This window comes from Tenrec ecaudatus, chromosome 1 (assembly GCF_050624435.1).
Source record: "Tenrec ecaudatus isolate mTenEca1 chromosome 1, mTenEca1.hap1, whole genome shotgun sequence".
Classification (NCBI taxonomy): Eukaryota; Metazoa; Chordata; class Mammalia; order Afrosoricida; family Tenrecidae; genus Tenrec; species Tenrec ecaudatus.
The window spans coordinates 10468445-10539756 of NC_134530.1; the positions used below are offsets into that span (position 1 = coordinate 10468445).

At 53.2% G+C, this 71312-nt stretch overlaps 1 protein-coding gene across 1 annotated transcript; it reads right to left on the minus strand.

The window, feature by feature from the left end:
- Positions 1-360: 360 nt before the first annotated feature.
- On the minus strand, positions 361-26592 carry FBN3 (fibrillin 3). The gene is given in 22 exon segments (XM_075542191.1): positions 361-494; positions 2466-2551; positions 3141-3364; positions 4484-4559; positions 5203-5371; positions 7003-7125; positions 8951-9070; positions 9507-9553; positions 9555-9615; positions 9618-9632; positions 11804-11920; positions 12152-12190; positions 12193-12269; positions 12780-12906; positions 13118-13243; positions 19624-19677; positions 20815-20964; positions 22113-22241; positions 24912-25037; positions 25213-25332; positions 25737-25880; positions 26559-26592. Coding segments are annotated over 22 exon segments (2298 nt in total).
- Between the last annotated feature and the right edge of the window lie 44720 nt (positions 26593-71312).

Genomic DNA, 71312 nt, shown 5'->3' on the forward strand with positions numbered 1-71312 from the left:
CGGCCAGCCATCAGCTTCTTCTACCTCTGGAGGGGGACCACAGCCTGCAGGCCATTGAGGCCAGGCTCAGAGCCAGGGTCTATGACAACCCCTGTGGGGACAGGCAGGCTGGGCCGAGCCTTGCAGTGGCTGGGAAGGCTTGGGCCCAGGTGGGAGGTGCGGCCTCCTGCCTAAAGAACCTGCAGCTGTACTTTCAGTCGCAAGGGTTGGCCCCCTGGCCCTGACTGTCCCTCAGACCTGGTGGGCTGGGGCCCTCCCACGCTTACTACCTCCAGGTGGTAAGTTCCAGGCTCCAGCCTCCCTAGGCCCAGCCGCAGGGCGCTGAGGCCTCTTGGGAGGTGGTGCATGTGGAACAAGCCCTTACTCATTGCCACAGGCTATGCCCCTGGGCTGAGCCAGTGAAGAGCACAGTTCCAGGATGTGCTGGGTCCCACCCAGGCTCCAGAGGTTCAGGTTCAAGGTCAGTGGGGAGTCCATGTCTAGGCTGGCTAGACCTGGGGGGAGACAGATCAAGAGGCTGGGGAAGCAGGAGCACAGAGAGAATGTGATTGGCTGTTCTCCAAAGGGTAAGAGGTTTGAGTCCACAGAGAAGTACTTTGGAAGAACAGCCTGGAGGCCTTTGTACGTCCGAAAGGTCACTGCCATGGTGCAAATGGTGGGAGGTTCGAGTCTCCCCAGAGGCACTTCAGTAGAAAGGCCTGGCTGTCTGCTTTGGGAAAATCAGCCATTGAAAACCTCACGGAGTACAGTTCTGCTCCGACACCCATGGTGGCCCCTGTGAGTCGGGGTCAACTTCATCAGCAACTGTGTATCCTTTTAGTTTTTGAAGTGGAGAAAAATGCTGGGCTCAGCTCTGCCCTTGGCTCCCTTTAGGCCTCTACCTGCAAGGCTTATGGTCCATCTGGCCAGAGGCATGAGGGCCCAGGCAGGAAAGGTGAAACCCTGATTCCAGACCCCTTGTCTTGGCTGATTGGCCCCCAGGGCTACCCCTGCCAGCTTGGACCGAGGGAAGCAAGGCTTTGGCCTCAGAGGCCCAGGCAGGAGGTGGTCAGTCAGATAATGCTTGGTTCTGGAGCCTTGGTCCCTTAGCGGCACCTGAGGTAGCTCTCGGAGGTGGGAGCCAGGCCCAGAGAAAACTCTGGAGCCCTCCTGGGAGGAGCGAGCTCACCCTAGACAGAAGCGCTGCCTGCAGTTTTCCGGTTCCCGGGAGGCCACTCAACTTCCTGATCTGGGCTCCCTGAGAAGCCCCTGTGTGCAGATGACAAACCTCTCTTTATCTAAGCGCCTTCCTGATCCTGGCAGCTGGACAGGGCTCTGAATAGGCCTGTGAGCCCCAGTGGCAGGCTCCCAGGGCCGGGTGACGTAGGCGATCACACAGGAGGTTATTTATGTATTTTTCTTTGCTCTGGGCAGGTCTGTGTCTTATTGAGGCTAATTTACACGCCAATGGAGTGTTTTAATGTTGTATTAAAGTGAAAGCTATCCCTGTTCTCAGTTCCAGAGATTGGAGTGTTTCCCAGGAGTGGTGCTCAGACACATGCTCTTTCTGACACCTGCTGGCTGTAAGCTGTTATTGCAGGCAAAGGCAGAGCCAGTCTGGCCAGGTGGCCTTTTGCCAGTCCCAGGAGCTGTCTCCCCTGACAACCATATCCCTTGACTCTGATTGAGTTCCAAGGGTTGGTGATATAGCAGTCGACTGGATGGCACACAATGCCAACAACATGGAATCACATATACAGCCACAGTTTTTTCCCCAGCAAGCTAAAGAGCCCCCTGGAGGGTCGAAGAGGGAAGCGTGACCTGCTCATATGTAAATAGTTGAACATAGAACGCCTCTTAGACCCAATTCTTCCAGCCTACTTCTGGCTTTATTTCCCCCACAGTGTTTATCAGGAGCCCTGGCGGTGCAGTGGTTACTTGTTGGGCTGGTAACCACAAGGTAAGCAGTTTGAAACCACCAGCTGCTCTGAGACTGGAAAATGAGGCTTTAAACTCCCGTAAAGAGTTAGTCTCAGAAACCCACAGGTCAGTTCTGCCCCACAGGGTTGCTGAGTTGGCACCAATTTGATGGTGGTGAGATAGTGCTTATGGGGTGAGAGTAGGCAGTGGTGAGGGAGGCGGAGTGGGCAGAGTGGCATGGAGGGGCAGACAGGGTCTAGGGAGTGGGGGCTGCTTCACTGGTGGTGGTAAACCCAGCTCAGATCAGGCTGGAGAACCGGGCATTGCTCTTGCACAGACGAATAGGGAAGGATTCTGCTGGGGCCTCAGTGGGCTGCCCTGCTTCCCCATCTTCCAAGTCTGGAGGGAGGTGCATGAAGTTTTAGGAGCAGAGGACATGGGGAGGTCTGAGCAGAAACCAGGAAATGGCGAGGGGAGGATTCTGTTCAGCCACCTCCCCACCTCCTTTGCCCCCCCCCCGTGGGCCACGCCGCTTGGGGGTGGGGTAGAGGTTCTTGACCTTGCACTCATAGCAGGGTTGGGGTGAAGGCGGCACTTCTTGGTTGGGGCGTCCTGGGGTCCAGAGCAAAAGCCCAGGCCGGTGACACAGTGCCTGGGGCAGAAGGGAGGGTCGGAGCTCAGGGGGCACTTCTCCAGCCAGTGGCCACCCCCCCCCCCCACACAACACACTGAGGGCGGCTGCAGGGGGAGTGCTGGTGGGTGGCTGTACACAAGTGCCTGTGCTGTGGGGTATACCTGGGAGAAGGTGTGAGCCGGCCTGAACACAGGGAGGATGGCGCGGGCATGCATGTTTGCATAAGTGACAGTGTGCTCAGGAATGTGTGTGAGGTGTCATGCGCCACACGAGGGGCCCTGGACACACACATGCTTGAACTAGCATGCAAGGATGAAGCTGCGTTCAGGATTGCATGTACACTGGGGGTACAGGAATGCACGCATGTGCCCAGGGGGTGCACGCCCACTAGCCTGTGTATACATGCACAGGTACTACAGGGAGGTGTACACCCCCATGTGGGCGCGTGAGACTGTGGGGCCCCAGGGGGGTACAGCTCCAGGCATGCGGGGGGAAGGGGTGAGCCTCAAGCACACAGACAGCTCTCTGCACACGTGTGTCCAGACCTGGGTACACGGGGTCTGGAGGGGGTCTGCCCTCGCCGCCCTGCTCCGCCTGCTCACCTCACCCTTGCCCAGCGCAGAAGTAGCCACCGGGGCAGCTGCAGAGGAAGCCGCCAGGCATGTTGGCACAGCCGAAGCTGCAGGGGCCACCCCGTGCCGCTGCCACCCCGGACTCATCTACGTCCTGGCAGCTGCCCAGGGCCTGGTCGAAGTTGAAGCCCAAGGGGCAGACGTAGCGAAAGCCACCCAGCGTGTTGTGGCATGTGGCACTCCCGCAGGCCGTTCGGATCTGCGGGAGGGGGGAGGAGGGCGGGGACAAGGGGCGGCCTTCCCACATCTGGGCCCCCTCTCCTCCAATGCCTGAACAGACCACTAATCCTCCTTTAAAGCCAGGCTTAATTCCCCTTTTGGACAACTTTATGCCCGTCACCCTCCACCCCGCGGCTCCCTGTTGTAGCACTTGCAGACTTCATGTGAATCCTGAATTAGAAACTGACCCAGGTACATGCACTCCGGCTGGCGGGGAGTTCCTGAGTGTGTGTGGGGGTGGGGGTGGGGAGGACATCCTGTGCTGCCCAAAGTTCAGCAGTCTAGCCTCTCCCCACCTGATGCCAGCAGCACCCCATCTAATGTGACAACCCCAAATCTCCCCAGGTGTTCTAAATACCTGCTGCGGGAGCTGAAGCACCCCCAGATGGGAAGCACTGCCGCGAACCCCGCCAGGCGGAACTCAAGGGCAAGGATGATGTCTGCCTCTTTGCTTACTTCTTTCTCCCCAGGGCCTGGTGCAAGGCAGGCTCTTGGGAAACAACAGCTAAAAGATTGAATGAGTCACAGAGACAGGCTGAGAATGGACTGAGGATGGAGACACGTGAGATGCAAGACCTGGAAGCAAATGGCATGTGGAAAACGGGAGGCAGGAGGAGGGCAGTTGGCTGTGGGAGGAGAGGGTGTCCAGAGGGGCTGGTGGCAGTACCCAGAGTCGGAGGACGGGGTAGGAAGAGTGGAGTAGCAGAGAAAAGCATCAGATTCAGAATCTGAAGGCTAGCCCTGCCCCGCCCCCCCAGGCTTCCCACACCAGCCACAGCAAAGGTACAGCAAACGCACCTATCCATTCCTTTGCTACACCAATGGCAGACATCACTAATCGAGTGAAGCACTCGTTCCCAAAGCTCAGAACCACAGCCTCACGATCTTTCTCAACTGAGCATTCCAGGCCATGATCCTTGAAAAATGGATGTGGCCAACCTTGCTCTGTGGTCCTGACAACCCAGCCTTCCCATCAACCTGCCTGATGTTTAGAGAGCCATGCTTGTAGCAAAGTCCTGGTGGTTCCTAGTTTCTATCTTTGGGCAGCTTCTGGCTGGGGGCCCAGCTTCCACCCAACCACGATTACTCACCTACACACTGGTCCCATTGGGTGAAGCCCAGAGCTGCAGCTGCAGCAGTAGCCACCAAGCTCGTTCTGGCAGCCGTATTGGCATCTGTGGGGCCCATCACACAGGTCAATGTCTAAGAGATGGAGAGAGGGCAAAGGTAGCAAAGATGTAGCAAACATGCCCATCTACTCCACTGCTGCCTCCATGGCAGACATAGCTAATCGAGCGCAGCACACACCTCTCTCAAGCTCAGAGCCCACCTCTCAGGATCTTTCACCCTGGGAAGTGATCCTGACTAGCCTTGCTGTGCAGCCTGGGCCCCTCCCACAGCCCAGCACTATCTTCCCAGCCTCTACCAGAGCAGTCCAAGGTGTAGCTTTGATAGGATTCCCAGCAGAAGCAGCCTGGGATGTCGGGGAAGTGCCCAAGGATGCCGCAGGGGCCAGGTTGGGCCGAGCACTCATCATTGTACGCAGAGGATAAAGAATGGGCAGGGTGGGGCCTCCTGGTGGCTAGGGCAAAATGTTGGATACTTCCATGCTGATCCTACCGACTTTGGGCAAGTCCCTTAACCTCTCTGTGCCCTAGCGTCCTCCTCTGTAAAATGGGATTCGCCAGGGACATTTCACGCCGACGGCAGCATCTACCAAGGTGACACGGAAAGGACTTTGTGGTGCAAATGGTTCGCATCTGCCTGCTACGCGAAAGCCTGCTTGGCTTTAGATGATGCTACAGTGACTTGACTTACTGTCCGCATTTCAGGAGAAAAAAAAAATTGCTCAGCGGCTCCAGGCACTCAGGGAAGCAGGTGTGGTGGCGCTGGGTGAAGCCAGGCAGGCAGCGGCAGGTGAAGGCGCCCACGGTGTTGACACAGAGAAACTGGCGGTTGTGCTGTTTGGAGGAGCACTCGTCCAGGTCTGTGGCAGACACGCATGTGCCGAAGGGAGGGGAAGTGGGGTCAAGGGAGGAGAGCCCCGGTGGAACCAGCGTCAGCCCCACCCCAGGTGGGGCACCCCGCTCACCACTGCCCTCCTGAGGACACAGCTTGCAGGGGTGGCCCCAGCCCTGGCCAGGTCACTGGCTGCAGCAGCACTGGGCTCTGGTAGTGATGGAAGCTTGGGGAGCCCAGCATGTCCTGCCCTGGAAATGGGTGAAGCAGAAACTCCACTGTGTGTCTGTGGGGGAGAATGAATGAGTGAAGACGGGAGGGAATGAATGAGTGCACAAGTAGCTGCATGATCCCATGAAGGCTCCTATGAACAGAGGGACACAAATGCCCTAGTGAATGAATGAACGAGTGAGCCAGAAAACAAGAATAGGTGTATCAAGGCATGCTGGGAGCAATCAATGAGTGAACTGATTAACAGAGAAGGATGAAATGTGTGAGGGAATAAATGAATGAGCTTTGTCTTAGAGCAGTGGTTCCCAATCTTTCTAATGCTGTGTGACCTTTAATACTGTTTCTCATGTGGTGGTGACCCCCAACCATAAAATTATTTTCATTGCTACTTCACAACTGTAATTTTACTACTGTGATGAATCAGGCGACCCCTGTGAAAGGGTCCTTTGAGCCCCCAAAGGGGTCATGACCCACAGGTTGAGAATCACTGCCCTAGAGGAAAGCTGGCCAGCCATCAGCACCCCACCTCCACTGGAGTCCTGAAGAGTGGGCGGGCTGACCCACCCATGGCCAATCAGGACACTCCAGGCCCCCAGCCAGGGGGCTTGGCTGGGGGGAGTGGAAACACTGAGCCAATGAGAGTCAGCCCTGAGACTTTTGCTGGGCTCCTGGGAACCCTCCCAGTCGCCCTCTCCTTGCCTACGTTCATGGGTAAGGAGGTGCCCCTGAGCCAGGGTGATGGGATCAAACCTGGCCACCTTGTTCGCAGAGCAGAGAAATAGATTCCAGGGCATCCGGGAGTTCAGACCCCAAATGCCCCCGGCTGATCCTGCCCCAGACTCCCTTAAGCCTGAGATGCCTGGAGATGGATGGGCTGGGGATTGACTCACCCCGTCCCCGTTAGCTTCCAGGCACCATTAGTACAGATGGAGTTGGCCCATAGGCCCCTGTCCTCTCCTTTGATGCCCCAATAGCTAAGGCTAAACCAATTCAGGACAAGGCTAGCCCAGCTGAGAAGCAGCCAGCCCCGTGTGGCCCAAGCTTGCTCAGACTGGATCAGACCAGCTGGATAGGGAAGCAAGGGTCCCCATGGACTAGCATTCAGAATCAGCCACTGTGGAGTGAGCCCCAGATCTGGGTCCCCCAAGTGTGTCCAATGGGGAGTGTGTCCCACAGGGCTTTCACGAGCAGAGTTCTTAGACCCAGGTAGCTAAGCCTTTTCTCAGGTCTCAATGTTTGGTTAGCAGGTGAGCTCATTTAACCATGTGGTCTGAGCACCGTCCCTACCAGCGCTAAGAAGCCTCGCTTCCTGGCTAGCCTCCTGGAGCTTTGGGCAAGAAACCTCAGCCCCTTTGGAATGGGGTGATTCCAACTCTGATTTCCTGCCCACCTCCTACCCTCTTCCCTGTGCCTGGACCCCAGACTCACCAAAGCAGGGGCGCTGCTGGTCAGAGAGGATGAAGCCAACCGGTCAGAAGCACTGGAAGCTTTCGGGGTTAGTGCAGGAGCCAAGGAGGCAGAGGCTGGGCAATTCTGAGCACTCGTCAATGTCTGTGGGGGAGGCATGGGAGCTGGGGGGTACTGGGGGCCACCTCAGCAGGTACAGCATAGCCTCTGCAGTGGTACTGGGGACAGGCTAGTCCTCCCGAGGGCCTGCGGCTGAAGCTAGGCAGGGGTCCCGAAAGCTAGAGCACTAGGTGGGCAGGGCTTTTTCTAGAAGGTGCCTCTAGGGTCTGGGTCCACAGTCAGGAGAAATGTATCTTTAGAGACTAAAATGTACCAAGCAGACCGAGACTGGATAAATGGCACGCACACCAGACAAGATTAATCCAGATTGTTCTAGGCTTGACCAGATGGATTAAGGGGCTCTGGTGATGTAGTGGGTTACGTACCAGTTGGGCTGCAAACCACAAGGTCAGCAGTTCAAAACCACCTGCCTCTCCACGGAGACAGATGAGACTTTCTACGTCCCTTAAGAATTATAGCCTCGGGGAGGGAGGGGAAAAAAAAAGAGGACCTGATGCAGAGGGCTTAAGTGGAAAGCAAATGCTTTGAGAGTGATTAGGGCAAAGAATGTATGGATGTGCTTTATGCAATTGATGTATGTATATGTGTGGATTGTGATAAGAGTTGTATGAACCCCTAAGAAAATGTAAAAAAAAAAAAAAAAGAATTATAGCCTCAGAAACCCAAAGGGCAGTTCTGCTCTGCCTTGTAGGGTCTCTGAGTCAGAATCAACTTTCTAGCTGTGAGTCTGAGATTTGGAGCCCAAATGAATCAGAGGAGGGGAGGCCAGGCTGTGCAGGTTCAGGTAGACCAGCCTGGACAAGGCTAGCCCAGATGGTAGAGCTTCGATCTATGGAACCAGAGGAGGTCAGACCAGACAACTCCAGTCCAGGGTCCACTGGGCTAGCCCAGGTGAAGGACTTGACCAGAGGCAGTCTAGCCAGACCATGTAGGTTAGCCCAAGCTATCGAGGCTAACCCACGTGGATTAGACAGAGGAGGGCAGGCCCAGATTCACCCAGACTGCACAAGGTCAGCCTAAATCAAAGGACAAAACAGATGAGGTCAGGCCCAACAACTGGCTGAGCTCGTAGCAGGCTAACTCAGGTGCAGAATGGATCAGAGGAGGGCGGGCCAGATGGTCTGGGTTAGCCCAGGCTGCTAGCCCAGGCAATGGTGGTTAGCTTACGCTGAGAGCAGCCCGGTGTGTGTGAAAGGCCGGCTGGGAGAAGGGCTGGGTGGGACTGTCAAGTCCTTGTGACCCCTCTCTGGTTGGTGCGCTCGGCCCCACAAAGTTGGCAGGCCAGCCTCCAGTCAGGCCCCAACAGGCATCCTCGAGACATTTGTGTCCCTCCATGGCTGTCTCCCCTCAAACTGCCCCTAGCGAGAGGGAGAACTCAGAGAATGTGAAGCGAAGGGGTGATCTGTCCTTCAGACACTTCCTAGGGTTTCCATTTCCCCAGCTGGCTGGCTCCGCTGACCTACAGGGCAGTGACAAGTGACCACAGAGTGATGGTGTTTGAGAAGGTGCCACCTCCTGCTGATTCCTGTCATCTGCAGCCCCATTCCACAGGGGAGCAAAGATGCTTCTGAAAACCTAGGGCGCCCTGCCACTCCCCCTCATCCCCCAAGCTGGCCTAATGAGGATTTCTACGCCTGAAGGGGAATGAGACCCAGCACATCCATACCCATTGCCCAGGGTTCATCTCTGAGCTGGGGTCCCAGAGGTATCATAGTAGCAACAATAGCACACAGAACTGTGTCTGGTGCTGAGTGCATCTTCACCCTCACGGTGGCCTGGCTGGCATTCCCATGTTCCAGCGGGGGACACGGAGGCCCAAAGACACTGTGCTGGCCCCTGAGACACTTACCGACGCAGGGGTCACTTTGCACCTGGAAGCCGGGTGGGCAGATGCAGCGGAAAGAACCCTCAAGGTTCTGGCATGTTTCTGGCAGGCAGCTTCCTGCCAGACTGCAACACTCACTGATGTCTGTGGAGGAGAGGGAGGGGGCCCCAGCACCAGCCAGAGGGGCAGGGAGTTCTTACACTGGGACCAGCACCTGTGGGTACTATGTAATGACTGAGGCCCCAGGATAAGGCCTGGCTGTGGCAGCTCTGGCTCCAGGGAAAGGGTTGAGACCAGGAAAGCCTGGGCAGCTGTGGAAGAATTATCCAAACTTTGGTGGGAATTCTAGGTGGAGCTAGGTGGGGCCTCGGGGGAAGAATGAATAAAGCTTTTAACCTCAGGTCCCTTATAGATCCTCCCCCAGTGTCTCTGATTTCTAATTAGCATTCGGACTATTCCTTAGTGCAGAAAAGTTAAGACTTTCAAGACAGCCTTAACCTAAATCACAGAACCTGTGAAACAACGGCTGTGAAGTGCTGACTTTCAGGTGGGATGGCCCCAGCATCCTGCAGAGACTCACCCCTGCAGTTCTTCCCATCAGTTATAAGCTCAAAACCCTCCTGACAGGCAATAGAAGGAGCCAGCTGTGTTGAGGCACTGGACAAATTGGCATACCGGCCCCCCCAGGATGTACACTCATCCACATCTGTAAAAGGGATAGGGCCAGCCCAAAGCCACCTTCAGAGTCTGGAAGGATGGAGCACTCCTGTACCAGGCTCTGTATGCTACTTCATTAGCTTTCCAATGATCTTAGTATTGATATTTTCAATATAAGCATTTGATGCTATGAATTTGCCTCTCAGGAATCTCTTTGGCTGCATCCTACAACTTTTCATAGGTAGCGCTTTCATTAAAAAATATTTTTCTAATTTCACGATTTTCTCTTTGCTTTGTGGGATATTTAACAAGCATGATGTTTAATTTCAGGGTCCCTGTGTGATGCAATCCGTTAATACACTTGACTGCTAATTGAAAGGTTAGACATTCCAGTTCACCTAGAGGTACCTCAGAAGAAAGGTCTGGCCATCTATTTCCCAAAGACCAGCCATCGAAAGCTTTGTGAAGCATAGTTTTTTGTGCTCTTATACACATGGGTCACTATGAGTTGGGATTGACATGAGAGGAACTGGTTTCTCTAATTCCCAAACATTTGAGGACATTTCTAGATAATGTCCTGCGAATGACTTCGGTTTTTAAAAATGTGTTAAGGTCTGGTTTCTGACTGTGTTTTAGGGAATATGCTCTTTAGTGGGTAATGTCCAATGCCACACCAGGACTATACATCTCACTGTTGATGAGTGGAATGTTCTACAAATAGCAATGGTGTCTAGGTGATTACGGGCTGTTCAGGTTGTCCATATCCTCACTGATGTATGCTTCACTTGTTCTATCATTAAGGTAGAGTTTTGAAGGTTCCAACTAATGTAGACCCACTTCCCTTACCAGTCTGTCTGTTTTTACTTCAGCTACGTTGAAGCTCTGTTTTTAGGTGCATTTACTTCGAAGATTGTTACATCTTCTTGAAGGATTGACCCCTAACTTATGATCTAATGCTTCTCTTAATCATTGGTAATATTTCCTATTCAGAAGTCTACTTGGTCTGCTATTGATAGAGCATTGTTTTCTAGCCAGCCCTCAACTCAGGAGGACCCGGTGCACAATGGAACAAAGTGCTGCTCCATCCTGGGCCATCCCCATGATCAGTTGCAAGCAGGTTGGACTGCTGTCATCCGTAGGGTTTTTTTTGGGGGGAGGGTTGATTGTCAGAAGTTGACCCCCAGGCCTTCCTCCTTCGTCTGTCTTAGTTTAGAAGCCCCACTAAAACCTGTCCAGTGTTACAGGAACGTGCGGGCCTCTGCTGATAGAGGAGGGGAGGCTGAGTCAAACCTGGGTGTCGTGCATGAAAGGTGAGCACTCCCACGTTGAGCCAATATTGCCTTATGACAAACACACCCAAACCAAACGCACTGACATCCAGTGGATGCCAACTCACAGCAACCCCAGAGGACAGGGTGGAACTGGCCCTGTGGGGGGTTTCTGAGACCATCACTCTTTACGGGAGTAGGAAGCCTCGCCTCTCTCCTGCAGAACGGCTGGTGGTTTTGAACGGCCGACCCTGCAGTTAGCAGCGCAATGGGTCACCGGTACTGCCTTTTAGTACAGGATGCGCAAAGCCTATGCCATGCAGCTGACTCCACGTGGTAGTGACCCTACAGGGCAGGGCAGATCTGCTCCCTAGGGCTCCCGAAGCTGCAAGTCTACAGCGTCTCACTTCATCCCTCTCCTACAAAGCGGCTGGTGGGTTCAAACTGCCAACCTTCCAGTGAGCAACTGGGTGCTGGAACCCCTCCACCACCTGGACCACTTCTTACAGGCCAGGTGGGGCTATTAACACTGTAGTACAGATAAGGTCACCAAGGCACAGAGAGGCTAAGTGATTTGTCTGGGGCTGCCCAGCTGGTAGGAGGTGGAGCTGGGATTTGAGCACCAGCTGTCTGACTTGGAGCCCCTGCAAGCAGCAACACCCCTGTCCCCCCACACATACACCAGGGGCTCTTGCTCCTGCCTCCCAGCCCCCATGGTCCTCACCTCTCACCAACCTCTATGTAACCCCTGTGATGACCCATACACATCTCCGGGGTGGGTGCTCCCTGGCAACTGAGAGCGGGTATAGAGGGCTCTGTGGCTGACCGGGTTTTCAGGGAGAGCCCCAGCCCCTGAGGTCATTTGCCTCAGTGGCCTGGACCTCTCCCTCGGGCTATGGACGCACTGACCAATGGGGCCCACTGAGGCCAGCCCATCAGCCTGCAGGCTCACCCAGGCAGTCCCTGTGGGGCGTCGCAGCGAAGCCAGGGAAACTGAGGCAGTTGTAGGAGCCAGTGCTGTTCTTGTGGGCCCCTTTCCCACACGGCTGCTGGCCACACTCATCAATGTCTAGCCAAGCAAAGGGCCCGAGGCCTGCTCAGACCACCATGGTGGACTAGCCCCTCCATGTGGATGGGTGAAGGTGAGGTGGTACCTCTCACTGTTCACCTCCCCATTTTGCAGACAGGGGCACTGGCCTCAGTGCCAGGGTTCTCACCCGCTGGGAGGGTGGAGAGGCAGATTCCCCCCCCCCCACTTGCCCAGGGCATCCAGGTAGGGAGGCACTAGAGGGCAACTCACCCATGCAGGCAGTCTGGTCCACTGAGGCCTGGAAGCTGCACACAGACACAGACACACGCCCTCCGTGTCCACACAGTTGCCGTGGCTGTGGACATTTCAGGGTCTCCTGAAACTCGTTGCATCCTGGGGCAGTAATGGCCTGTCACTCTGTGACCCCTCCCCCAGGGCCCTCCACTAAGTTGTTTCCAGGGCCCAGGCCTCATTGTGCCAGCTGTGTGTGTGTGTGTGTGGGGGGGGTGTCCCTGCAGTGAACAGTGAGGGCTTTATTCCTCCAACCTGGCTCCGAGTGAGTGGGAATGGGGGCTGGTGTCTGCTAACCTGGCCTGGAGAGGGGTGGGAAGGGGGACTGAGCTGGCAGCTGGGCTCTGGCCTGATCGGAAGCTGAGGTTCCACAGGGCCAGGTGACATGTGTCGGGGACTTGTCACCCACCACACAATGGCAGCATAGGCGGGCAGCTCAGCTTCCCTAGACTTGGACCCACGTGGACACAGGTCCCTTGTCAGGCCACCCTCCTGGCTGCCCCGGGAGCTGGGACCCCTGGCAGTACCCCACAGTGCAGACAGGGGCGGAGGAGAGAGCAGAACAGAATGGGGGCCCTGTCCAAGTTCCTGTCCTTAGTCCCCTCCCCTCCCCAGGGCCCCACCTGGAGACAGCCTGTACCCGCGGGCACACACGCAGCGGTAGCTGCCTGGGATGTTGATGCAGTGGGCATGCAGCTGGCAAAGCCCCTGCCTGCCAGCACACTCATCCACGTCTTGAGGACATAACCAATGGGGGGTGGGTGGAGGAGGAGAGGCCCTGCTGCACCCCCAACCAGCACCTCTGCAGTCCCCGATGCCAGAGGGGCTGGCTCTCCGGAAACATTGAGAGCCCAGAGGGAGTGTAACATCATGCCCAGAACCCAGAGGAGGGTGGGAAGGGTCCCTGGGCTGGGTCGGGCCCTCGGGAGACGGGGTGGGCAGCACCTTCGCAGACCAGCAGGAGGCTGTTGTCTTCAAAGCCCTCGGGGCACTGGCAGCGGAAACTCCCCATCTGGTTGATGCAGGCGCCATGCGCACAGAGTGCGGGGATCTCCCCACACTCATCCATATCTGCGGGGAGTGGGGCGGCGCATCAGCAGTCAGGTGGGCCGGCCCCAGGACATTCTGGGGTCTCCCAGCAGCACAGGCACGATGGGGGATGGAGGAGGCGGGGCTGTGCAGCAGGAAGGAGGGTGTGTCTCTGTGGTCACGGAACGCTGCTGGGTCCCACGCCACCCTGACACTGACCGCTGTTGTGTAGGAGCCCCACTGTGGTGGCTGCTGTGTTGAGCTGTCCAGTTCAAGGCCTTCCTCTTTCCCACAGACCCTTCACTTAACGGAGCATGATGTCCTTCTCCAGGAGCCGGTCCCAAGTGTGTGAGATGAAGTCTGGCCGTGCTCAAGTGTGAGAAGCGTCCTGGTTGTCCTTCCCAGACAGACGTGGCGGTCATTCTTCTGGTGGCCCACGGCATGGTCAGTGCGCTTCGTCAACACCACCCTACAAAGGCGCTGATTCTTCCTCCATCTTCCTCATCCATTACCCAGCTCTGGCATGTGTAGGAGCTGATGGAAAAGACCATCGCTTGGGTCAGGCCCAGCCCGGGCTCAGCGACACCATTCCCTTGATGTTCTTTAAAGAAGTCTTCTTACAGCAGGTTTATCCCCGGGGCAGCGCGTCCTGTGGTTTCTTGGCTGGCTGGTTTCCCAGGCCCTGACGGTGGATCCGAGTCAAACGGAATCCTCGACAACTTCACTCATTTCTCTGTGTATCATGATGTTGTCTATCGATCCGGCTGTGAGGGTTTGCGTTTTGTGTTGCCGTGGATCCCGTCTCGAAGGCTATATTCTGATCTTCATCGATGTTTCAACTCCTCACTTTCAGCAAGCCAGGTTGCTCCTAGGGAAGGCTGTTAAAGAGCCTTCTTCCAGTCCCGAAGCTGTGTCCTTCCTATTGTTCGGCTTTTCGAGTTATGTGCTCGGCATACAGACTGAACAGGTATGGTGAGAGGACGCAGCCCTGACACACACCATTCCTGATTGCTATGTTCGAATGACTGTCTGGTGGTCTATATACAGGCTCTCCAGGAACACAGCTTAGTGTTCTGGAATTGCCCCCTCCTGTTTCCCCCCAATACTATGCACAATTTGTTATCATCCCTGGTCAAATGCCCTTGCGTGGTCAATGAAACAACCGGCTCTGGGATATCATCCGTGATGTCCCTCATGCCTCACCCTGTTCTAAAATCTGGCTCGGCTTCCTGGCGGCTCTCTGTGGATGTACTGCTGCGACTGCTTTTTGAACCATCTTCCGCAAAATTTTACTCGCACACGATTACTAAGGATGCCGTCTGATCATTTCTGCATCCCGTGGGACCAACTTCCTGTGGGAGGGACACAGATACGGATTTCTCCCAGTCCGATGGCCAGGCATGGAAATGATCAGACGATATCCTTCCTGATCGTGTACGGGCAGGCCATCTCTGGGAATGGATGAACGTTGACCAATTCTTCTCGGTACAGTGACTGTGCATCTTGCTTCCAGTGTCGTTGGAAGCCTCCTGCACCGTCCAATAGTTTGCCCACAGGATTCTCCAACCAGATTTATTTCCTTCAGTTCCTTCAGCCTGAGAAATGCCAACCATGTTCCCCCTCGGGGGGGCGGGGGCGTCTCTGGCTCGAGATCTTTGCACTCTTCATTACAATACTTTACTCTCTCTTCTCCGTCCTTTGAAATCTTCCGATCAGTCCCTTCACCCCGTCACTTCTTCCGTTGTGTGCTAGCCACTTGTGTCAGTCTGGGTACTTTAGAGAAACAAATCCACAGAAACTCATGCAAAGGAGAGAGTTTTATATAAAGGTTAAGTGCACATCAAGAAAACATCCCAACCCAGTGCTGCCCAAGCCCACAAGTCCAACATTAACCCATATGTCCAACACCAATCCACAAAGTCCTCCTCCATCTCACAAAACACACACTATGACACCGACTGCAGGAGGACAGCCGAGTCAGTGAGCGTGTAAGCATCTCAGCACTGGCAGGGGTCTCCACACGGCTGCTCCAGCACCCAGGGCTGCATCGGGGTAGGTCCATGTGGCTTCTCGGGGATGTCTTGCAGGAAGTGAGCCTTGCCAGCTGAAGCAGGGAACTGGCTAAGGCAGTTGCACCCTGGTCCGGCCATCAGAAAGCAAGAGACCTGAGAACTAGAAAGGCGAGGTTCACCGAGTCATTTATCCCTCCGCCCTAAGTACCTCAGCACTCTACAACTCAAGAGCAAGTTTCAGTCTCTCCTGACATCCACTTCGGTCTTCTCTTTCTTGCCTGTCTTGTAAATGGCCTTGTACTTGCTTCTCGGATGATGGTCCTGGGGTCCTCTCAGGATGCATCTCATGCATCGAATCTCAGTTCCAGCGAGACACACTCGGAGTTGTGCTTTGCTTCTCCCAGAGTGGTTTTCACTTTCTTCAGTCCCACCTTCAACTTGTATCTGGGCAGCACATGATCTGTTCCACGGCTTCCCCTGCCCCTGTTCCGGCGGTGGCGTTGAGCTCCCCATCGTCCCTTTCCGCAGATGTCGTCTACTCGATTCCTGTTGTTGAAAGGCGGTATTGCCAACAAACAGGTCGTTGGCTGTTGGGTCCTGCAACATTCTATCGTGTGACCTCCTGTCACCAAGGCCTATCTTCCAGCCGAGGATCCTTCTTTGCCTTCCACTTTCACTGTCCAGTCTTTACCAACACATCCTGATGGCATGCTTGACCAATTTCAGGTGGAAAACGTGGGTAGAATTCTTCAGTTCCTTCCTCCTTGGCACTTCATGATTGGTGTCTGTGGCAGTTAGCGTTTATGTCAACTCGCCTTTGGGAAGGGGTGGGGTCAGCCTGGTGATGCCTCCTGGAAAGAGACACAGGGAACTCCCCCTCTCTCCCTGCCCCTTTGCCTTCCTGCCTCCTGGGCCTCGGTGCCTGCCTCCAGGAGTGGCCCCATGTGGGCCACCCAATCCTTAGAGCTGTGGGTGCCCTGCCCTGTGCCCACCAACGGTGGATCCACTTGACTCTGCACCCACCAGCCTGTGATCTCCCTGCTTCCCGCCTCCCCTTTCTGCTTCATCGGCCTGCAGCCATGGGGGTCTGGTGGGGGCTCTGGCTAGCATCAGACCCATGGACGCAAGTTGACTGGGCTTGGATGCCTTCTTGATATAATTGTACTTCCTGACATGAAGCTCTTTCTTATACATGGATGATTTTGTTTCTAACGCTGTGTGAGTTTTAGGGCAGTCACATTAACTGGTCTTCCTTGCAAGTGGGTGGGTTTTACCCTGACATTGGCAGCATTGTACTTCAGGGCACACCTTGAAATGTTCTTTTTGACAAGGAAAGTAACACCTTTCGGCCTCAATTCGTGTTCAGTAGAAACACATCTTATCCTCTGTGACCTGGGATCCCTGCCAACCACTTGTCTGTCAGCTTGCTTGGCCCATTTATTTTCAATCGCCTCATCTGCATGCATAAGTGGGGGCAATGGGTAAGGAACACTGAGGAAGAATTGATGCATTTGAATTATGATGTTGGGTGTGGTAGTTACACAACCTGTTGTCAACTTGAGACTATTAAGGGTGAAGGGGTGGAGTTTAGCCTGTCAATCAGGTCGAGGCTTGATGACCTCATTTGGAGGCACTAAGCAGATAAATAGCTCACTGGAGGTACTCTCTCTGTGAGACATTCCTGTTGACAAGCCACATGGAGCTAGACTGATGAGGCCAGAGTCCTGAAGCTGGAGGACCCACATGGAGACCCACAGCAGTAAGATGCTTCCACCGCCACTGGATCCACAAGACTTTCCACCCATTGGCCTGTCATCTTCCTGCATTCGGCATCATCGCATGTGTTTTGTGAGTCTGACGAGGAGTCTGTGAATCTAAATTTATACATTGGTATTGGACGTATGGGCTAATATCGGACTTATGGACTTGATCTGGAATGAGCTGGGATGTTTTCTTAATATAAAATTATTCTTTTATATAAAGCTCTTTCTTACACACAAACGAGTGTCTCTGGATTTGTTTCTCTAGTCCACCCGGACTAACACATTGGTGAAGAATGTACTATGGACTTCCAGAAGAAAGAAACAAATCTATCTTGGAAAAAGTATGGCCAGGATGCGCTTTAGAAGCAAGGACAGTGAGACTTTTGTCCCACTCTTTGGACACATTATCAAGAAGGACCAGTCCTGGAGAAGGACATCATGTTTGGTAACGTTGAGGGTCACTGAAAATTAGGAAACCTTCTACAAGATGACCAGGAGCCCTGGTGGCGTGGGGGATAAAAGCGGGGCTGCTAACTGCAAGGTCAGATATTCAAAACCACCAGGTGCTCTCAGGGTGAAAGAGGAGCCTTTGGACTCCCATGAAGAGCTGCCGTCTCAGAAACCCAAAGGGCCAGTTCTACTCTGTGCTAATGGGCCGCCATGAGTCAGCATCAACTTGATGGCCATGCATGTTGGTTTCTCAACAAGATGGACAGACGGAGTGCTTGCAACAAGGGGCTCAAACGTGCATAGCAATTGTGTGGATGGTAAAGGACCAGGCAGTGCTTTTTGGCTCTGTGGGACCTGGGGTCACTATGAGACGGAAACACCTCAGCGGCACCTAGTGCTGCAGGAACCCCACTGTGTGGTCTCCACGCAAGAGATACGAGGTCATCCTGGAACGTTTAACAAGAAACAGAAACGTCACTGACAAATGGCTAACAACCCAGGGCCCATCCGAATAATGGAATATCATTCACCCATCAGGGCCAGGACTCTGATGCCCGCTACACCGTAAACGGAAACAGACCCAGAAACCCACACATTGCGTGGCTCCGTTTCTATAAGACGTCCAGGGTGGGGGGGCACATCGTGGGAAGGGAAAATAGATTGGTGGTGCCTGGGGCACAGGGCAAGGGAGAGTGACTGCCCATGAGAACAGGGCTTCCTTTCGGAGTGATGGACAACGTTCTCACCTGAGACTGTGGAGAGGGTGGCGGGGTGCGGTGAAGATACTCAAAAGAAAAAAAATCACTGAATTGTACATCTTTAGGGGGGAAGTGCAAGGTATGTGAAATTGTTACGGAGTCGTGTTCCCCCAAATACATGTTGAAATCCTCACCCTTGGGCCTGTGAATAGGACCTTGTGTGGGAAACAGGGGTTTCCCCGTGTCATGTTCCTGAGGTCGGAACAGAGTAGGGCGGGTCCTAGACATAATCCCTATGGGTTATGAAAAAAGCAGAACACACACACACACACACACGTGTTCAAGAGGAGGGCAGATGATAGAGACACATGGATCTACCAGTCCAGGAACAGCAAGGGTTGCCCCAGCAACTGGATGCTGAAATAGATAAGGCTGGCCCATCCCCTTGAGGCCCGCCCTGGGTCCAGCTTTCCAGCCTCCAGCACCAGGAGAAGCTAAACTCCTGCTTTGTAGAGGGCCCCTCTTAAGGCCTTTGTATTATAGCAGTTTCAGAGCCAAAGTGATGGCAATAAAGCTCAACTTACGAAAAGGAAGGGGGAACAGAGAACCTGGAAACAAGCTCCAGCCCATGGTGGGATGCAGGGCAGAGGAGGAGAGGGAGAGGGCTTCTATGACCAGATCTGGGCCTTTAAACACGTGGTGGGGTGCCCTTGGGTCCACTTCCACTCACAGCGACCCCCTGTGGCTGCACAGAATTGCTCCCTGGGGCTTTCCAGGCAGGGGTCTTTACGGGGTCTTTCTCCCACAGAGCAACTGAGTGGGGTTTGAACCGCCAACTTCTTTGTTTGCAGCCCAGTGCTTAATCACTGCACCACTTGGGCTCCTTTGAAAGACATGCACCCCAACCTAACCCAAATCCCAAACCCGCTGGTGCCAAGTGGCTTCTGACTCATGGCAACCCTACAGAACACAAGAGAGCAGCTTCATCAGGTTTCTGAGGGTGTGAATCTTTACGGGAGCAGACGCTTAGCTTTCTCCCTCGGGGCAGCTGGGGGTTTAGAATCACAAACTTTCGGCTGCAGCCCAGCACTTACCTCCCTGCCCACACGTTTGTGACGGGGTCTCCTGTGTGTGTGTGTGTGTGTGAATGTAGGCGGAAAGAAGTAGAAGAAATTCTCTGAGCATAAAGCAACGGGGGCCCCGGGGAAGGGTGAAGGTAGCAGGACTGGGGTGGGGTTGATCTTAGCTGCCATGTTCCAGTTTTTTTTTTAAAACAGGGGGAGTATACCCATGTGGGTAAAACAATGAAGGATGGGGTCACTGATGGAACCCTACACAGGAAATGGAGCATCTGGCCACTAGACGGCCCCAAACCTCATCTAACACAGAATGTGTTTCCATGGCAGGACTCCTGGCCCAGAGCTGGGAGCAACACTGTCATCGAGGGACCCAAGATTATCAATGGCGGGGGGCGGACGGGGGTTGGGAGTGCCACTCACCAACAGGCTTCCCTGTGGGGATGTCATTGATGAAGCTAGAGATTTGATAATCCACTGGACAAAGGAAAAGGGGGTGAAATGGGGTTGGGAAGGATGGATGGATGAGTGCATGGAAGATGGATGACAGATGGATGCATGGGGGGAGGGTAGATACAAAAGAGGATGGATGAATGCGTGGATGGAGGCATGCATGGATGTATACATGGAAGGGTGAATGGATGGATGGTGGGTTGAAAGAAGGATGGATGGATGAGTGATGGAGGTATGTGTGGATGTATAAATGGATGGGTGAATGGATGGATGGTGGGTAGGGTGGATGGATGAGTGGGTGGTAGGTGGATGGAGGACAGATGAGTGGGTGGATGCATGCATGGAGGGGTAAATGGGTGGAGGGGTCGGTGGAGGGAAGAGCAGCTAGACGGGGGCTGCAGGCCATTCCCTGCTGAGGAAACCCCTGCCCTTCACATTCCTTCCTCTCCCACATTTCTGTCATCACTCCATCCCACCACCTCTGTAGCCCAGCCCTTGGCCAACCACCTCTAAGCAGTCTCCCTGTTTCCACTATGACCCAAACTGGGCGAGTAAAGGATGGCCCTGTGCAGTGGGGTCTTCCAGCCTCCCCAACCCCTCGTATGATCCCAGCTGCCAACCTGCCTGGTTCAGTCCTGCCCCCAGGCCTTTGCTCATGCTGTGCCCCCAACCTGGAACACTCTTCCTTGCTTGGAAGAGTGTACACCTCCTCATCAGGGCTACAGGCCTCCCCAGAACTTTCCCAGTTCTGCCTGTCCCCAGGCCCAGCCCCTGTGCTTTCTCCTCAGCCTAGGCACTCACTGATGTTGAAACCATCCTTGCCCCAGTGACTCGTGTCTGCACATCACAGTGAAGCTGCAGCTCTTCAGTGGGAGCCGATCTGAGAGCCACAAATGGGCCTGGTCTCTGTACAACCCCCAAACCAAACCAGCTGCCACCTAGGGGATCCCAGGCCTTGGCGACCCCCCCCACCCTGTTATGGGGAGAACCGCGGTCTGCAGGGTTTGCAAGGCTGTGACCTTCCAGAGCAGATCACCAGGCTGGATCCGAACCGCTCACCTTCTGGTCAGTAGGCCAAGCTTAACTGTTAACATCTCCCAGGGGCTCCTGTGTCCCCTGAGGGCCCCCATAGAAGGGCCAGACTGGGAAGGAGGCACTCACGGCTGGCGGGGCTCGGACAAGCTTCGCAGGGGCTGTTCCAGGCCTGGCCGATGTTGTGGGAACAGCAGCACGCCTTGCGGGTTGCATTAAAGGGCAGCTGGTGCTGACAGGTGCCATCAGAGTGCCGGAAGCAGGTGCTCTTCCGCATGTCTGGTGCGTGTGTCAGGGAGAGGAGAAGAGAGGTCTGAAATCCGGTTAGAAAGTACCAACTTGGCTTTCTCCACACAGACCCGGGGCGCCATGTACCCGATTGTCTTTGCTGGGCTGTGGAAAACCCGGGCAACCACTCAGGGGCAGGCTCTTGGAGGGAAAGAGGGGGCTTTCTACTCCGGTAAAGGGCTGCAGTCTCATAAACCCATGGGGCAGCGCTAGCCTGTCCTGTAGGGCCGCTAGAGCCGGAATTCACGGGAGAGCAGTGAGTCTGGGGTTTTTTGTTTGTTTGCTTGTTTGTGACTCTCCCAAGGGCATTAAGCACAATCCCCTCTCATCTCCAGGTGATCGGACAGACGGACAAACAGCAACTCAGAAGGATAAGTGAGGAGCCCAGGGGGCGGCGAGTTGGCGATTGTGATGGTGAAATCGTGCGGAAAGGATTGTTGAGAAAGGTGGTCTGGAGCACCGATGTCATCGTTGTCGCAGAATCGTGAGTGGAGAAACTGCTGAACCCTTGTGTTTGTTATGTACATTCTCACACACACACCCGGTGGCGCTGTGGGTTAGGTACTGGACCTCTAACGCCAAGGTCCACGATTCAAATCCACCAGCCACTCCCAGGCAGAAAGATGAAGCTCTCTGCTCTTGTAAATACCTATCACATAGGAAACCCTTTAAAGGGTCACTAATGAGTCCGAAACAGGAACCTGGGGCTTAGGTGTTACGCATTGGGATGCTTAAGCAACGCAAGGTCCGCGGTTTAAAACCACCAGTCACTCCTAAGAAAATAGGCGAGGTTTCTACTCCCGTAGAGAGTTTGTGCCTAGAACCCCACAGGGGCAGTTCTACCCTGTCCCACGGGGTCGCTGTGAATCAGAATGAAGCAGTGAGTCTTTCTGAGCATGGCGTCGGAACGGACTTGGTGGCAGTTGGCTTGGTTAATGACAAAGTGACCGATGGGTGGAGAGGGGCTCCTGAAATGCCTGTTTCCCAGGCTTCTAGAACTCTCCAGGCTCTCCTCTCTCCCCCAATTGGCCCTGAAGACCCTGCCCTCCCCCACCACCTCTAAGAGACAGCTGGACCACAGCCTCTCCCAAACCCGACCCAGATGCCCACTTCTCACTGCCACCATCCGCCATCCATACCAGCACAGCTCTTCAGCGGGAAGCCGCTCTCGTAGCCCTGGCCACACTGGCACTCGAAGCTGCCCGGGGTGTTGACGCAGGTGCCCTGGCCGCAGAGGCCCGGGGAGATGAGGCACTTGTCAATGTCTGCTGGTGGGGAGGTGCAGAGGGGCGCTCACCAGGGGCCCGAGCCAGGGCCTGGAAGGAATAGTGTGTGTGTGTGTGTGGGGGGGATGTTTGTCTGTGTGCACACAAGCTACGGGGGTCTGCTCTGCACAGAGGGCTAGGTCCGTGGTCTGTATCTGTGGGCACAGAAGATGCCAGGGGTCTGTACACCAGCAGGTCTGTGTGCATGAAGGGGTGCAGGCAGAGGGTCCCCATGCCTGTAGATGGGAGGGGTGGTGTGGGGGTCCCCCGAGCTGAGGAGCCAGAGTATAGAGGTGCTTCCCCCTTGTGTCCCCAGCCTCCTGGAGCCCTGAGGTCCTTGCTGATGCCTCTGTCCACCTGTCTGTGGCACACGAGGCACTGAAGCCCAGTGAGGGTGAGTGGACGTCATGAGTGTCCCCAGGGCGCTTCCCCACCACACCACACCCTGACCCACTGCAGGCGAGGGGCTTAACCTGTGCAGTTCCGTGCACGGGCACCCACAGCGAAGCTCCCGGGGCAAGTGCAGGGGAGGCTACCCACGGTGCTGCGGCAGGAGCCGTGCACACACAGGCCTGGGACCGCTCTGCACTCATTCATGTCTGAGGGCGGGATGTGCGTCACCCTATGGTGACACCCCTTTCCAGAATGTGACGTCCTCCCACAGGTGGCCAGCGGGCTCCTAGACACCCCACCTCCAGCCTGTCCCCACCTCCTAGGGACACACCCTATGGAGAATGGGAAATTTCAGCCTCCCAAAATGTGAGAAAAGACATTTCTGTTTAGCAGAGCCACCCCCTTGTGGAATTCTGGTTAGTGCTGCACTAGACGGAGCCAATGAGGATGGGATCGACCAGGCCAGGACCTTGACTTGGATCTGTGGCCTCTGAGCTGGGAGAAAATGCACGTTCTGCCTCCACAGCTGCCCCCACTGTCCCCATGGCTATGTGTGTGTTACGGCAGCACCAGGAAACCAGGGCACAGATGGAGTCATGCCAACCCAGCCTCCAGGTACAGCAGCGGGGGTCATGGCCTGGCGCCCCCCTGACTCGTAGCTACCCTTGGGGGCAGATTTGTCTGGAAGCAGCCACTCAGAGGAAAGTCAGCCACGTGGAGACGAGGCAGAGATGCTGCCACCCAAGCCCCGGAAGGATGATCCTCTCCAGTGGCTAGCACATGTGGCCCAGACCACATCTTGAAGCCGTACTTCTGGCCTCCAGGCATGGAAGCAACATTCCCAGTGCTCTGGCTTGTGGTAGCCTCAGGAATTGACTGCCGTGTCTCTCTCTCTCGCCTCCCTTTCCCGGTTCTCCCCCTTCCTACCGCCACCTTCCTCCTACCTCCCAGGCTTCCCTCATTCCTCTTGTCTGTGCTCACCTCCCCGGCCCCTCTCTGAGGCACCTGCTGGATATGACACATTGGCATGGTCTGGGGGCGCTGGGAGGAGCTGGGTCTGTGGTGAGACCCCATGGCCAGCCGGGGCAGTCCTGCCCTGCAGACCCGCCTCACTCTCGCCAACCTGGGGCTGAGGGTCCCCTGCCCGGGGTGTGGGTGTCAGAACAGACATGGCTGTCTGCGAGCCTTGCGTGTGACTGCTCTCGCCTTCTGCCCACAACGTGCTCCATCAATGATGGTCCGACAAAGAAAGAATGACTAATGAGGATGGAATGCAAACAGGAAGTCCTCCAAGGATGCCTCCGGTGGTGCCTACGCTGCTCCTTTGGGCTTGGTGCAGGAGAAACGTTGAAAGAAGAATGAATGAATGAACAAGGATGAACAAATGCACACAGGAAGTCTTCCCTCAGGAGAGAGGTCTCCAGACGGGTCTGCTCAGACTGGTGGCAGCAGGAAAGCAAGAGGTGTAATGACTGTGCTATCAGCTAGCCCAGGGTTGGCAGTTTGAATCCACCCAGAGGCACCTTGGAAGAAAGGTCCGGGGATCCACTTCCACTGACAGCCCTCAGGAGCACACGTCTACTCTGGCACACACGGGGTCACCACGGCTGCTGGCAGTGTTCCCCACGCCCCACACCGAGAAATGCCTGCTGGTGTGATGCCCACATCACTCCAGGGCGACCTGCACGTGACCGCTCTCCAAGGTCCTGACCCCGCCCCCCATCCACAGCTGGTCCCTCCTGGCTGTGCTCCAAGGACAGGATGCTCCTGGGACCACCTAACAGCATGCTGTGCCCTGAGAGGGTCCCTCTTGAGAATCGTGGGTTGAACTCACGAAGGAAGCAGGGAGAAGTGGGGAGTGGAGTGCTGGGCTGTGGAGGAGAGAGGGACCAAAGCAGAGGATGTGTGCTGGGAGGGGGGTTGGGTGCGATGGCATTAGGGGTGATGGTCTGGGAAGGGGTGGGTAATGGAGAAGGGATGAAAGTCTGGGAGGGGTGGTATGAAATCAGGGTGCTGGTCTTGGAGGAGGTGGATGTTGGGGGAGGGGTTATAGTCTGGGAGAAGGTGGGATAAAATCAGAGGTTCAGGTCTGGGAGGGGTGATATGGAATCAGGGTGACGGTGGGATGAATGAAATGGAGTCAAGGGTGAGGGTCTGGGAGGGGGTGGGTGATGGGGCAGGGGTTATGGTCTGGGAGAGGGTGCGATGGAACCAGTGTGGGAGGGGTGAGGGTAACATCAAAGCCCCCAGGGGACTCTGAGCTCCTTGCCCCCCGCTCACCCACACAGTTCTTGCCGTTGGATACGAGTTGGAAGCCCGAGTTGTAGATGCACCGGAAGCTGCCCTCAGTGTTGATGCAGCGGCCGTGCTGACAGAGGCCCCCGCTGACCAGGCACTCATCCACATCTGGGGGGACAGGCAGCCCCCCGAGTCTCACTGCCCCAGCCAGGACCTACCATTGCTCCTGTCCCATGTACAGCACCCCTGTCAGGACCCGTGTTACCTGCCCATGCACAGCCATACTGGGTGCGGGCCCCCCCCCCACTAGAGTCTTTGTGCCCTTGCCCTGCACCAACCGTACCCATGCAAGTCTATTGGGCACTGGTGGCCTGGAAGCCCCCATGGCAGCAACAGTGATAGGAGCCAGGGGTGTTGACACAGTCACCGTGGGGACAGGGGTTGCTGGTACACTTGTCCACATCTGTGAGTACAAGATGCTGAGCCTGGCCCAGTGGGGTGTCACTGCCCAGGACCACCACCACGATGCACCACACCCTCACTGACATATTCCCATTTCCCTCAGATGTACACCTCACAGATTAACCTCCTCACCATCAACCCCTGCTCCCCAAGATACAGCCCCCACTGATGAGCCCCCACTGATGCACCCACACACACAGAGTTGCCCCCTCACCAATGTATTTTCGCCACCCATTGATGCACCCCAAAATTCAGACCCAACTCTCACTGGAATGCCCCTGACACTCACCAAAGCACCCCCTCACAACCGAACCCCAAGATTCATCCCAACAATGCACCCCCACCCTCACTGGTGGACCCCCTCCCTGAGATGTACCCCTCCCAGATTGCTCCCCCACCCCTCACCGATGCACACGCCCCGTATGTCCTGCCTGAAGCCAGTGTGGCACTTGCACTGGTACCGGGGTGGGGTAGGGCGGCACTGGCCTTGGAGGCACAGGTGGGGGAAGTGGTGACAGATGTCCAGGGTCTGGTTCAGTGTGGTGGTGCCTGTGGCAGAGCCAGCCCAGGGCCCTGAGCAAGGGCTGACGGGAGGGCTCTTCTGTAGGCTCCCCCAGGCCCCCACTCCCTATTGCAGGTTCTCCCTTTGGCCCAGACCCTCCCTAGCCTTAGAGAGCCCAGTACCCCCACCCGAGACCCAAACCCTGACTTTGCAGGCCAGACCCCAATTTAATTGCACCCCATAATTCTGCCAGTACCTTTATACCCGGGATTCAGGCCAAGACCCCCCACTCCCCAGCCCTGACCTTCCCTCTGAGGCCTCTCCAAGCCCTGCCCCCCACCCTTTGCCCAAGACCCTCCTCCCAGGCCCAGGAACCTCCCCCAATCTTGGACCCCTCAACCCAAGGCCCAGGCCTCACCAATGTGGAAGTTGCTGGGGGCCTTAGGCCCCCTGGGGACATGCTGGCTATGTCCCCCAGGCCCCCCAGGGCTAGGACACTCATAGCAGCCCTACAGGACAGGGCACAAGGGCCCCTGTGGGTTTCCAAGCTTGCACCTCTTCACAGGAGTAGAAAGTCTCGTCATTCTGTCTCAGAGCAGCCGGGGGCTCAAACGATTGGTCTTGCCATTAGTTGACCAATGTGTAACCCACGACACTACCAGGGGTCCGGTTAGATGTTTGTCTACTTATCTCCGATCCATCCAGCCCTCTCAACTCCAGCTCACCCAGGCAGCTGGTGCCATCCAGGCTGCTGCCCATGGCTGACAGGCACACACTTAACTGCCAGCCATGTTGGCGCAGGTGCCTCTGGGGCACGGGCCTGGCATTCTGAGACACTATTCTACATCTGAGGCCCAACACGCCACCAGCCCGGTACCTGCTTCCTGCAGGGGTGCCCTGCGGCCAAGGACACAGAACAGGTCCCCTCCCTGTCACCCACCTTCACACTTGCTTGCTCCCTCATTGAGCTGGTGTCCTGCTGGGCAGTGGCATTCGAAGGAGCCCAGTGTGTTGATTCAACTGCCCCTCTGGCACAGACCAAGGACAACCTGGCACTCATCCATATCTGCAGGGCCGCCGCCCACCCAGGGGGGGTGAGGCCCGTTACAGGGAGGAATCAAGGGTGCCCAGGGCTCCCACCAAGCCACCACTGAGCCCCCACACTCACCATGGCAGGCTCCTGTTTGGACATGGATGAAGCCTCTGTGGCAGGGGTGTGGCTGGGGATGGCAGAGCACCTGGCCCACAGTGGCCCAGCATGGTGCCCTGGTGCAGATGAGGCCCGTCAGCTGGTGCTGACACCCCTCAGGGCTCACATGGTCAAAGCAGGGTCCTGTCTGGTAGTCTGGGGGTGTGGTAGACAGGCACAGTGGATGTGGGCAGCAGGCCTGTGACCTCCTAGCCAGGCCTGCGTCCTTCTAGGCCCGGCATCTCCATCCCTGCAGCCCCAGCTCAGGCCTCTACCTCCCTGCTGTCCTTGCTGCCCCCCTGTGCCACACACACACCAGACTTCTTTTACACGAGCCTTTGCTCAAGTTGCGCCCCTCCTTAAAAGGCCTTTCCTCCTCTTAGCTAATGTCTTCCTCTTCCCCCTGTAGAACCTTTTTCTCCAAAGTACCATATATACTCGAGTATAAGTCGACCCGAATACCAGCCGAGGCACCTAATTTTACCACAAAAACGGCATAAAAAGTGTGCTGAAAAACTCGGCTTATACATGAGTATGTAGGTTGTTCAAAAAACACAGGCCACAAAGCCCAGGTCCACCTCTTGTCTCAGGCCTGGGACAAACTACATGGATGACTGGTGGCCGGCCGACCGGCAAGCCTGCCCCATCCCTGACCTGACCCTGCCACACCTCCCGGGCTTTGGGAGAGACCCAGCATGTGTGCGAATGGGCTGGGCTCTGAACACCATGCTCCCCACTTCCACCAGGGTCAAAGGTGGCCAAGTTACCCACCCCTCCACCACAGAGCCAAGGGGCCCAGATGAGACTTCGATGTCCTGCGTCAGCTCTCCAGCTGTTTCCAATAACAGGGCTGGAACTCTACCAAGGGAAGCCCCTCCCAGAAAAAACCGAAGGCAGCCCCTAGCCCGCCAGGGTCTGCATGGGGGAGGGGCTTTTCCAGAACCTCCAGAACCTCACCTGGGTCAGTCAGCACCTGCAACGCTGGACAGCCAGTGGCCTCTCTCCTGGGCCTCCCCTCCCCCTCCCCCACTGGCCCTCAGCACCTCCTCAGATCCCTTGAGCTGTTCCATTTCTGCCGGCCAAATTCCAATTTCTTTTTCTTGGCAAACTCGCTGCCACCGAGTGGGACACACAGCGACACCACAGGGCCCGGTAGAAGCGACCCTGCGAGTTTTGGAGACTAACTCTTTATGGGAGTGGAAAGCCCCGTCTCTCTCCAGCTGGTGGCTTCAACCTGCTGACCCTGCCGTTGTCAGCCCAACGGTAACCAGGGCTAGTCGATTTTGAAAACCCACCTTGGATTCGAGCTGACCACCAGCCCCTCCGGCTTCTGGTTGCTTGCTACATTCCCTGCACCCCCACCCCTGGGTCAGTCCCAGGGACCCACCACCTGCATTGCTTGTCCTTCCCATGTCTCGCCCCTTGGGCCACCGCATCCTTCCTTGGGTCCTGTCCCCCCAGCCCCACCCACCACCTGTCAGTCCTCAGGGCCCCGCCCCCGTATTTCTGAGGTCCGGAGAGCAGTCCCGCCCACCACCCCTTAGTTCCAGGGCCCCGCCTCCTTTGCCCGGCAGTTTATAAAAGTCATGGCCAGACTCCTTCTGTTTGTCCCTCAGCCCCTCCTAGCCTCACATACCCCACCCCCAACCCCCCTGATGTGTGGTGGTCGCCTTCCTGGTAGAGCCCAGCCTGGGAAACGGTATGGGGCAGGTTTCCTCTGTCTTGCAGGGTCGCTGTGCGTCAGAATCGCCTGAAGACCTGGGTGCTGGCTGCCTCCTGGACACACACAATCCCCTGCCCTGCCTCCACACCCCGTCACAAGGCAGTACTGCTTTCACTGCCCGGCAGAGATCTGGTTGTGTCCCTACAAATTTGTGTTGTGACCGGGTGTCCGAGAGGGCCTGATCAAGGGTAATGTAACCAAGAGGAATTGCTGAAACCCTGGTGGGGACTGAACATGATAGTGGGACAGGAGGAAAGTTAAAGGAAATAGAGGAAAGAGCTGGGAGGCAGAGGGCATTTATAGAGGTCTAGATAAAGACATGTACATATGCAAATATATTTACACATGAGGATGGGGAAATAGATCTATGTACATATATTTATAAGGTTATTATTAAGGTAGCAGAGGGACATTGGACCTCCATTCAAGTACTCCCTCAGTGCAAGAATACTTTCTTCCATTAAATTGGCAAGACTTCCTGGTTGCGGTGTGTGTTTGAGATGTGTATTAGCCGCAGAGGTAGATCTGTGGAGACAGTAACAGGATGGATAACGATGTAGGGCATGTGTGGGGGGGGGGGGGATGGGGAAAGGGGAGCTAACAATCCTGAGTGTGAGAAGAACACACTCTGAAACGGATTGTAGTGGTGACTGCGCACGTCGCAATAGGAGCCCATGACTAAATTATATGGTGTGTGACGTCTATGCCAATAAAACTATTTCCAAAAAAAAGAGGGAGGGGGTTCCATTAGGCAGGAATGGGGAAAAGGTAGATGCCACACAGAAATCTCCCAGGGGCAAGGTGAAGTTGAAGCTCACACCTCCCTTAGAGCGCCCCCGGAGTCACCGGACCAAGCCCACTGACAAATTCGACTGAGAAACCTTTAACGGTCAGGGAAGGGTTGTCCCCCACAGGGTTTCCGCCTTCCTGTCCGCCATAGCGGGGATTCCAAAACAAAACACTAATTTCAGGGTCATGGGGTCCCTCCCACTCACAGCCACCCTCTAGGGCAGGGGAGAACTCTAACTCTTCATGGGAGTAGAAAGGCTCATCTGTCTCCCTGGGAGGAGTTAGTGGTTTCAAACAGCTGACCTTGTGATTCATAACCAGGACTCCTCTCTGTCTCACAGTGATGGAGAGTCTAAGGTTTCCCAGGCTGTAAGACTTTACGGGAGCAGCCGGGTACCTGTGAAGCAGGGACTGGGCAGGGCCCCAAGCCGGGGTCCTGAACGCCTCATCTTTTTTCCATGGGCTTGAATGGCTGACCTTGCCGTTAGCAGCCAGTGCCCAATCCACAGCACCACCAGGATCAGGTTTCAATGTTTCTGGAACACACAATTGAGGGACAGGAGCAAGCAAAGGAGAGCAAGGTCTAGGGACTGCCCCAGCCGCCAGGCTGCAGGAAGGGGGCAGCCGGACCCTCCAGAACCGGGCCACACTCTGCACCCTCCAGTCCCCTGCCTGGTACATTTTTCACACTGCGGCCCCTCAAAGCCGTACACACAGGCGCAGAGGTTGGGCCCCACACAGCAGCCGCTGTTGTGACAGCCGTGGTCACAGATGGCTGTGGAGGAAGTGGGTGGAAGCATAAGATCTCCAAACTGGGCCAGGGAACCCCAAGACCTAGCCCAGCCCCAACTGCCCAGGAGGTTGTCCCAGGAGTAGCAGGGGATGGATTCAGATGGGGCGGAGCCTCGGGGGGAGCACAGAGCACTGGTGAAGCCCCTCGGGCATAGCAGGACTCTGCTCTGCAGCCCCCCCTCCCCAACCCTCCCATTCAAGCAGCTCACAGGACACCCTGCCCCTGGGGATAGGGAACTCAAGGTCAGGTAGCCACCGAGGACCCCAAACCCTTCATGGCACCTGAAGCCTGGAACCTTCTTCTTTCACCCCAGAGGCCATGGCCTATGTACCTTGGCTCCCTCTGCAGCTGGGGGCCAGAGAGCCATGTGGACAGGTGCACAGGTGGGGCCCGGAGCAGAAACACAGGCTGCAGGAGCAGCGGCAGACAGCTGCAAGGGGTAGAGCAGGCGGTGGTCAGGGCCTGGTCCCAGGGCCTTGACTAAGACCAAGCCCTGTGTCAAAGATCTCTGGGCCAGCAGCATCCCCAGGTCCACCCTGTCCTCTGCACACAGCTCCCCTGTGCCCGAGGGCTGTCCTCTGACTCTGGGCCAGGGCTGTGGCTCCAGGTCTCTGCTAGAGCCAGTGGGTGAAGCTTGCTCCCAGGACCAGCACTGTGGAGTCCCCAGGACAGGAGTTGGCAGTGCTGGGTGGCTGACTGGGAATAGGGACCGCCTGGGAGTCTAGAGAGAGGCAAGGCCAAAGGAATGACTGAGGCATGGTGGCCTGGGACAGAGGATTCAGACTCCCCTGTTCCTCCACTTTGTCCACTTTACACCTGGGCTGGTGATAGGAGAAGCCAGCAGGTAGGGGTGACTCCCGGCCACTGCACTTCATGCATACCACCACCTGCCTGTCAGTTGGGGCTCATGTAAGTCTGAACCGAGTTTAGCAGAGCTTTGGGCTTAAGAAGGACCAGGAAGAAAGGCCTGGCAAGCTAGTATCAACCAATAAACATCCTATGGATCACAATGGTCCTGATGGTGGACATTAGGCAGTGGCCCCTTCCAACGGGCACAGGGGTCCCCATGGGATGGGGGCTGACTGCATGCATCTAACAACAACAACAACGGAGTAACAATGTACAGGAGGAGGAGGGGCCTGTGGAAACTTTCTAGACTACCTGCCTACTATTTCTGCAAACCAAAGCTGCTCTATTCAAAACAACAGCAACAACAACAACAAACCCAGGAAGAGTCCCCAAACTCCAAATTCGCCATCATCTAGTCCATGTCGACTCATAGCGACCCTATTGAACAGAGTAGAACTGCCTCTGGGAGTTTCTGAGGCCATAACGCTTCACGGGAGTAGAAAGTCCAATCTTCCCCCGGGGGAGCGGCAGGTGGTTTCACACCACTGACCTTGTGGCTCACAGGCCCAATGAGGAGCCACTACGCCGCCAGGGCTCCCAACAGAAAGACACTGGGCTGTATTTGCCGGTAGATGAGAGAGTCAGTCCCTGTAGAAAGATCAAGCTCGATAGAGTAAGGGGCAGTGAAAACAAGGAAGACCCTTGACACGATGGATCGACACAGTGGCTGCAACAATGGGCTCAAACAGGGTAACTATTGTGAGGTTGTCGTGGGATGGGACAGTGTTTCATTCTTTGGAGCATAGGGTCACTATGGGTTGGAACTGACTCAGCTCTTCAAATGAGAGCCAGGCGCCCAGCATCCCTTACCCAAGCCCCCACCTCCAGGACACTCACACACGACACACTGGTTCCTACTGGGCAGTGTCCTCCAGCTGGGGCAGCAGTAGGCATGGAAGCAAGAGCCACACACATTTGGCCTTTGGGGAAGCAGGTAGGCAGGTGAGAGGATAACTGGTAAGTGTCAGGGTAGCCCACTCCCCCACAGGATTTCTCAGTATCTGGGGAGCCACGCACCTCTGCAAGACACCAGGAGGACTTCACCTCTGTACCCATTCAGCATCTGGAGCCCTGGCTGCCCTGTCCCAGTGGCCCTGGCTACCTGCCATACATGACAGTATTCCCCAGGCTAGTGGTAGCAGTGCCAGGGAGCTCGGAGACATGGTGAGGCCACCGCCCCTCTCCTTGCCAAGTGTGGTCCTTCTGGAGCCAGGCCTTGTCCCTGGAGGCTACCAAGAGGAAGTGGGAGTCAGGCACACACAAACCCAGCTCCCAGAAACGACCCAGTGGACTAGGAGCAGAATTCCTGGAAAGGGGAGGTCCAGGGGTGACCAGGGGAGGGGCATTTAAACAACCCAAGGAGGCTTCCTGGAGGAGGGGCGATGTCTCCAGAATGGAGTCAGCCAGAAGATGCAGGTGCAGAGAGGGAATAAAAAAAGCAGGAGCAAGAAGAGGGCAGTGTGTGTGGAGGGAGCAGGTGGGGATGACAGGTAGCTAATAAAGAGATAAAGGGAGGTGATCCTCCCCAAATGCCTGCGCTGGCAGAAATCGCCGGGTAGGGCCCCAAGAAAGGGGTTGCAGGGAAGCCAGGCACCCATCAGACAACTATGGGGAAACACCTAGGCACCCGCGATGTGACATCACCCAGGTGCACCTGAACTCTGCCATGAGGTCGGCCAATATCTGCAACCACGCCCCCTCCGGTAATGCAGGAAAGGGATAAAGGCAGGCCCCAGGGCTACAGTCTAGACTCTCTCTCTCTCTCTCTCTCTCTCTCTCTCTCTCTCTCTCTCTCTCTCTCTCTCTCTCTCTCTCTCTCTCTCTCTCTCTCTCTCTCTCCCCCCACCCCCTCTGGGGATTTCCTGCTCTTGATTCCCACCCGGTGTGCTTTTCACACTCCTGCTCCCGTATTCATTTCACGTGGTTTTTCCGCGCTCTCCTCCAGTGGCCACCTTCCGTTGAGAGCTCCTGCATGGTCTCCACGCTGCCTTATGTGCTCTCCGAAAATAGCATGTACTTTCTGAGACCCTAATACCGGAAACTTTCCGCTCCCTCATGCAAATTACTTGGGTTTGCAAAAGTGCTTCTTTCAGCGTTTCGAAGCAAGACCCGAGGTAAACCACTGCAGAGCCCTAACAGGGTCGGGTTTGGCAGACCTATGTGACTGTATACTGAGCTCACTGGGGAATATTGGCGCGCCCTTGAGGATCTCCATGTGACAGAGGCGAGCTCAGAGACCTGTGCCAAGGAGATGGAGGTGGGCTCGAAGGCTTGGAGGTGGCGAGCAGGTGGAGAGGCGGGGCTGGGATGAGGACAGGAGGAATCCCACCAGGAATCAGCAAACTGAGAAGTGGGTGGGAGGTGAACTCTGCATGAGGAAGGGGGCTATTTCCCCGATAACGGGGTGGGGTGGAGGGGAGTTGGGGATTGGGGGTGAGTCTATAGGAGACTGAGACGCGCTAGATAGGGGCAGGGTCATGGAGGGCGGGGTGGGAACATCCCAACCCAGAGGACATCCATCCTCCCACTTCACAGATGTGCAAATCAAGGCTGAAAAGGTGCTGCAGACTCTGGTTGGCACAAAAGGCTTACACCCCGTTAAAGGATGGGAGTTGGAAGCTACCCAACAAAACTCAAGAACTCACAGCCCTCTAGTCAATGCAGATGCATAGAGACCTTGTAGAACCACGGGGCAACTGGCCCTGTGAGTTTCTGAGATGGTAACTGGGTACAGGCAGAGAAACCCTGTCTTTCTCCCACAGAGCCGGTAGTGGTTTTGAACCACCAGCCTTGCCGATTGCAGCCCAACTGGTCATCAGAGCGCCACCAGGGTCCCCAACGTACCCAAGCGCGGGGATGTGAAAAGGCCAGGCACAGGTAAGAAAACCCTATGGAGCTCACGTTTAACGCACGGGGCGCCGTGAGCCAGAATATATGTGGACGGCAATGAGTTCGATGCCTTTGCCTTTTGAGGTCCCAGCAACAGGGAGGGTGCTGGCATTTCTCCTGGGCCAGGAAGGGTAGGGGGCAAGTGAGGGGACCAGGGCCCCACATGGAAGCCTCGACCTAGGCAAAGGTGAAACCGGACACTTTGGGAACGCTCAATGAGTGGCCACTCCTTATTGTCACCGTGGGGCCCCTCAAGTCTGTCATGCCATCTAGCCCCGTCACGGTGTCTGCAGTGCCATGACACCATGCCCTGGCCTTTTACATTGCCTGTCCCTGATGCCATCATTCTGCCACATTGTCATGAGGGGACATTTGGGTCTTCTGCTCTCCTCCAGCATCAACGTGTCACAGGGGCACAGCGTGTTACGCCATCTTCTGGCCAACAGGGCACCATCTCCACAGTCCTATTATCGGGTCACTTGTCACCACCCCCCTATTATTGCCTCACACACATCCACCCTCATTGTCACCCATCACAGGCGTTATCCTGGCACTCCATTGCCTCCCGTGACAGTCATCTTGTGGCCGCTCACCTTCATGTCTCGTTGATGTGACATTGTCACCATATGTCGCTCAGGTGAGTGACAGGAAGCAGCAGGGACCAGACGTGGTGTGCAGCACTCTCACACAGCTGGGGAAGCAAGCCCCCGGGGGTTATGTAAGTGCTCAAGTCGCCCCTTACCTTCCACAGATATCGTCTCCCAAGGACACCCTGTCCTTCGCCCCTGATGAGAGATTGAAGTCCCACCCCCAGTGCCTGCAAGTGTGTGGTCCTACTTGGAAATTTGCTCTCTTATAACTAACTACCTAACCAGAACTTCTGCCTGAGTAGACAAAACAGCAACCCGACCCTATGGGGGAGGGTAGAGCTGCCCCCGAAGCTGCAACTCTTTTTTAAAAATCATTTTATTGGGGTTCAATCAACTCTTATCACAATTCATACATACATCAACCGTGTAAAGCACATCTGTACATTCATTCCCCTCATCATTCTCAAAACATTTGCTCTCCACTATTCCCTGGCATCAGCTCCTCATTTCCCCCCTCCTTCCCTGCTCCCCCTCCCTCATGTACCCTTCATAATTTATAAATTATTGTTTTGTCATATCTTGCACTGTTTGACGTCTGTCTCCCTTCACCCACTTTTCTGTTGTCCGTCCCCCAGGGAGGAGGTTATATGTAGATCCTTGTGATCAGTTCCCCCTTTACTTTTTTTTTGCAAGGTTACGGAAAACTTTATTAAATAAAAATGTTGTTTTTAATCTTATCCTTATTCAAGGCCAATACATATATGAACTCAGGGTCTCTGTCTTTTTTCTTTCTTTTTTGTGTATTTTTTAATAAATCATTTTATTGGTACTCATACAACACTTATCGCAATCCATACATACATCAATTGAGTAAAGCATCCTTATACATTCGTTGCCCTCATCATTCTCAAAATTCGCCTTCCACTTGGATTCCTAGAATCAGCTCATTTATCTTTTTTCCCCTCCCCCTCTCCCCTCCCTCATGAACCCTTAATAACTTATAAATTATTACTCTATTCTATTTTACACTGCCCGGCGTCTCCCCTCACCCACTTTCCTGTTGCCCATTCCCCAGAGAGGAGGTTACATGTGGATCCCCAAGATCGGTTCCCCCTTTCTACACCAACTTCCCTCCTGGTGTCGCCACTCTCACCGCTGGTCCTGAGGGGTTAATCTGTCCTAGATTCCCTGTGTTTCCAGATCCCTACTGCACCGCTGTGCATACTCTGGTCTAACCAAGTCCGCAAGGTAGAATTGGGATCATGGTAGTTGGGGGGAGGAAGCGTTTTAGAACTAGAGGAAGGTTGTGAGTTTCATTGTTGCTACACTGAACCCTGAGTGACTCATCGCCTCCCCACTACCCCTCTGCAAGGGATGTCCAGCTGTCTACAGATGGGCATTGGGTCCCCATCATGCACTCCCTTCATTCACGATGATATGATTCCCCCCCCCCACCGCCTTTGTTGTTTAAAACCTGGTCCCCTCGGCCCTTCATGATCACACATGTTGGTGTGCTGCCTCCATGTGGGCTTTGTTGCTTCTAGGCTAGATGGCCTCTTGTTTACTTTCAAGCCTTTAAGTCCCCAGACGCTGTATCTCTCAGTAGCCGGGCACCATCAGCCTTCTTCACAACATTTACTCACATTCGTCTTCAGCGTTTATGTGAGGAAGGTGATCACACAATGATGGTTTTTGCTCTTTGGTGTCTGCTACCTGATCCGTTCAACACCTCGTGTTCACTTAGGCTTGTGTGCTTCTCCTCTGTGGGCTTTGTTGCTTCTGAGCTAGATGGCCACTTGTTTGCCTTCAAGCCTTTAAGACCCCAGATGCTATATCTTTTTGATAGCCTGGCACCATCAGCTTTCTTCACCACGTTTGCTTATGCACACGTCTGTCTTCAGTGATCATGTCGGGAAGGTGGGTATCATGGAATGACTGTTTAGCTGAGCAAGGTGCTATTGTATTGAGGGAGTGTGTGCGAGGAGACCCAATGTCCACCTGCTACCCTACTACTGATCCTATAAATATATGCACATAGGTCTATTTCCCCCATAATCATAAATATATTTACATATGTACATGTCTCTATTTAGGTTTCTATCTATGCCCTTTGCTTTCCTACTCTTTCCTCTATTTCCTTCCGCTTTCCTCCTGTCCCACTACCATGTTCAGCCTTCATTCTGGTTTCAGTAATTCCTTTCAGTTACCTTGCCCTTGGTCACTCCCTACCAGTCCTCCCATCCACTAACTGCCACTGGTTTTGAACCACTCGTTTTCCCCTTAGTTCCTCCTTTTCAACCCACCCTCCCTTCACCCTCAGTATCGCCACTTGCACCACTGGTCCTGAAGGGATCATCTGCCCTGGATTCCCTGTGTTTCCAGTTCCTATCTGTACCACTATACATCCTCTGGTCTAGCCAGATTTGCAAGATAGAATTGACATCATGATAGGGGGAGGGGGGAACCATTTAGGAACTAGAGGAAAGTTGTATGTTTTATTGTTGCTACACTGCACCATGACTGGCTCGTCTCCTCCCTGCAACCCTTCCGTAAGGGGATGTCCAATAGTCTACAAAGGGGCTTTGGGTCTCCACTCCACACTCCCCCTCATTCACAATGATATGATTTTTTGTTCTGATGATGCCTGATACCTGATCCCTTTGACATCTCGTGATCACACAGGCTGGTGTGCTTCTTCCATGTGGGCTTTGTTGCTTTTGAGCTAGATAGCTGCTTGTTTCCTTTAGCTGTAACTCTTTATAGGAGTAGAAAGTCCATCTTTCTCCCAAGGAGCGGTGGTTGTTTTTGAACTGCTGACTTTGCGATGAACAATTCAACCAAGCAGGGCTCCTTTACCCAGTAGGGTGGATCCAAACTCCATCCAAGTGGAGTCCTTGTGAAAGAGAAGAAACCCAAAGGGTGGATGGCTCTGGGACAAGGGGGCAGAGATGGAATGATGCTGCTGTAACCAAGGATCCAGGGATCTCCAGGAAGGGCCTTACCCTAAGGCTTCCATGTGAGCAAAGCCCTGCCGACTCTCAGAACCTTGAGTCAGCACACATCTGTGCCTGTCATCCTCGCCCACACCCTAGGCACGGGATGCCTGCTGATCCTGAACACCATAATCATCCTCAGCAAAAGCTCCCCCTCCCTCCCCAGCCAGTGCAACATACTAGGCTGGGCTGTGTAGCGAAACAAAGCCAGTGACGCTCATATATGTATAAGAACGAGCTTTAGATTAAGTCATGTTATATCAAGAAGCAGCCCAGCTCAGTCCAACTCAAGTCCATGGGTCCGATGCTAGCCGCTGGAGCCCTCGTTAGACTCATGTAGCTACAGGCTGGTGATGCAGAAAGGTGAAGCCAGAAGCAGGGAGAGCACAGGCTGGTGGGTGCAGAGTCAAGTGGATCCAAGGTCAGTGGGAACACAGCAGGGGGCCGGCAACTCCCTGGGTGATCAGCCCACATGGGGCAGTCCCAGCGAGCGGGGAAAGGGACGGGCCAGAGAGAGAGAGAAGTTTCCAGTGTGTCGCTTATAAAAAGACCACAGTCCCAAGGAGGCATCATCAGGCTGCGACTTGATTGACAGGTTGGACTCCACCCCTGCACTTCGGCACAGGTTCAAGCTGACATAAAATCCAACGGCTGCATGGAGTAAATGGTGTGGGGCCGTGTCTGACCTGCTATGGCTTCCCTATTGCCACAAAGCAGGGTCAGACATGTCTCCACGTCGCTCCACCCTTCCTTACCGATTCCCACAGGAACTGTTCCCCCCGTGGCACGCTACAGCTCTGCTGGGTCCCATATGTTGCTGCTATGGTCACACCGAGCTCACAGACGTTCATCACAGTGAAGGGGGCTTAATGAGGGAAGGTAACAATAAGTAAGCACAAGTCAGGATTGTTGTGATCATAAAGACCAGCCTAGTCACAAGGAGTGGGAGAGGAACAATGTCCCAAATGTCCAGCTCTTTCACGATGCTGGACATCAGCCCTGTTGTGAGGCTATCCCCCGATGTGCCTGGCTTCTCTGGCTGGCTGCAGCATCCCACAGAACTCCGTGAAACTTTGAGGAAACGGCTCACGTGGTGTTGAGTGCCCAAATCAGAGGGTCAGGCAGAGGTGAGCCAAATGCAGGGACCAGAGCCTGAAGCCAAAAATGTCCAAGAGCCCCAGCGGGTCTTCTTGCACCCACCAAATCTCGGCCAGGAGACTCGAGGCCGGGTTTTCCCGGGGGAGGCGATAAGGCATGAAATGGCAGGGCGGCCCCGTATCTCAGCGACCAGAGTGTGGCCCTCTCTAAAGTCAGATCTTTAAGATGCCATCAAGGGAACTGAGGTGGTGGCTGTCTTCTTGCCTTCTACTAAATCTAGGATCTGGGGGCAGCATTACCAAGGACAGCAGCAGGCATTTCCTCTGCTCACAAGGCTTACTCCGCTCATCTTCCCACCTGGTTAAGGGACGTCAGCTGGCTGAAGCTGGCGCCCAGCTCGTTGGCGTTCTCCGTGCACCCATCAGCATGTCTACAAAAATGTACCAACGGCCCAAAGACTTAAATACTCGGGAACATCCTTTTTCCCCTCTCTTGCCTCTCTTGCTTCTGACCCCTCCTTGCTACCTGAAATCCCTGTGGCTCTCTTCCACTGGGACACTTCCTGCTGTCCCTTTCACTGCCCCTTTCCACAGCAGAAGCAGTGACTGTGGCACCCCGGCCCTTTAACTCTTTCCTCGCCAAACGCTGTCATCGTTTGTTAGTGGGTTTGCATTCAACGACATTTTCTCTTCCTTGATGTAGAAGCGGCTCTCGAGGTCTTGACACCTTTTAAGTTCGCTAATTCTCGGGCTTTAGACGAAGGGCCAGCTCTGACCTTTCTTTTCCTGGCTATCCTAAACTGTGTTCTCTTCATTTCCTTTGATCTGCTGCTCCCTACAAACTGTCTCTGAAAGACCTAACCCTACAGGCAGGTCCTAATCAATCCTCGTCCTTCAGTAGCAAAGACCCCCCAAACGGAGGCGTGGTGGTGGTGGTGGTGGTTGCTGTCTGTGAGGCCCCATTGAGTCGGCTCCGACCCACAGTGCCTCCCCACCCACCGTGCCCAGCAGAAGGAAGCACCACGTGGTCCCGGGTCCTCCTCACAATTGTGAAATCACAGATGGGACTTCAGCCACAGGCATAGATGAAGTCTAGAGCAGCGGTTCTGCACCTTCCTCACGCCGCGACCCTTTCATACAGTTCCTCATGTGGTGGTGACACCCCCAACCATAACATTATTTTTGTTGCTAAAAAAAATTACTTTCGTTGCTACTTCATCACTGTCATTTTGCTACTGTTATGAATCGTGCAACCCCTGTGAAAAGACCATCACAACTCCTGAAGGGGTCACGACCCACAGGTTGAGAACCCCTGATCTAACATCTAACAACGGCAGGTCTCATGTCTTCCAATCCAGAGTCTGGGCATAAGTGTCTGGTGGGTGGCCTCATCTTGTGGCAAGTGGGGCCAGGAAAATGGGGACCCAGGGATTTGAGGTGCTGCCTCAGGAAAGGGGGATTCCAGACCTGGTGGGGAGTGGAGGGGGAGTCACCGATGTCCAGGTCATTTATGCTCTGTTGCTTTGTCACAGGCACTGTTCCTGTCTATCCCAGCATCTCTCAACTGTTGACCACCCCTGCCACAGCCTGCCTCCTGTCCTCCCCCTGTGTCACCATGACGGGTCTCCCTGGTGTTTGTCACAGCTTCACTTGTGGTCATGCTGTCTCCCAGCCCCTCCGAGCCGTTCCCCTCTGCCGGTGCCACACACGTCTCACTGTCACCTGTTGGATCATGCAATCTCTTGTCCCCCTCTAGCTTCTGTTGTCCCCATTGCCATCACGCTGTCTCCGTGCTGTCACCTGTCATTGCCACTGTCCACAGCGCCTCTCCTTCATCCCCGGTGTTAGCTGCTATTGTGTTTACCCCGGACTCCTGGCTACCCCTTTCTCAATGGAATGAAACACTGCCGGGGCTGTGCCTTCCCCACAACTGGGTGGGAATCGGACCACTGTGAACCGTAGGGTTTTCCTTGGCTGGTTCTTAATAGGAGATCTCCAGGCCTTTCTTCCTACTCTGGAGGCTCCCCTGAAGCCTGTTACGCGTCCTCGCCACCTGCAGGCTCCAATGGCTTACAGGTGGTGACCGCGGGAGATGTGTTGGCCAAGAAGGGTTTTTCTCTTGGGACTCAAAGATTCTACGCAGGTCCCATGAGCCCCGAGAACAAAAGAATGCCAGGCATCATCGCTGAGTGCCCTGTTGTTCTGGGAACACTGTGGGCATCAGGGTCGAACTGTGTACCATAGGGATTTCCAGACAGACCGACCATTCAGAGGCAGGTCCCCAGGCCTTGCTCCTGAGCTGCTTCTGGGTGAGTTCGAACAGCCAACCTTCAGGTTCGCAGTGGAGACCACCCACTGCCATCCAGTTGATTCTGACTCACAGTCATTCTCCACTAGGATGGAGTGGAACTGCTCCTTAGGGTCTCAAGACAACTCAAGGAGCGGCTGGTGGGTTTGAACCGCTGGCCTTAGAGTTAGCAGCCCACTGTGCCCCAGAGACTCAAACTCTCTGCTATGCAGTCGATTCCAACTCACAGCGGCCCAACGGGACAGGCTGGAGTTGCCCCTGCAGGTTTCCAAGACTGTAACTCGTTTTGGGAGGAGAACACCACATCCTTCTCCCAGGAGCAGCTGGTGGATTCGAACTGCTGACCTTGTCATTGCCGCCCAACTCATAACCCACTACGCCACCCAGGACTCGTTCCTATTGTTAGCTGCCACTGTCCTACCCCACACCATGAAGGTCACCCTGAGGCCTCCATGGCTGTCCTCTTGTTCAGGTCTTTCCACCGCTCCCCTCCCCACCAACCCCCATTCCTGCCCCTGCCCAACTCTCTGTGCCATCCCAGAATGCCCTCCTGTGTCACACTCCTGGGTGGTGGGCTGCGTGTGCCTCGGAGCTGGAAGCTGTGTCGCCCGTATTTCAGACACCAGCAGGGTCACCTACAGTGGGCAGGTTTCAGTAGAATGTCTGGACTGAGACTAGGAAGAATGACCTGGCGAATGGAAAATCAGTGGAAATGAAAACCGTCCGGGCCACAACAGAACGTGGTCCAGTAGGCGGGACGGTGCTCAGAACACACAGAAGTCTCCACATGCAGGGACTGAGACGGTGGCTCAGAACTGGGCGGCGCTTAGCTCATGGTCCTGGGTGGGGCTGACTCCATAGCAGCTAACAACAACAACAACAACACAAAATCCGTGAGGAGGAACATGCAGGAGCAGGACGTGGACTGGGGACAAAGAGACCTGGAGTAGCGGAGGTGCCCATGGGGCTGAGGCACTGGCCTGGGCTGGGGACAGAGCAGGCTTTGTCTGAGCGCAGGAAGCAGCTGGAGCGGGGCTAGAGCTCAGTGCCAGGAGTTTGGTGGGGTGCCTGGGAAGGAGGCAGGGGGAGTGGCGGGGTCAGGAGGAGTTCAGGCTGGGCCTGGGGAGGGGCCAGAAGAGAAATTCCCCCAGAAGGAGGCTCCCTGAACCCCATCCTGTGGGGCTGCGAGCCCCTACTCCCTCAGTCATGAAACTGTCATTGACTGGATACCCATAACAGATCTCAAAGCAGATACAGACAAGTAAACTGAGCCCTTGAGTCCCAAGTCACAGCCAATAAAGGGCATGGGCAGAGCTGAACCAGGCTGTGGAGCCTGCGGGGGCCCCTTCCCGGATCCCTACCTCCATTCCCACTCTTGGCTTCCCTGGGCATGGAGGTGGCAGAATCCTGCCTGTCTCTGACCCATTCACACGTGTTCTTTATTTTTAAAGTATTCGCACCAATGTACACTGTTCAATACTTGCCTTCTCCCGCCCCATCCCACCCCTTGCCCCCCAGCCACTTTGTTCACCCAGTGAAGTTGTCAGTTCACTGTCAGTTTGTCTGTCTGTGGGTGGCTGGGCTGTCGCTTGGATGTCTGAAGCCAGGCTGTCACTCTTTCAAAAGCTAGCAGGGTTCTCTGTGGTGGATGGGATCCGCAGAGTTTCCAGGCTAGGCCAGACTAGGAAGAAAGGCCTGGAGATCTACTTCCAACAATGGAAACTCAATGGATCCTCGCAGAACGTTGCCCGCCATGTTTGCTTTGGATCAGTCGCCGGGGAGGGCAGGGTACTTGGTGAAACGGAGAGGCAGCGAGGGCCAGTGAGGCTATGGGGACAGAACCAGCACAAGAATCAATAATAGTCCAGGCATCACTGAAAGCATTGGTGAAGACCAATCTTCAGGGATTGACAGAACATAGAGAGTTTTCGATGAACAAACTCAATGTGGAAAATTCTCCCTGGTCTATGTCAAGAAATTTGGAGGATAGCTACCTGGTCGATTGACGGGAAGAGATCCACATTTGTACCCTTTCCCAAGAAAGGTGATCCAATGGAATGTGGACGTGATTGAACAATAAGGAGCCGTGTGGGATCTAACAGCAGAATTGGATGTGAATGGACATATTGGACTGTGTAAGATGGAGGCAGGGAATTATTATAGGAAAAGGAAGAAAAAAGGGTTCCTGGGAGGAAGTGGGGAAGGGAGGGGCCATAGGGAGCCGATATCAAGGAGTTCAAGAAGGAAAAAAAAGTTTTGAAATTGACAGAGGTAGCAATTGTATAATGCTGCTCGATGTGACTGAACTGTAGAATGTCAGGATATCTGTAAGAGCTTCCAATAAAATGAAATGAAAAATAAATTTCAAAATTAAAAAAGGAGGCCTGGTAGCGTGGTGGTTACAAGTTGGGCTGCTAACTACAAGGTCAGCAGTTCAAAACCACCAGATGCTCCATGGAGACAGACAGGGCTCTCTACTCCGGTACAGAGTTACAGTCTCAGAAATCCACGGGGGCAGTTCTACCCTGTCCTATTGGGTTGCTTGGCTAGTTATAGAATCCTTTGTCAATTTGAGAGGATTAAGAGTGAAGGGGTGGAGTCTAGCCTCTCAATCAGGTCATAGCCAATGAGGCCTCTGTGTGGACATGGCCTTCTCCTGAGGATTCTGGGAACTCCTATATCCCTCCTTGGAGGCAGAAGACACACTCTCTCTGCTTACTCCCTGGGAGACATTGCAGCTGACAAGACACATGGAGCTAAGCTAGTGCCTTGGGCTGGAGAAGTCACGTGGAGACCCCTGCCAGCGCTGAGATGCTTACACTGCCCCTGGATCCACAAGACTTTGCACCCAGTGGCCTGTGATTGTCCTGCATTCGGCATCGTTGTACGTGTTTCATGAGTCTGGAGGACTTTATAGATTGCTATCAGGCATATGAGCTAATAACCAGACTTACGGACTTGATCTAGACTGCGCTGGGATGTTTTCTCAATATTCAATTGCTATTGTACATAAAGCTTTTTCTTCTACACAGACGAGTGTCTACGGGTTTGTTGCTCTAGTCTACGTAGACTACCACAGTTGGCATGAGTCAGAACAGTGGTTCTCAAGCTTCCTAATGCCTGACCCTTTAGCACAGTTCCTCATGTGGTGGTGAGCCCAACCCTAAAACTATTTTCATTGCTACTTCATCACTGTCTTTTTTCTACTGTTATGAATAGTCATGTAAATATCTGATATGTGGGATGTATTTTAATTGTTACACATCGAACATGATTAAGCATAGTGATAAATCGCAGAAACAATATGTCATTATATATTGTGAAATATTTATTTCTAATGACAAATAGATGAGATTTTGTCTTTAAGCATGGTATATCATGGGTCATGGTCTTCATGCCTGGTACTCATATGTGGTACTCTGCATGTGGGTGGACCAGCCTGAAAATGGATAGAGGAGCGGAGCGGTGTCTTGGTTCCTAAGACCATCAGAAATATGTTTTCCAATGGTGATACGCGACCCCTGTGAAAGGCGTTTGACCCCAAAGAGAACCACTGCCTAATTCCTGCTCCTCTTGGGCTGCCAAAGCCAGGTCCCTAACGACCTCTGGTGGGCATGAGCAGGCATGTGACCACCTCCCCGTCGGGCACTCCATTGTGTTGTCCGGCAAGCCCACGGAAGGGCTTTCCAAAGCTGGGGTTCCTCTGGGCAGGAACGTCCAAGCCTGAGGCTCTTCTTTCGGTGGGAGGCGATGGATTTTGCCTTCACGTTCCTGTCCCTGATGTCCGTTCTGTCACCACACAGCATGATGGGCTTGTTCTCAATCACGTGGACCAGACCCCTCTGTCTGTTGGCACTGTCTTGTAAGTAACCCTTGGGGTGATGTCCAACATTATACAGCACACTGGGCTTGGGCAGAGTGGCCGTCTCTCAGGCCTCCAAGTCTTCCGTGACCGGCCGTACCTAACGGGCTGAAGGTCATCGCTCCTCTGTTGGTGTGGGACATGGGGGATGGGTGGAGCTCATCGCCTGAGGTGGCTACGCACGTCTCAGTGTCACCAGTCAGATGACGTTTCCCAAATGTCAGTACGAGTTTGGAGTGCACTTGGGGTTCTGCTTGGGCGGCCAGCACGATGGCTCCTCCAGAAGCGTGTCTGGGCCGCGTGTGAGGACAGAGGGAAGGAAAGAAGGTGGAAGCCGAGACTTGAGCCCTGTAAGCTCCTGTAAGAGGCAGAGACACAGGAAAACAGACCAAGGCCGACTAGGTTTCAAAGCAATGTTGTTTCTCTCCCTAATGTCCCTCCCCAAGCGCCTACGAGAGAATTCAATATAAATCACTGCATGCGAGTTGGGGGGGGGGGGGGCGGGGCGGGTGGAGGCCCTTCCTCCAAAAAGGATCCCAGTGAATTCCTTTCGGTTCGTTTGGAGAACTAGAGTAGCTTCAAGAATTCCCACAGCTGAGGGTTTCTTGCTGACTAGTCACTGATCCTGCAGGAGGCAGGGGAGCTGCTCCCTCGGGTTTCTGAGACTGAATCTTCACGGGACAGACGGCCTCATCTTTCTCTTGTGGTGCAGCTAGTGGGTTTGAACCACCGGGCCCTTAACCCACAGTGCCATCCGGACTCCCGGCTTCACGGGCAGCAGACTGGCAGTTCTGTTGTACACGGCGAGTTAATGAGCAGCAACGACCCGGTAACATCCGGATAGGACACAGGGGCACCGAGAGGCTAAGACGTTGCCCCAAGGCCACACCGCTTGGGAGCAGCCTAGTGGGGCTGGGATCCCGCTAGGCATGGTTGACTTGTGTTTAGAAGTCCCTGCAGGGCCCTACAGGAGCTCAGCTGCAATCTTAAGGACTGAAGGTTCAAACCCACCCAGAAGCTTCCAGGGAGAAACGATTGTTCCTTTAAGCTCAGGAAGCCCTCTGGGGGTAGTTCTCCTGTGTCACAAGGGGTGGCCCTTGTGTCACAATCAGCTGGAGGGCACACCCAGCACCAGGGAGAGCCTGCAGGGCTCTCCTGTTTTCCTGCCACCTTGCTCGGTTCCCTCTGTGAGACAAAACAAAGCAGGGGTTCAGAGAGGTGGAGTGACAAGTCCAAGGTCCAAGGTCGAGCGATGAGTCAGTGGTGGGTGCAGAGACCCTGGGGGCACTGAGCTCCTGAGCAAGAAATGGGGCTCCCCAAACTGGCTTCTGGTGACATCCTGCCTCCCCAGGTGGGACTTCCCTTGCTGCAGACACAGCAGGCTGCGGGGTGTGGGTGTGGGTGTGTGTAGGTGGTTTTGTCTGGGAATAGGTGGTGGGAGGGAGGCAAAGGCAGTGCTGGCAGAGCTTGGGAAGGACCCTGAGTCTCCTGCCCCCCCCCCCCCCGGGCAGCACCCAGGGGCAGTGATTGAGGCTGTGCTATGGAGGGGCAGAGCTTGGTGACAGCCACAGGGCAGGGCTCCTGGGAAGATGGGACACCTCTTGTCGTGAGGACACAGTGTGTCTCTGCGGGCAGAGGCCTGGCCGTGCTCAGGTCGGGGATGACTCCGGAAGTGGGCTTCCCTGGGGGATGGGAACGTGGAGTGAGGGTCCTGATCAGGGCGGCGGCTGCAGGCCTAGGGGGTCATGTCCACTGTGGTGAGAGGCTACCACCCTGCGCCCCCTTGTTCTGGCACCACCGCTGCCTCTTCGTCCGGGTAGACGTTGCCCTCGAGCACCGTGAAGAGCTCTGGAATCCCCGTTCTTTTCAAGGCTACACTTCACGCTCGGTCTCACCAAGCCCCACTGTGAAAGCAACACATGTGCATTCAGTCACCTCTGCACACCTTGCTGTGCGTTGGTGGTGGCAGGGGAGCCGGGAGGAGACTTTCTAGAGTAGCGGTGCTCAACCTGCCTCATGCCGCGACCCTTCGACACAGTTCCTCTTGTGGGGGTGCCCCCCAACCATAAAGTTATCTTCATTGTTACTTCATCACTGTCATTTTGCTCCTGTTATGGATTGGGCGACCCCTGGGAAAGGGTCATTCGACTCACAAAGGGGTCGTGATCTGAAGGTTCAGAACCTCTGATCTAGAGAAAAACACTGGAGCCCAAATGCCTGCCAGCAGTCCCAGGTGAAGGAGGTGCTGAGGGGGAGGGGGCCCACGGGCCTGAGGGCCAGGGTTAGTGTGGCACAGGGAGCCCACAGGTGCAAACCCCTGGAAGCTTGGGGCCTGCGTAGGGCGGGCGCTCAATGGTGCAAGGAGGAAAGAGAGTGGGTTAAACCTTTGAGAAAACCTGGGTCTGGCCTAAGAGAGACTTTAGAGACTTGGAGCTAATCTTGGGGCAATAGAGAGCCATAGAGGGCGTTTGAGCAGGGAAGGAAGCACGTGGTCTCTTCCAGTTCTGGTTGTCGCTGAGGAGATACACAAGACACTCTCTAGGTTGTGCAAATGCCTCTCACCTTCTGTCCCAAGCTGCCTGAGGCGGGGTCAGGAGCGTGGGAGGTGATCTTACTTTGTGCCCTAGAATTAGGAGCAACAGGGGCAGTCACCCTGTTCAGAGGGGATAAGGCCTGAGTAGGGAAAAAAATAACAAAAAAACAGTCAAAAGCAAACCAAACCCCAGAGCAGACCAGTGGACTCCAATTCCAGGTGCCCTTATCCCCTGCAGGGTGACCTTGTGCTGGGGGGAGGGGCGACTCCAGCTGATGGCCAGCTCTTTCCTCCCAGGTGCATCTGGGCGGGTTCACACTTCCAACCTTTGGATTCATAGTCTAGTGTTTAGCTGCTTGCAGCACCCAGGAGTTCCCTGTGGTCCCCCCAAATGCCCAATCACACACCTCCTGTTGGAGACTTTTCACAATGTACATGAACTTATGTAGTCAACACCTGGATTCCCAGAAACACCCCCACCCCACAAACAACAAGCACGCCTCCTCCCAGGCACTAAGCAACCCTTCGGTCCTTCCTTCTCCTCCTGGGAGGACCAGACCCTTCCTCCTCCTCCTCCTGGGAGGACTAGGTCCTTCCTCCTCCTTCTGTGAGGACCAGGACCTTCCTCCTCCTTCTCCTCCTGGGAGGACTATGCCCTTCCTCCTCCTCTTCCTCCTGGGAGGACTAGGTCCTTCCTTCTCCTCCTGGGAGGACTGGCAGGCATTGGGCTGAATTGCTTTTTTCCTAGTTATTAAAGAACCCCTTAAGAACCCATTAAGAATCCAAATCCACTTCCAACTCACGGCCTTTAGGACAGACAGATTTCTGAGTCCATAAATCTGTACGGGAGCTCACAGCTTCGTCTTTCTCCTGAGGAGTGACTGGTGGGTTTGGTTCGAACTACCAACTTTGGGGTTAGAAGGTTGATGCTTAACCTACCGTGCTACCAAGAGTTCTTCTCCAAGGTAGGAGAAAAGCTCCAGAGATTTGTACACCCGACTTACCCTGGGGAAACCAATCTGAGGTCAGTAGGATTCACACACTCACTCACTTCCAGTGAGTCAATGCCAACTCACACTCACTCATTCACACACTCACTCACTTCCAGTGAGTCAATGCCAACTCATAGAAACCCTATCGGACAGGGTAGAACTGGCCCCTGTGAGTTTCTGAGGCCAGCAGGTGGGGAGGAGGGAAGAAGGCAGCGGTTCTGAGAGGGTCTTCTTGCCACTGCATGACTATGACTCACGTTAACAACATCATAAACCAGACCTGGACCACCTGATAGCCAGGGGGTAGAAGCCCAGAATCGATCCTGCAGCCCATTACCCCTGCAACAGTGTCTGTGTCCCAGCATGGTCCTGTGTCCACTTCTGCAGCCCACCTGTGGCAGGGACGGAGGGGACCAGGCATGATCTAGCGACGACGTCTTTTCTTCTCTGCCTTCGGTAAGGAAAACCGTGGCCGCGAAACGACGGGCTCCATTCGCTGGATGCACACTGAGGCTTCCCTCACCCCGATGGTCACACACACCTGCGTGGCTCTGTCCTGTTTACGCTAAACTCCATGCCATTGAGTAGATTCCAACGTGGCATGACCCTGGAGATAGGGTGGAACTGCCCCCCTGTGGGTTTCCAAGTCTGTAACTTAAAAAAAAATCATTTTATTGGTGGCTCGTATAACTCTTATCACAATCCATCCCTCCATCGTGTCAAGCACATTTGTACATTTGTTGCCATCATCATTTTCAAAACATTTTCTTTCTACTTGAGCCCTTGGGATCAGCTCCTCCTATTTTTCCTCTCCCTCTCCCACCTTCCCTCCCTCCCTCATGAACCCTTGAGAATTTCTAAATTATATATTTTTTCCATGTCTTATACTGACCAATGGCTTCTTTCACCCACTTTTCTGTTGTCCGTCCCTTTGGGAGGGGCATTATATGTAGTTCATTGGGATCCGTTCTTCCCCCTCCCACCCCCACCTCCCCTTACCCTCCTGATACCACTATTCTCATTATTGGTCCTGACGGGTTTATCTGTCCTGGATTCACTATGTTTCCAGCTCTGATCTGTACCTGTGTACATGTTCTGGTCTAGCAGGATTTGTAAGGTAGAATTGAGGTCATGATGGGGGTGGGATGGAGGAAGCATTAAAGAACTAGAGGAAAGTTGTGTGTTTCATCGATGCTATACTATACCCTGAGTGGCCCATCTCTTCCTTGTGACCCTTCTGTGAGGAAGGGTATGTCCAATTGTCTACAGATGGGCTTTGGGTCTCCATTCAGCACCCCCCCCCATTCACATTAGTATGATTTTTCGTTCTTGGTCTTTGAAGCCTGATACCTGATCCCATCGACACCTCATGATCACACAGGCTGGTGTGCTTCTTCCATGTGGACTTTGTTGCTTCTCAGCTAGATGGCCGCTTGTTTAGCTTCAAGTGTTTTAGACCCCAGATGCTATATCTTTTGATACCTGGGTATCACCAGCTTTCTTCACCACATTTGCTTATATACCCATTTTGCCTTTAGCGATCATGTCGGGAAGGTGAGCATCATGGAATGCCAGGTTAATAGCACAGTGTTCTTGCATTGAGGGAGTACTTAAGTGGAGTCCCAAAGTCCCAATGTCCGTCTGCTGCCCTAATACCAAACCTATAAATATATGCACATATATCTATTTCCCTATCGCTATATATAAATATATTTACATAAGTGCATGCCTGTATTTAGACCTCTATAAATGCCTTTTGGCTCCTATTTTTCCCTCTATTTCCTTTTGCTTTCCTCTTGTCCCACTACCATGCTCAGCCTTCACTTGGGTTTCAGAAATTCCTCTTGGTTACATTGCCTTTGATCAAGCCATACCAGGCATCCTACACCCTCCACGCCATCGATTTTAGATCACTTGTTCCTTTTCCCTGGGTTTGCTAGCACCCACTTCCTTTCCCCTGCCTCCCCCGACAACTTTTGGTCCGGTAGTTTTCTCCTCTGGATTGATTGTCCCACCTATTTATCTTGCTAAACATACAGAGATGATAATAAGCACAAAACAAGATAGAGCAAAACAAAGCAACAAAAGAAAACAAAACAACAACCACAACAAAAAACAAAGACAAAAAAAAGAAAAGCTTATAAGTAGTTCAAGGTCTGTTTGCTGACCTTTAGGAGTGTCTTTTGGTTGAGTCTGATGGGATGCCACACTCTGGTCCCAAAGTCTATTTTTGGTATTCCCCGAGGACTTCCTTGCTTTGCTTGCCCTTAGTGTTTCACCTGCATGTGGTGAGGCAGGTTGGGCATAATTCTTGCATTGTGTCTCCGGTGTTGTCCCCCATAGCGCTATGGATCAGTGAGGGAAGTCGTGTCTCATGGTGGGGCCGGCCCTATGCTCCTCTCTGTGCATTGGCTGCTCTGAGCAGCGATATGGTCCTCAGGGCTTGGAGGGCTAGGATGTGCTCCACTCTTCCTCCCCTTTCGTTTGTTCCCGTGTGCTCTGATCAGACATGTCCCTCTCCCTGAGCTGTAGCTTCAGTGCTGTCCTCTGCAGTGAGTTCTTTGATGGGGAGGGGCTGTCCATGAAGTTGGGATTGTCGCCAGCCCCTCAGACCTCTCTATTGGTTCCCTGCTTCAACCTTCCTAATGCCTAGACCCTTTCATACAGTTCCTCATGTGGTGGTGACCCCCAACCATAAAATTATTTTTGTTGCTACTTCATAACTGTCATCTTGCTACTGTTATGAATCATCATGTAAATATCTGATATGCAAGATGTATTTTCATTGTTACAAATTGAACATAATTAAAGCATAGTATGCAATTATGTATGTCAAATATTTCTTTCTAATTACAAGTAAATGAAATATTGTCTTGAAGTATGGTGTGGCATGGGTAAGTCTTCACGCCAGATATTCATCTATGGGTGTATCTGCATGTGGGAGGACCCGCCTGGAGATGATTGAGGAGTGAAGTCCAGTTCCTAAGACCATCAGAAATATGTTTTCCCCCTCATAAAATGTTTTTAAAAAGGAAAAAAATATAAAATAATAATTTATTAATTATTAAGGGTTCATGAGGGAGGAGGAGCAGGGAGCCAGGGGGAGGGGAAAAGGAAAATGAGCCGATTCTAGGAACCCAAATGGAAGGCGAATTTTGATAATAATGAGGGTAACGAATGTATAAGGATGCTTTACTCAATTGATGTATGTATGGATTGTGATAAGAGCTGTATGAGCCCCAATAAAATGATTTATTTTAAAAAAAGAAAGAAATATGTGTTCCCATAGTGTTAGGTGACCGCGACCCACAGGTTGAGAACTGCTGAGTTAGAATCAACTCCATGGCAGTGAGTTTTGAGTGAGAATCATTACTGTCACATACAAGTAAAATTTTGCTGAAGACCATTCAAAAGCTGTTACAATGCTATAGTGTAACTGTCACAGGGCTACACTTTAACATTGTAACCGCCACAGGGCTACACTTTAACACTGTAACCGCCACAGGGCTACACTTTAACACTGTAACCGCCACAGGGCTACACTTTAACATTGTAACCACCACAGGGCTACACCTTAACACTGTAACCACAACAGGGCCACACTTTAACACTGTAACCATCACAGGGCCACACTGTAACACTGTAACCACCACAGGGCTACACTTTAATACTGTAACTGTTACAGTGCTACATTGGGAGCTGCAGAAATTCAATCTACATTCACAAGAGGAGATGACACAGGGATGTCATAGCTGATGTCAGATGAATCTCAGCTGAAGGCAGAGAGGCCGGCATCCATTTCCGCAGGAATCATTATTGTGCACCTGCTGTGTACCAGCATTAGGGGCAGGAAGATGAGCAGAAGCAGGCTCTGCCCTGCCCTCAGGCAGGATTGTGTGGTCTTGTTGTTAGGTGCCCTGGAGACAGTGCTAACCCGTAGCGAGACCTGCTGCACAACAGAATGAAACACTGCCGGGTCCTGTCCCCTCCTTACATTGTTGCAGCCACTGTGTCAGTCCAGCTTGTACAGGGACTTCCTCTTTGTCCTGCCCCCCTACTTCAAGCACGATACACTTCTCCAGGGACTGGTCCCTCCAGATAGGTCCAAAACACACAAGACAGAGTCGCCATCTTCAATTCTACGGAACATTCTGGCTGTACTTCTTCCAAGACAGGCCTGTTAGTTCTTCCGGCAGTTATTATAGTCCGGGAATATTTCTCAAACCAAGACTTATTGAGCACCTACTGTGTGCCAGTGGAGGAGCAGCGAAAGAGAGGAAGGTCCTTTGTGAGATGGACGGACACAGTGGCTGCAACCATGGTGAGGTTGGCGCAGGACTGGGCAGGGTTTCGTTCTGTCATGCAAGGGGTCCCTATGGGTCAGAACCGACTCGATGACGCCCAATAACTGTCCCAGGTGTTGGAGGGACAGAGCAGCAAGCAAAGACCACTGTCCAGCGCACCGAGGAGGGATGTCTCGTGGTGCCCTAGACCCAACTCAGGTCCGGGGTGGGGACTGGGAAGGCCTTTCCGTGGGGACATGTGCTCTGAGCGGGACCAGATAGGAGCTCAGCTGAGGACGGGTGGGCTAGGAAGAGGTGGGGCTGGGGAGCAGGCCAGCAGCAGGCACAGCATGTGCCAAGGCCCAGGCTGCGTGGGAGCAGGCAGGCCTGAGGGCCAGGAGCAAAGGGCGAGAGGGAAGAGCTTTGGATGTCCTCACTATTGTAAGGACACACAGTCCCATGGGGGCTGGTTTGGGTACGATCACATGGGGGTTCTGCAGCGGGAAGGACCCTGCGGGTTACTGTGCTGGGCAGGTGGACCGGGTGGGGAGTGTAGGCATCTGCACCCACGTGGTAGTGGGATGATGTTATGTGAACTTGAATTCCACAGCCTGATGATGCCTCCTTGGGGGTGTGGCCTTCTTATAAGGCCAGTGGAGAATTTCTTTGGGGTGAAGAATCAGGGGTCGGGGGTGGGGACTGGGAAGCTCCTGCTCGCTCTGTCTCTGCCTACCTGCCTGCTGGAACGCCGCTTGCCCCCACGGCCCCCTTTGGGCTGCCCATCCCTGACAGCGCTGAGCTCCCTGCCTTGTTTCCACGACCTTGGATCCACGTAACTACACCCACCGGCCTGCGTTCTTCCTGCTTCACTTTTCTGTGTCACAGCCTGCAGCCACATGAGCCTGGACAGGGTTCCAGCTAGCATTGGACTGGAGGACTTGCGTTGGACTGGGCTGGGATGCCTTCTTTGGATGGAAGATTACTTGATGCTATAAAGCTCTGTCATAGACGTAGATTAGTGTCACTGGATTTGTTTCTCTCCACCACTGCCTAACACAACCCAGCTGTCCAGGATCTGCCCAGCCTCCCTCTCCCCCATGGTCCTGCCCGTCTCTCCAACCGCCTGCCTGCCACGTGTTTGCCTGGCGATATTAAGCCTCTGGTGGTGTAGTGGGTTACTCATCCGACTGCTCACTGTAAGGTCAGGAATTTGAAACCACCAGCTCCCCTGAGGGATAAAGATGAGGTTTTCTCCTCCCACTAAGAGTTAGGGAAACCTACCAAGGGAAGTTACACTCTATTCCATAGGGTCGTATCAGAACTGACTCGATGGGAGGGAGTTTTGAGGCGTTTGTGTGCCAGGTGCGATCCTGAAGTGACCCAGTCTGAGCTCAACAACTAACCTGGAGGCTGGCAGTTATAATGCACCTGGGGGCGCCATGGAATAAAGGCCTGGTAATCTGCCTCCCTGAAGATTATAGCCTGTGGTGATTACAGAGAAACAAAGAAGGATCCCCAAGCCAAACCAACAAACACCCCAAAACAAACTCACTGCCATTGAGTCAATGCTGACTCACAGTGCTATAGGACAGAGTGGAAGTGCCCCATGGGTTTCTAAGACACTAAATCTTTCTGGCAGTAGGAAGCCTCATCTTTCTCCTGCAGAGCAGCTGGTGGTTTTGAACTGCTGACCTTAGCAGTCCAATGCACAACCACTACACCATACTCCTTGAAGCAGTTCTGCTCTGTGACACGCAGGGTCGGCCATGAGTCGGAATCCATGCCACCTGGCTCGCTCTTGGCTGGGGGCTTCATGTGACTGCTCACCGAGCACCCCCAGTAATTCTATGAGGAAGGCAGGAAGCCCGGGGTCAGCTGAGAAGACCAAGACCCAAGGGCACAGAAGCCTGTGATCTCTCCACTTCTGACCTCACTGGCCCTCAGATGCCTGTGTACTGGGCTCTCCCGGGGCACTCTGTGCACATTCGCTGAGTGAATGAATGAATGAGTGAGTGGAAAGTCCAGAGTGGCTGGGGGAAGGAATGACAGTTGCCTGTGGAGGGTAGGGGTCCAATTCAAATTGAGAGGGGCTTTGAAGGCCAACCGGGGAAGGGGAGATGCGTCCTGCCTGGGGGACAGCAGAGAGCCATGAAGGTGTCAGACAAGGGCTGTCATCTGATGTATTTGCGCCCCTAGCTGGCCAGAGACAAACTCCTGGCGTCCCCCTATGTGTCTGGGTATAAAACCTCTGTGGGGTGTTCAGCCACTGGTTTATGGGAACTCGATGGCCAGGGCTGTCTTTTGAGGAGCCTCTGTGTGCCCGCTTGTCTTTTCTGCTGAGCTAGCCCAGCACTTGAACAGCACACGGGGATCCCGTGGCCAAGAGGGACCGAGTCTGTCACTAGGGGGCGCTCAAGGCTTCCATAGATTGTCACCGGAGTCGCACCTGGACAATTGAGATGGGAGAGCAAGATTCCCAAGCCTTGAACACGGTTGGGTGCCCTCCGGTCAGCTCCGCCTCACCGCGACCCCATGCCCAGCAGAGTGAAATGCCATCCTCACAATTCTTAGGGTGGAGCCTGCTGTGGCAGCCTCTGTGTCTAAGCACGGTGTCCCTCTCCAAGGACCGGTCTCTCCTGGTGGCATGCTCCAAGTACCCGAGATGAAAGTGCGTGTTCGAAGTATGTGAGATGCAAGTCTCGCCATCCTGGTCCTGGAGGAGCATTCTGGCTGGACACCTGTCTTCCAAGACAGCTACGTGTGTTCTCCTGGCAGCCCACGGTCCTTTCCGTCTTTTTCACCTACACATCTATGGGTATCCAGCGGTATGCAGCATACTGCTCGGCAGGAAAGAGAAATGATGCTCTGGCTGATGTACTTGCAGTCTCTAAAAGCAGCAAATGCATACAGATCCAAGGGACCAGGGGTGGTGTAATGGTTAAGCATTGGGTTGCTAAAGGCAAGGTTAGCAGTTTGAAACCACCAGCCACTCCTTGGCAGAAAGATGGGGCTTTCTACTCCTGTAAAGAGCTGGAAACCCTTTGGCAGTGAGTTTTTGTATGTTTTTAACCAGGGTGGGAAGAGGCAATGTGGAGGAGCCTCTCTCTGCCCAGGGAGCTTTGAGTTTATGTTAATGAGGTGGACTCATTCAGGCAAGACTCGCTGCCATCACGATGCCCACTCAAAGCCATCCTGCGGGACAGAGCGGAACGGTCCTCGTGAGTTTCAGAGGCTGTGGCTGCCACGTGTTCCCCCCTGGGGGGGCTGGGGGTTTTCAACCACTGACTGTTTGGTTAGCAGCCGGCACTTAACCCACTGCATCTCTGAGCTCCTACTGGAAAATTCTCCGGCTCAAAATAGAGGGTTTGGGTTATTGTCTTACAATATGGACATGGGGGGGGGGCTGTACAAAAAAAACAATGAAAAAAGCTCTGCTGGGCTGAGCTTTCATAATACTCATTCCCGCCCCTGCCTCCCCCCGACTAGGCGAGCATCCAGCAACTTGCTCTGAGTGAGGGTACCCAGTGGTGTCACCTGGGAAGGTTCTCTCTGGCCACAGTGAATTTTTCATGAAAGCAGTTTCGCTCCAACCTCATTTTCTGAAGGCCAATTTAAGAGGACAGCGTGTGGCTGTGAGATTTTGTTTCCTGCTCGGGGAAAATGCCGCAGAAACTTGCAATGTTGAACACACCTTGCAAGGACAGCGCTATGGGAAAAACTCAAGGGTACCAGTGGTTTTCTCATTTCCAAATAGGTGAAATGCTGATTGATGACAAACCTCGTTCTGGAAGTCTGTCAACTTCCTGAACAGATGGAAATGTTGACAAAATGCTTGTGCTCGAAGACGACAATGCCCCATCGAAGAGACGGGGAAGTTATCTGGACTATCTTGGACCTCACTCGGTTCAGTGAATTTTAATGGAAGACTTGGTAATGAGAAGGATCTTTGCAGAAGTTGTGCCTCAGGTCCTGAATGACCAGGAAAAAGGACTTTGAGTGGAAACATGCCGTGCTTTGAAAGAACAGCTCCGGAGCGACCCAGATCCTTTTATCCAGTGGAAGACACCGTTGTCACCTTGTGCCTCAAAAACTTGTCAAGTGAAATAAAAGATCAACAGGATGTCCTTTGGATGTGAGGAGGATGGTGTCTTTGGAGTTTGTTCCACCAGGTCAGGCTGTTAATCAAACTTTCTGTTTACAGGTTCTGAAAAGATTGCATAAAAGTGTGCAACAAAAAAGGCCTGGTTTGTGGCAGACGGGAGACTGGTTTTGCCCCCACGACAACGCGCCTGCTCATGCCGCCATCTCAGTGCGCCAGTTTGTGGCAAAAAACAGCATGCCTCTCTTGCCCCACGCACCTTACTCACCTGACCATGCTCTGTGTGACTTCCTTTTGTTTCCGTGAATGAAGAGGGACGTAAGAGGACGTCCATTTGATGAGATAGAAGAGATGAAGGAAAAAAAAAAGAGGGAGGTGCCGTCAGCCATCTAAACATGAGTTTGACAAATGAGTTTGAAAAATGTTTCCCAGAATGGAATGGCAGATTTGACAAATTTATTAAATGTAATGGAGAGTACTTTGAAGATGATACAATTGTTTTGTAAAAAATTTAAATACATGGGGATGGGGTTCCAGTTTTTGGGTACTCTCTCGTATATTGGGGACTCAGTGCTTCATGACTTTTTTTAGGTCGTGTAGCTCACGGACATGACTTAGACCACTTGCCGAGGTCCTGCTGTGGTGAGCTGACCCAGACTTGGCCCCTCATTCTCGGGGACCCCACGAACCACTAATGGAAAGGCTGCCCGGTGCTGCCCCATCCCAACAGTCCACAGAGTCTCTGTTAACTGATCTTTGTAAGTGGGTCTCCAGGCCTTTCTTGCCAGTCTGTCTTAATCTGGAAGAAACTTGCTCACCTCATGTCAGGGTAGGCAACCCCGGACAATATCACGGGTCCGTAGGCACAACTGTGCAGCAATAATATATAAAGATGATAGTAACGTCATAGAGAATGAGATCAATAAAGAGAGAGTAAAATAAAGGAGTCAGACATATTTCATGGCAGCATGCTCACCCCCTGGATGGCCATGATCTTAGCAGCCAGACCGTCGCAGAGCGCGGGTGGAGGAGAGGGGAGGAAAGAGATTTATTTCTGACCAAGGCTTATATATACTTAGAGACGTGCAAGCCCCCTGATTACAGGGAATGACATATGTCACAGAAAGGGGTTGCACCATAGGTAATGCAGCAATGGGAGGGGGACAATCTAGGGGTGTACACACAATAGGCAGAGGAGGTATTAGAGGTATACATGTGACAAGAGGGAGGATCCCAGACTCAGGATGGCAAGTAGTGTCCTAGGCCTGACATATATTTGGGGGAGAAGCTGAGGAAAAGCCTCTTTTATACCCGACAACCTCACAGCAGGGACAAAAAGCTCTGTGCAGGAGGTGCCTTGGCTGGGCATAGAGCCTGGGTTTCCAGCAGACACCAAACCCAAACTCACTGCCTTTGACATCACATCTGACTCATAGTGAGCCTGTAGGCCAGAGCAGAACTGCCTCTGTGGGCTGCTGAGGCCCTCAATCTTAGCAGGAGGGGAAAGCTCATCTTTCTCCTATGAAGCAGCCGGTGCCTTTGAACTGCTGACCTCGTGGTTAGCAGCCAAACCCACAACCGCTCCACCAACCGGGGAACTCCGCCGCTGAGCCCCCTGCTGAGGTCCAAATCCACTCTTAAAAGGTCAGATCCGCGTCCAGGGTATAGATGGACATGAATGTCTCCAGCACGCCTCCACTGAGGACGGCTTGCCTCTGGACTTGCTACCTTCATCCTCCAACTACTAGAGGACCGTGATGCTACTACCAACAACATCCACCCGTGCCCACGTGGGTGGATTGTGTCCTTTCTAAGGGGCGTGCAGCTAGGAGTGAGATCAAGCTCGGAACTCACTGCCCTCTAGTTCACGGTGACTCAGAGGGAGCCAACAGCACAGGGTGGAACTGCTCCCAGCTGTTGCCGACGACGCACGGAGTCCAGGGAGACTGTCCCCATTGTTGGCCCCAAACAGAGACCACCAGGTGGATCTGAGAAATCCCAAGTTTATTCCTGCAAGTGCTTGCAAAAGCGAAACAGCCAGGTGTCTCTTCCGAGCTGTTTCAGAATCCAGTGGAATCCAGGAGATCACGTACCTTGAACGACGTGACAGGAGCAGGTTTTCCACAATGACAGCATTGCGAGATGCTCAGCTGTTCACAGTGATCACCGGGTACAATTAAGTCTCTAAGTAGGCAGGTTTTGCAATGAGTATTAAGAAATTAGCCCCACCCCGCCCCAGGCCATTAGACCACCATCTCTTGACGATCCACACACCCTTGTTTATCTAAATTGGGGTGATGCTTCCCCGCCTGACCTTACCAGACCCCCCTCCCACCCACCCCTGGAGGCCTCTGAATGGAGGGGATATTTCCTGCCTGGCTATTTATCTCCATGGCCTTGCTTGCCTCCTTCCTGAGTCAGGACATCCCTGCAGATTAAGCTTAAAAGGCTTTTTTATTTTTTTGCTGCAAGCGAAGGGAGCTGTTACATTTTGGATTTTTAACAAACAGAATCTTGAATTATGCACTATTTCTAGTATTTTGATGACCGGCAGACGACGTCTTTCACGATCTGTCTCATAACTTTTTACAGGAGCACAAAGCTTCGTCTTTCTCCCGAGGGGCAGCTGGTAGGTCTGAACAGATGGCCTTGCAGCGAGCAGCCCAAGGCGCAAATCATGATGCCACCAGGCCTCCTCGAAGGACGAGGTACTTTTAATTTTAATAGCTGCGACCGGTGGTTGCTATCGACCAACTGCCTCTAGATTTTGATGCAAAGGCAGAAGGGCTGGGCTCAGCCCACATCACAGGAAGAAGGCAGGCAGACGTTGGAGGACTGGCACTTCCCATCTCAAGAATTACAACAAACGACAGTACTTGGGATTACTTGATGGTGGCAGGAGAACACACCACAGATCGACAGGCCAGCGGAGAAAGTCCAGAAAGGACCCACAGAGAGAGAGAGTCAGCTGCTCCCTGTTGAAAGTGTGAAAGCCCTTTGCTAGTGAGAGGACTGGGTTTTCAACAATCGGCTCTGGGACCATCACACAACAGGCCACACATAACAATGAAAAGGGACCCGGACAACAGCCTTGCACGTTTTGCAAAAGCGGGCTCGCAAGGCATCATGGTCCCCACTGTCAAATGCTGTTATCCAAGTTCCAGAAGCCATACAAGGCAACCCCATCAGGTAACCTTGGGGTTTGGGGATGAGTTTTTAATTAAAATTCCCAAAGCACCATCCATGCAAGATAGAATATTGAGGTTTGAATTCATTCAAGTTCAAAGACTTCTCCGGTGGTAGTGACATAATTTCATGTCAACTTGAAGATACATAAAAGTGTAGGGATGGCACTCAACCTGTCAGTAGGGTCACCGTGGGCATGGCCTTCTCATCAGGAGGGCCCTGGGAACCTCCCCTTCCCTCTCTCTGCCTTCACCTTCCTGCTGGCTGACCCTGGTTGTTGCCAGAGCCCTAGCAATGCTTCCACCACCACTGGATCCACAAGACTTTGCACCCACCGACCTGTGATCTTTCTGCATTCGGCATCACTGCCTGTGACTTCGTGAATCTGAAGAGGGACTTATGGACTGGTATCAGACTGCTGGACTTGAGTTGGACTGGGCTGGGATGTTTGCCCGATACATAGCTATTTCTTGATATAAAGCTCTTTCTTATCATTATATGAGGGTCACTGGATTTGTGTCTCTAGTCGATCAGGCCTAACACATCGTTGCAGAAACACCCTGGTAAAACAATAACAAGATGGCAGCAGACTGGAAGGAAATATTTGCAAAACACACACCTGATAAAGGACCTGTATCCAGGTGAAGGCCTCCTCTGTCTCTCTGGAGCTCTCAATCCCAGCCAGTCGTATGCAAATGTCCTTTTCCCCACATCCCCACCATCAGAGGGGTCTCTCACCACTCTTTCCAACTTTTTATAGAGTCCAGGGGTGGGGGCAGCCCCCATTTTGCATCTGTTTGGATGCTCAGAACACAGCGACTTGTGTCTGAGTTCTGGGAGACTTGGATTGCGGCGGCATTTGCGTCTTGGTCCCTTTTCTTGTCCCTCTGAGATGAGACCTTTCTCTCGCCCACGTGTATGTGTTCCTTGTCATTTGCAATATTTGATTAATTTGGAATAATCTACCCTATCTTACCGAAAACCTGCACAGCAAAACATATGCCCAGCCAACCACGCCCGCTACACGTGCAATTGCGCAATGAACCCCGGTGGGAAAACCTTGGTCTGCTGACCCCAAGGTTGGGGGGGGGTCCAACCTCGCCCACTGTTGGGTGGAAGAAGGTCGAGGCTGTCTGTTCCCATACAGGTCTGCAAGGCCAGGGAAACCCTAGCTAGTGTGCCTATGAGTTGGAACGGACTTGATGGCAGTAGGGGTGGGTAAAATCTGGTGACATAATATATATATTCTTCAAGCTGAGGATTCCTCTGGACCACGCTTCCACAACTATTCCACCGCCATGGATCACCACTCACACGGCATCCTTGAAGCGTCTCATCTCCATCCTCACAACCTGTCACGTCGGAGCCCTGGTGGCAGCTGCCTCGTCTGTCCCTCTTGAGAAGCTTTCTCTTCTTCTCTGCCTGGACTCTACGCGGCGGGGTGTCCTTCTCCAGGGACTGGTTTGAGGTCAGGCTACTTGAGGCCGGGCTGGTCTCCTCCCAGGAACCTGGGAATGAGGGGTGTGGTGTTCCTTGCTGACTCAGAACCTCATCCAGGGCAACAAGGATGTTTGTTCTGGTTCTTGGTCTCATTTGTTAAGAAGAGCAGGTGGTCCCCTTATTTTTGCTTTTCTTAAGAGTGGGATAATTTAGGCCCTGAATAGTGCTGTGAACGTGCACTTTTAAAAATAACTTTCTTCGTGTCTCCGGAATTTTGATAGCAAATGCTCACCCCACAAGAACACCAGCACTTGGGGGAAGGGGTGGGGTTAATGAGGAGCCGATACCAAGGGCTCAAGTAGAAAGAAAATGTTTTGAGAATGAGGATGGCAACATGTGTACAAATGTGCTTGACACAATGGATGGATGGATGGATGGATGGATGGATGGATGGATGGATGGATGGATGGACTGTGAAAAGAACTGTAAAAGCCCCCAATAAAAGTATTTAATAATAATAATTTTAAAAATCCAGTTTCCACATCCAGAGGAGGGAATAGGATCAGAGCTTAAATTCTGAGCACCCAGTCTTCAGAAGGTTATGGAAGACAGTGGAACCCCAAGATCCATTTGGAGGGTCCCTATGTGGACGAAGCTCTAGTCATGGTCCAGAGAGGTGATAGCCTTTCTAGCTGACAGAAAGCACTGTAAAGTCATTGATGGCCGATGCAGTTAGATTAAAGTGTAACACCTTATCACTTGATCATCCTTTGGACCCATGTTCAATTTGTTCGTTTTAATATCTACCGCTTTCTTAAAAAAACACAACAAACTCACGATACCACTTTCTTTAAACCTGTCAGCTCTGGCTGACACAGATGTCTGTCTCAGAATATCCCACCCGGACGTCTCAGGGGTGGCATCTGTCTGCCTCTCCGTGAATTCTGAAGTTCTGCCCTTGGCTGGTTTTCCTTACACCAGCCTGCCCTAGAGGGACGTCCCCACGAGATTATCATAGCGGCGGAGAACACAAATGTTTGGCTTGGCACGTGCGCCCCAGAGAAGAGAGAGATGGGAAACGGGCTGCCACACCGTCCTGGGTGTGCCTGCGGGAAGCCGAGCTTTGTCCTCTTCCTCCAGAGTCCCTAGCAGGTTCGTTCTTACAACAGATGAGATAAACATAAGCAGTGACTTCTTTGTTACTTAGGCTTTGTCTACGGCTTTATGAAGAAAGGCAGTCGGCAGGGGTCTTTGGCGGCTCCCTGGGGCCAGAACTGGGGAGGAAGATGGAGATGGTTCTCTGTTTGCGCAGGTTGGTCTGGAGGGCGAACTTGACTATGTCCACCCTGATCCTAGAGCAGCGGTTCTCAACCTGTGGGTCTCGACCCCTTTCAGGAGCCGAATGACTCTTTCACAGGGGTCACCCAATTCATAGCAGAAAATGACAGTTGTAAAGTAGCAATGAAAATAATGTGATGGTTGGGGGGGTCACCACCACATGAGGAACTGTATGAAAGGGTAGCAGCGTGAGGAAGGTTGAGAACCGATGTCCTAGAGTCTGCTCTTCCTCCGCCTAACGATTCTTGGTCGATGCTCTCACCTCTTTGACGTGCACGTCCCTCCAGGTGGGAGCAGATTGTCTTAAAAATGCACTCCGAGCAAAGGAATTCGTGTGAAAGTCTGTGAGCGCGGAGATATTGGTGCGACAGTCTCGGACCGCAGAGACTTTGAAGTGTATTCCTTGCCCGGAGTTTGTCTTCAAACAACTTGTTCCCACACCTCCACCTATCCTTCCCTACATAGCCCGCTCCTCTGGCCTTCCCGGATTGTCCAGGAGAGGGCTACTGTGCTTCCCTGTGACCTTGGACTCCAGCTTGGCGGGGGGGGGGGGGGGGGGGGAAGGCGGGGTCAGAAAGTGGACATGGGATGCTCAAGATGGCATCTGGACCCATTTGAAGGTTGAAGAGGAAGCCGGGGCTCTGTCCGGGGTCGGGTGGGGGGCTCGGCTGGCAGGTACTAACTCACTACACATCTTGGGTGGAGACTTAAAGAAACCGTGTCAATAATCAAATTAATCCATTCCAGTAGCTTCACTTGGGCAGGAGGTTCGTCCTCCAGAGGAAGGGGTCCCCAGCGAGGATCACTGGCTTATATTGGGGCTTATATTGGCAAACTGGGAGCAAATGCAGCTGGACTCTGATTGGCTTCTATGATTGCCGATGGAACCACTGTTGGGGTTCACTGGTCACGGAGGGTGGCCTGGTGTGCAGGAGAGCCAGCTGCTGTCGGTGAAGACCCGTCTTCGGAACAGTCCACTTGACCACGGGCACCATTTTGCCAAATGTATCAGTCTACTCTGAGTTCGCCCAATGGAAGTGGCACGTGTCTGTCAGCTTGGCTGTTGTCCTGCGGTGGCCCATTTGTTGCTGTGATGCTGGACGCTCCGTCTAGCAGGGTCATCCCGAAGGAACAGGCTCCAGCGGAGCTTCCAGACGAAGAAGAGAGCAGGCAGAAGGACTCGCCCCCCACTTCAGAGGAAGAAGTGCTGAAAACCTGCTGTGTAGCTTTGAAGTGCTGGCAGATACCCACAGCCTGACCAAAGGCAACAACCCGGTCGGAGATACTGCGGGCAGATGGGACGTGGCGAGAGTGCTGGGCAACGTGGGGATTTCAACCCACTCCACCAAACAAAGCGTGCGTGCGTCTGTGAATGGAAAATCAAGGTGCCCTGACCACAAGAAAGCGTCCACTCCGACCACAAGAAAGAGTTGTGTTGTATTTTGAATAGGGAGCAACCTTGTATGATCCCACTTCTAGGAAATATCTACGAAAGGCAGAGGAAAGAAGGACTCTCTTTCGGGGACCCAGGTCTTCAGTTAAAAATGATGGGAAACCCGGGAGCACTGAAGGGTGGTGGCTGAAAATCAAAATGAACCCGATGAAGGTCCCTGTCTGGTACCGAGGAAGGTTATTGACGTGGGGGGTATGTGGCTACCTGTGGTGGTGGTGGTTGTTGTGGGGTGCCATTGAGTCCACTCTGACCCATAGCGACCCCATGCCCAACAGATCAGAACCCTGCATGGTTCTGCGCCGTCCTCACAATCGTTCATGTACCTGAGCCCATGGATGCAGCCCTGGGTCCACCCATCTCACCGAGAGCCTTCCTCCTTTTCAGTCCCCCCGCTTTATCAAACACGGTCTCCCCTGACAATACATCCAGGATATGTAAAGTGAAGTCTCACCATCTTTGGCTCCAAGGAGCACTCTGGAAAGTTCTTCGTCCAAGACAGATGGGTTTGTCCTCGAGCAGTCCACGGTACCGTCTGCATTCTTCTCCAGCACCACAGTTCAGACGCATCTTTTCTTCTAAGGCCTTCCTTGTTCACTGTCCAACTTGACCGTGTACATGAGGCGACGGAGGACACCGTGGCTTGGGTCAGGAGCACCTTAGTCCTCAAAGAAGCAACCTTGCTCTTCACGATTCTGCAGCGGTCTTGTGCAGCAGGTTGACCTAATGCAGTTCGTCTTTTGCTCTCTCGACGGCTGCTTCCCGGAGCGTCGATGGTGGAGCCGAGCAAGGCAGAATCTTCGACAATGTCAGCCTTTTCTCCATGTATCATGATGGGCCAGGGGTGAGGCTTTTTGGTCTTCCTAACATTGAGTTGCCATCCATGCTGAAGGCTACAATCCTCGCCCTCATGTTGAGTAACCAACCATTTTAAGGTCAAAAAGGGCGGCATGGAGCCAAAGACCAAGTCCAGAGGTTTAGGAAGGAAGGGGGAATGGAAATGGGAAGCAGGGAGGAAGCGGACTGAGGGATGGCTCTTGTGGACGGATTGTTCCCTGTCCATCAAGGACCTGCTCTGTAAACCTTCCCCGAATGACACTCAAAAGGAAAAAGGGGAGGGGGGGGGGAAGTAGGCTGCAGAACATTCTAGAACATTGCCGTCTATTCTGTAACAATTGGCCTTCATGTCCAGATCCCAGCGGCTCAGCGACTCATCGCCTTGAGATGTTTGGCTATGGCTAAGAGGCTTTCGTAACTCTACCCCGCCCCCGCCTGTGCGCGCCACCCTCCACAAAGGACTAATGACAGCACTTAGAACGATGGATGTAGAAATTCCATCCGCCAAACGGAGCCCCGTCCGCCTACCATACCTGTTCCTCTTGCCCGGCTGCCTGGGAATCCACTCGTAGAACTCATTGTGTGAGTTAAGACACCCTTTTGTGCTTCTTTCACGCAGCATCAGCTTGCGTGTTCACAACTGTGATACGTGTGTGCGCGCCACCAACCCTTGCCACAGCCGCTGCACGCACCCGCGATTTGCAGGCGCCAACCCTGCTCCTCGGACCGTGCGTTTCCACCTTTCCAGCCGGTGCGCGCATCTTCCCAGCAGCCCTGACACAAGCTCCGTATCTGGGGCAGAGTTTCGACTCCCGAGTCCTTGGGTCTGTGCAGGAGGGAGGGGGCAGTGTGGGGCTGGTGACCCTGGCCCACTCTGGCTTTATTTGCTTAGCCCTGGTGGTGGTTCTGTGTTGGGCTGCAATCTACAAAGGCAGCAGTTCAAAACCACTAGCTGCTTCTCAGGAGAAAGATGGGGCTTTCCACTCCCGAGAAGAGTTACCGTCACCAGGGAGCTGGGGGTGGGGAGCGGGAGAGCATGCAACAGGAGGCTGTCTGCCTCCATAAAGATTTACAACCCCAGAAACCCTGTGGGGCAGTTCTGTCTGCTGCACAGCAGTGGGTTTTTTGGTTGTTTTTCTCTGTAACTTTTTTTTGGGGGGGGGGCCTTTATTTATTCGTTTTATTAGGGGCTCATACAACTCTTATCACAATCCTTGCATACATCAATTGTGTAAAGCACAGCTGTACATTCATTGCCCTCATCATTCTCAAACCCTTTGCTCTCCACTTAAGCCCCTGGCATCAGCTCCTCATTTTTCTCCTCCCTCTCCGCTCCCACCTCCCTCATGAACCCTTAATAATTTATAAATTATTATTTTGTCATATCTTGCCCTGTCTGATGTCTCCCTTCACCCACTTTTCTGTTGTCCGTCCCCCCCAGGGAGGAGGTCACATGTAGATCCTTATAATCGGTTCCCTCTTTCCAACCCACCCTGCCTCCGCCCTCCCAGTATCGCCACTCCCACCACTGGTCCTGAAGGGATCATTAATCCTGGATTCCCTGTGTTTCCAGTTCCTATCTGAACCAGTGTACATCCTCTGATCTAGCCAGACTTGCAAGGTAGAATTGGGGTCATGATAGTGGGGTTGTGTGGGGGCCTCTGAAATTTTTAAGGATGTGGATGAACTTTGAAAACATCCTGCTCAATGAAAGAAAACACAACACACCAAGCCCACTGCCATTGTGTTGGTTGCAACTCATAGCGAGTCTACAGGATGGGGTAGAACTGCCCCTGTGGGGTTCCCAGACTTGTCTTTCTCCCGCAGAGCTGGGGTGGGTGGGGAGCGCCTGTCATGGCTCCTGGGTTCCCATCTCTGTGCCAGGGCCCAGATCATCACGTATATCTCCTTTCTCAGAGGGTGGGGACCCGAAGGAGGTACCTTCTTTTTGTTTTCCTGGATGGAGAAACTGCAGCGCCTGATCTTCTGGACACAGAAGGACAGGAAGAGAGATTTGTGGCAGCTCACCAAGGGAGGGGTGCAAGGTAACCTGCCCAGAAGGTAGGGCAGAGGAGACTGGGAGCCATTCCGCCTAGAAGGCCCCCTCCCTAGTCTAACCACACCCACTGCCACTCCACGCCCAGCCCTGCCCTCCCTGACCTCTCCCAGGAGAGACTGGGAATCTCCCTGGATAAGAATACAGATCAGACCATTGGGATCCATCGGGTCTCTACTGACCTATACTCAGAAGTAGGTCCCCAGACTTTCCACTGCCTACAAGTCAAAGCTTACTCAGGGAGACCCATAGGACAGGGTAGAACTGCCCCTGTGAGTTTCTGAGCCCGTGAACATGTATTTTTATATACATATATACATTTTGTATACTCATATGAGTTTCTTAGATTGTAAATACAGATAGATTTTTTTTTTGTTTCAACAATCCATGTAAAATTCTCTTGGTGTGCCACAACAAAAATTGGCTTTCACCAATTTTGTTTTTTTTAAATTTTAACAATTTATTAGGGGCTCATACAATTCTTATCACAGTTCATACATATACATACATCAATTGTATAAAGCACATCTGTACAGTCTTTGCCCTAATCATTTTTTTCTCCTCTTTTCTTTTTTTACATTTTATTAGGGACTCATACAACTCTTATCACCATCCATACATATACATACATCAATTGTATAAAGCACATCCATACATTCCCTGCCCCAATCATTCTCAAGGCATTTGCTCTCCACTTAAGCCCCTTGCATCAGGTCCTCTTTTTTTTCCCCCTCCCTCCCCTTTCCCCCCTCCCTCATGTGCCCTTGGTAATTTATACCTCGTTATTTTGTCATATCTTGCCCTATCCGGAGTCTCCCTTCCTCCCTTCTCTGCTGTCCCTCTCCCAGGGAAGAGGTCACATGTAGATCCTTGTAATCAGTTCCCCCTTTCCAACCCACTCACCCTCCACTCTCCCAGCATCGTCCCTCACACCCTTGGTCCTGAAGGTATCATCCACCTGGATTCCCTGTACCGCCAGCCCTCATATGCACCAGTGTACAACCTCTGCCCTATCCAGTCCTGCAAGGTAGAATTTGGATCATGGTAGTTGGGGGGAGGAAGCATCCAGGATCTGGGGGAAAGCTGTGTTCTTCATCGGTACTACCTCGCACCCTAATTAACCCATCTCCTCTCCTAAACGCCTCTACGAGGGGATCTCCATTGGCCGACATTTGGGCCTTGGGTCTCCACTCTGCACTTCCCCCTTCATTTAATATGATATACATATACACATACATACACACACTTATGTCGTTGTTTTTTTTTTTTTTGCATGATGCCTTATACCTGGTCCCTTGGCACCTCGTGATCGCACTGGCCGGTGTGCTTCTTCCATGTGGGCTTTTTTGCTTCTGAGCTTGATGGCCGCTTGTTCACCTTCAAGCCTTTAAGACCCCAGACACTATCTCTTTTGATAGCCGGGCACCATCAGCTTTCTTCACCACATTTGCTTATGCACCCATTTGTCTTCAGCGATCCTATCATGGAGGTGTGCAGTCAATGATATGATTTTTTGTTCTGTGATGCCTGGTAACTGATCCCTTTGGGACCACTCGATCACACAGGCTGGTGTGTTCTTCCATGTGGACTTTGTTGCTTCTGAGCTAGATGGCCGCTTGTTTATCTTCAAGCCTTTAAGACCCCAGTCACTATCTCTTTTGATAGCCGGGCACCATCAGCTTTCTTCACCACATTTACTTGTTCACCCACTTTGGCTCCAGCCGTTGTGTCGGGAGAGTGAGCATCATAGAGTTCCAATTTAATAAAAGAAGGTATTCATGCATTGAGGGAGTGTTTCAGATAGATATTTATATGCATGCATGCATACACAAAAGGGGATACACAAAAAATAGGAATTTCCCCCCGAAGATGTGTATTAAAAGTATTTTTTTAAACAAAACAGCCTGATCACCTTCAAAGTACACCCCATTACACTTAATATAGTTGTCAAATCTGAGATTCCATTCTTGGAAACATTTTCAAACTCATCTGTTTCGATGGCCGACGGCCTCTTCCAAGTTGTCAAATCTCTGTCTCCATTCAAGGAAGGAAAAAGAAGTCACACGAATGGGGTCAGGTGAGCCAGGTGTGTGGGGCAAGAGAGACATGGGATGCTTGATTTTTCCCACAAACTGGCACACACACCGAGATGGTTGCATGAGCAGGTGCATTGTCGCGGTGGCAAAACCAGTCCCCCCTCACCCCCCCACCCCCCATCGTCTGCCACCAACCAGGCCTTTTTTTGTCGCACACTGTTACGCAATCTTTTCAGAACCTGTAAATACAAGCCGCTCATACACTTGAGTTCTTCCCATAGCGTGTCCTTGTAAGCTGTGTTCAACATCACAACAGTTCCTGAGGTGTTTTTCCTGAGCCATATGTGATGCTGTTCTCTCAAATTGGCCATCACTAGAAACGAGGTTGGAGAAAAACGGCTTTAATGAAAAATTCACTGTGACCAGAGAGAACCTTCCCAGGCTCCGCCACTAGGTGCGCTGACTCCATCCGTGCTCAGCTAGCAGGAAAAATGTGTACTCTGAAAGGTCCACTCCACCCAGTGCAATTCCGGGTTTTTTGAGATATAGAGAGATATATCCATTAAACAGTTCTATTGGCCCTTAATCCACATGTCTTACAATTCAATAGTTCAGTCCCAGCAAGAAGAGATCTACCATCATGACCACAATCTATTTAGGGACATTTTCTTCTTCTTCCTTGTGCTCATTGTTACTTGAGTTATTATTTTTTATTTTTGAATCATTTTATTAGGGGCTCATACAACTCTTGTCACAATCCATACATACATCAATTGTGTCAAGCACATTTGTACATGCATTGCCCTCATCCTTCTCAAAACATTTGCTCTCCATAGAAGCCCCTGTATTTTTTTTCTCTTGTGGCAAGAAGATAGACACCAAGACATTGTCCAGGTCAACAACGTGCACATGTACACGTATACTCTCGGTGTTGTACACCACTCTTGACTGATACCCTTTCCCAAACTACCCCACCTCCGTGAACAGAAACTCAGTGCCCCCTAAGTACCAACTCTTCCTCCTTCACCCATGCTAGCCATTGGTTAAGTTCGGTTTTTGTCTGTTTGTTTTTTCTTCTGGATAGCATATTCACCTATCACACACGTCCATAGTTAAATCGCTTTGTAAAAGAGTTCCATTCCATTGCTCCCTTTCCGCTCCCTCATTCATGAGATCTAACTCTTTACAGGAGTAAAGAGATCTAACTCTACAGGAGTAGAAAGCCTTGACTTTCTCCCCTGAAGGGGCTGACCATGCTGTCAGCCGCCCAACATGTGACCACTACGTCCCCAGCCATCTTGAGCAGAGAGCTTCAAATTCCTCCCACAGGATGGCTAGTGGATTTGAACCTCTTACCTTGAGATTAGCAGTCCACAGCTTAACTAACCCACAGCACCACCAGGGCTTTTTATGCATCACACACTCAAACAAACAAACAAACCCTGAAACGCACGGCCATCTGATTCCTACTCATAGCAACCCTGTAGGACAGAGTAGACCCACCTCCTGTGGGCTTTTCAGACGTAGCCCTTTACAGGAGCTGACCGCCTCGTCTTTCTCCCAGGGAACAGCTGGTGGGCTCAAACCACCGGGCTAGACAGCCCGTTGCAATGTTGGACAGCCTACGTTGACTTGATGCCAGTGATTTTGCTTGTGTTTTTGGAAGTCCAAGGCAGAGTTTTCTAAAAAGGACTTGCCATCCAAGGGTAGGAGGGGAAACAGAGGTCAAGCAATGAGCTAGACAGCTGGTGGGCGTTCACGTGGGTGGAATGGAAGGTGGCATTCCCCAAGAGGGAGAAATCAAGGAGCACGTGCAAAGTCAACCCTTAGGGGTGTTGCTGAGTAGTTTAAACTGTTAAAGACAAGAGCTGATGATCTGAAACCTGACACCCCATCTCCCTGACAATTTTAAATCTGGGAAAAATAAAATACAGCATAATCTGGTCCTGTAAAAAAAAAAAAAGACTGGGCATCAGTCACTTAACTGGCAGGAAGTGTAGGCGGTAGCTTGGACCAAGCCCTGATGATCCTATGGTTAATGGTTTGGCTTTTAACCGAAAGGTTGCCGGTTAAAATCCCACTCAGCG